At 46.9% G+C, this 72,089-nt stretch overlaps 1 protein-coding gene and 1 pseudogene across 1 annotated transcript; one reads left to right on the top strand and one right to left on the bottom strand.

The window, feature by feature from the left end:
- The first annotated feature begins 31,815 nt into the window (after nt 1–31,815).
- LOC139029992 (heterogeneous nuclear ribonucleoprotein A1-like) lies at nt 31,816–52,478 on the top strand (annotated as a pseudogene).
- A 7,641-nt stretch (nt 52,479–60,119) lies between these two features.
- ZIM3 (zinc finger imprinted 3) lies at nt 60,120–67,252 on the bottom strand. Its single transcript, XM_020888155.2, is given in 6 exon segments — nt 60,120–60,282; nt 60,285–61,412; nt 62,943–63,044; nt 63,590–63,734; nt 65,678–65,734; nt 67,226–67,252. Coding segments are annotated over 6 exon segments (1,566 nt in total). The 3' UTR covers nt 60,120–60,175.
- Nucleotides 67,253–72,089: the final 4,837 nt, after the last annotated feature.

Raw genomic sequence — 72,089 nt, 5'->3', positions numbered from 1 at the left:
ATTTTAAGCTCCAGGCTTCTGTCTGGAGAGACCCAGGAGGACGAAGAAAAAGCCGCAGAGCCTCCTTCGAGGACGCGGCTGCTCCTGGGACTGCGGCTGAGCTGCCGGCGCGGACTCGGGAACCGTGTATTGTTGTGATGGCAGTTCTGGGAAGGCAGACCAAGCAGTGTCCTTCTCAATTTAGTGTTTTACCTTTTTAACAGTAGCACATTTTGTTATTTCTTTGTATACCTACGGCTGATTCACGTTGAGGTTTGGCAGAAAAAAAACAAAATTCTGTAAACCAATTATCCTTCAACCAAAAAATCAATTTAAAAAAATCTTCACTGAAGCATGGCTGGTTCACGATGTTGTGTTAATTTCTGGTGTCCAGCAAGGGATTCAGACATAGATATAAAGATACATATACATATATATTTAGACATAGATATAAAGATACATACATATATATATATATATATATATATATATATATATATTCTTTTTCAGATTCTTTTCCATTCCAGGTTATTACAAGATATTGAATATAGTTTCCTGTGCTATACACTAGATCTGTATTAGTAATCTATTTTATATATAAAAGTGTGTATCTGCTAATTCCAAACTTCTAATTTATTCCCTCCTCCCCCCCACCCCCACTTACCCTTTGGTCACCATAAATTTATTTTCTATGTCTGTGAATCTGTTTCTGTTTTATAAGTAAGTTTGTTTTTATCTTGTTTTTAGATTCCACATATAAAGCGATATCGTGAGCTTTCCTGGTGGCTCAGTGGTAAAGAATCCACCTGCCAATGCAGGAGACATAAGAGACACAGGTTTGATCCCTGGGTCGGGAATATCCCCCGGAGAAAGGAATGGAACCTCACTCCAGTATTCTTGCCTGGAAAATCTGATGGACAGAGGAGCCTGGCGGGCTACAGTCCATCAAGTCACAAAGCAGCAAAACAGCAACATAAGCAGTATCACCTGATATTTGTCTTTCTCTGACTTTCTTCATACAGTATGATAATTTCTAGGTCCACCCATGCGGCTGCAAATGGCATTATCTTATTCTTTTTTATGGCCGAGTAATATTCCACTGTGTATATATACAACATCTTCTTTATCCATTCACCTGTTGATGAAAACTTAGTCTGCATCAGTGATAGTACATTTTAAATGGTGGTTACATCTCAACTCTGTGGACATAATAATCTCATGGGAAATAGTGTCTAGTGAAAATTCAACCTTCCTGCCAGTCCCAGGTCACTCTGTACCCTCTGAGGAATGTGGAACATCATCCTTGATGAGTCATTATAAGCACATCACATTGGCAGCCCCCTCCATTTAAAAACAGAATCGCAATTTTTGCACCCATTTTTCTGCAGCTTGCTATTGCCTAATTAATGTGAAGACAGCATAGTTTGGTGGTTAAAAGCCTGGATTAAACCCATTGTCTAAATTTGACTCCCAGATTGTCCACTTGTTACCCTGGGACTCTGGGCTTCCTCTCTTGGTGCCTCCATTCCCCCAGCTCTAAAATATCACTGACTCAGTGAACATGAGTTTGAGCAAACTCCGGGAGATAGTGCAGGACGGGAGAGCCTGGCATGCTGCAGTCTACGAGATGGCAGAGAGTCGGGCAGGACTGAGCGACTGATCACCAGCAAGACGGGGGCTGGGGTGAGAGCTGGAAGAGGAGCAGCTGGGAGGAGGGTGTCTGTGGGTGGGTCTGAAGCAAATAAATCCTGGCGCTCATTCTACCCTGGGACCTCAGCGGATGACCCATTGCTCGTCCAGAGTCAGAACATCCCCCGTGTGGTTGCCACGCGGCATCTCACCTTGCGCATTGAGGTTGTGCCACTCCCCCGGTAACGAACAAGGCTGCCGCCAACTCCGGGCTGCCCCTGCTGCTACATGTGTGTGTAATACAAGCGCCTCTGTGCATTTGTTCCTGAAAGTAAAGCTGCCGGGTCAAAGGAAGAAAGCCTTCTAAAATTTTGCCTCCTTAATGCAAATTGCCCTCCATAAAAATCATGCCTGGGGATTCCCTGGTGGCCCAGTGGTTAAGACTCTTCACTTCCAGGCCTTTGAACACAAGGGGCACAGGTTCAAACCCTAGTCAGGAAACCAGGATCCCACATGCCGTCAGTGCAGCCAAAGAAAAAAAAATTTTTTTAATTGTTAACTATTTAAGTGTTCAAAGAAAACAGCCCACCAGCACGTAACTGTATCTCCAGAAAAACTATCCTTCAAAAATGAAAGAGAGGGACTTCCTTGGTGTCCCAGTGGTTAAGAATTTACCTTGCAATTTAGGGGACACAGGTTCAATCCCTGGTCGGGGAGCTGAGATCCCCCCATGCTGTGGAGCAACTAAGCCTGCAGGCCACGACTGGAGACCCCTCGAGCCAAGCCCTAATGCAGTCAAATAAATAAAAAAGAAATGTTTTTAAATGAAGAGAAAACAAAAAACTTTCTCAGACAAATAAAAATGGAAGGAATTCATTCCCAGACCTGCCTTGCAATATATATATATAAAAGAAGTTCTTCAACGAGAAGGGAGAAAAACAAAAAAGACGGAGGCCCTTTACAAGCCCACCACCGATGGATAAGCCTTGAAGCAGCAGCGAAATCCTGGGAGATCTCATTTCAACATAAAAATATGGCTGTCCGATTTTTCTTGAAAATTCAGAGCATCTAGCAACACTGGTTCGATGTCACGCATACGAGCCGCTGGCTGGTGTGGAAGCCCCGGCCCGCGGTAAGGAGACGCACCTTCTCTGCTTGGCCGCCCTGCGCACTGCCCCCTGTTCGTTCAGCCGGTCCTCAGCGTCTGGTTCGTGAGCTTGAGGCCGTGGTCGCCTTTCAGAGGGGGTGTCACTCTGCGCCCTTGAGAGCTCTGAGGCCGGACTGAAGAAAAGCGCTCATTTTAAGAAAATGCCAGTTTTTTCCAAAATGGCTCCCCTCCCATCAGCAGTATGTTTCTGGGGCTCCACACCTCTCCCCAACGTTCAGGGTTCAGTCTCTTTATTTTTCACCCTTGTAGTGCGTATGCAATGCTCATCGCTTATTTTATTTTTTTATTTTCGATTGGAGTATAATTGATGCCCCAGTGTCGTATTAGTGTCAGGTCTATAGCAGGGTGTTCAGTTATACACAAATTGATGGGTGCCTCTATTCTTTCGCAAGTTCTTTCCCCATTTAGATCACTGCCTCACATGGAGCAGAGTTCCCCGTGCTGTGTACAGTAGTAGGTCCCTGTTGGTTCTCCTTTTTAAATACAGAGCAGTGTCTGCTTGTCCATCCCAAACTCCCTAACCTTCCCTTCCCTCCCACTCGCCCCTCCCAAACAACCATAAGTTCATTCTCCAAGTCTGCGGGTGTTTCTGCTTTGTAAATAAGTTCACTTGCATCATTTTGTTTAGAGTCCACGTGTAAGTAATATCACAGGATATTCCTTTTGTCTGTCTGACTGTACTTCACTTAGTATGATCATCTCCAGGTCCGTCCAGTTGCTGCACATGGCATCATTTCAGACCCTTATTTTAAAACAAGGAGAGGCTGATTCGTGTCAATGTATGGCAAAAACCACTGCAATATAAAAATAAAATAAAATTCAAAAAATAAACTCATCAATGCAATAAATATTTATAAACTACAAAAAATAAAATAAAGCAAAGGAGAGGGAGAGGATAGATCACGATCCTTATGGAAATGAAGACCGCTCTGAGCTGTACACTGCGCACAAGCCCCAGCCCACCTTCTTCCCTCCCTGCGTCACCCTCCCGCGACTCTGAGCTGGGACCTCGCGTCTCCCAGTGTCTGGGAGCTTGGGCGAGGGCTCCTCTCCGTGGGAAGAGATGCCCCCGAGGCTTCTCTCCCCCTTCAGCTCTCCTGCCCGCAGTCCCAGGGTCAGGCAGCAAGGCCTCCCCTCATCTGAACACCGAGGCCCCCCCACCCACCCCCCAGCCCGCCTCCCTTAACGGTTTATCCCCCCACAAACGCGTCCTCTGGCCCGCTCTCCATTTCCTAAGTCGTCTGCCTTTCAGACGCCTCTCCTCCCACTGAACAACGCGTTGATGCCTCCACACATCTACGTGCAGGATAGTGGGGCACCTGCTGAGTGCAGGCGCTGGGGTGGGCCAGGGGTGCGGGGGGAGACCGAGACAGACGGTCTCCATCCCACGGAGGGGATCTCACTCAGTAGCGCGGGGTGGGGGAGGAATAAACAGGAAAAGGGTTAGGGCAAATTTTAGAAAAAAGGACCTGACGCTGGGAAAGATTGAGGGCGTGGGGGGTGCAGATGATAAAATAGGAAAAGGGCTCAGTTCAGTCACTCAGTCATGTCCCACTCTTTGCGACCCCATGGACTGCAGCACACCAAGAAAAGAGTTAATTAGGGCAAATTAAAAACAGGGTTAGGGAAGGAAAAAAAAAGGTCCTGATGCTGGGAAAGATTGAAGGCGAGAGGAAAAGGGGAAAACAGAGGATGAGATGGTTGGATGGCATCACCGACTCATGGACATGAGTTTGAGCAAGCTCCGAGAGTTGGTGACGGACAGGGAGGCCTGGCGTGCTGCAGTCCATGGGGTCGCAGAGAGTCGGACAAACTGACCAGGGCAATAGGGAGATGGGGGTCACAGGGGCGGAAGTTTCAGTTATGCAGGAATAAGTTCTGCAGATTTAATGTACAACCTGGGGACTGCAGTTCATATGACTGTGTGTGTGTTAGTCACTCAGTCATGTCCAACTCTTCCTGACCCCATGGACTGTGGCCTGCCAGGCTCCTCTGTCCGTGGGGTTCTCCCAGAGGGAATACTGGCATGGATAACTGTCTCCAGACAGTCCCTTCTCCATCTGTGATCTTCCCAACCCAGGAATTGAACCCACATCGCAGGCAGATTCTTTACTGTCTGAGTCATTATGAAAGTGTACAAATTGTGTACCTGACAAGTGCTAAGAGAGTTGATCCTAAATTCGCTCACCACAGACACACACAAAGTTGTAACTGTGAGGTAAGGGGTGTGTCCATAACTTGATTGTGGTCATTTCCCAACATATACATATATCAAAACATCTCATAATTATGCCTCAATAAAACTAGGGGAAAGAAAAGAAATGAAGAAGGTAATCTCAGGTGAAGGTAAGCTCAGATGATATGCATAAAATAAAGCCGGACTCTGAGTAGGGGAGGGGAGGGAGCTGGGGGCTGAGTTCTTATTTCGTTGGTCTAAGGGCAGCCCAGGACTCTGGGTGTTTAATTACTTCTCTCTCCATCGCTTCCCCATTCTGACGCAGGTGAATCCTGGAACATAGTTTTTTGTTTAAATCCTGGCTACATTACGACAGGCACGGCGCCGAGTGATTTACAAACAGCATCTATTATAATCTGCACACACTCCAAGGATCCAGAAAAAAATATATATATCTCCCCACTTTTAGATGAGAAAACTGCCTCAGAAAGGTGACGTCACTTTCCCATAATCCCGTATTTTTGTTCAAACTCTCCCCCCTCCCACCCCGCCAAATATTTATTGGGAATCGGTTCGTATGGCAGGCTGGAACTGTAACCCCCACGCAGTCTGGAAAGTTCCATCCGCTAAGTGGCTCTCAGCCTTGTCCCCATCACCTCGGCTGCAGTTTCTATGGCAACAGAGCCTGCCTGCCTCCCTGAGACCCCGCCAGTGCTCTTAAGGACCAGAGCAAAGTAATGGATACCAGAGCTGTCGAGCAGAAGGGCGAGGTCTGGGGGAAGAACACACGGGCTTCCTGGATCCCTGCCTGGGATCGGGGATTCTGCCTTTTGATAAGGCCACAATTTTAAATGGGCACCTCTTAAATGGCGTCTTTGCAGGAGGGGTGGGGGAACCTGAAGACCCGAGTGAAAGTCATAGGTGTCTGTTGCAGCCTCTGGCACCAATGACATAAACAGCCTTTGTTCTCGCCGATAATCAGTTATTTGACTGATTCATTCGTTCGACAAATGTTTATAGAGTGACTGCTGTTTGCCAGACGCTGTTCTAGGTGGTGGTCGCCTAAAACAGAGTTTTCATTTTCAGACGAGTTGGCTTCCTATTTGAAGATCCAGTAAATACAAATATATATATGTAAATACAAGCACACTTTTATTTATATATAAATAATAAATGTAATATACAAACAATACATAACAGTAATACATGTATGATTAGTGCATATATTATTTATCATAAATAATTTGTTTATTTGCTATACATAATATTTATATATAAATAATATGTGCACATATAAACAATATAGGGACTCCCACATGGCGCAGTGGTAAAGAATCCGCCTGCCAATACAAGAGACACAAGAAATATGGGTTCAATCCCTAAGTCTGGAAATCTGGAATAGGAAATGGCAATCCACTCCAGTATTATCGCCTGGAAAATTCCATGGACAGAAGAGCCTGGTGGGCTACAGCCCATGCGGTCACAAAGAGTTGGACACAACTAAGAATGAGCGTGCATGCATATGCATAATACATGTAAAGCACATATATAAATAATATGTAAGTATATACACATATATGACACACATATGTGCATATATAGTCAACTAAAAAAGTATAGTCACAACCTGAAAGCAGAGAGTTATTTTTTTGGGTGGGAGTGTTTACGATTCCAAGCCCGGGAGACAACTTCAGTAGCTCTGAGAAAACTGCTCCAAGGAGGCAGGAGGGGAGTCAGGATACATGCAAGTTTGCAAGAAAGGGAGCGGGCAGCTGAACATCAAAGAGCAGGTATCAAGTTAAGGAATTTAGCCTTCGATGGGCAGGAAGATGCACGGCTCTGGGCTCCCTGCATTCATTCCTTCCTTACGCACCTCAGCTGTCTGGGGCCAGTCCTGTATCCTTGTCCACCTGGCTTCTTGCATTCCCCATCTCCTCAGCAATCACCGCGGGGGTGGCAGGATCCGCTGGTTCACAATTTGGGGAACGGTCATTCACATGTGGGGGCCAGAAGTCCCTGATGGCTGTGACAGTTCTTGTTTGTTAATATAGCAGGAGGCACTTTCATTTCACAATATGTTAGAATCTATGATAGTATTACATTCTCTGGAGAATAAAATATTGAGGTAAGCCACAGAGTGACAGGTCAGGGGTGACTTTGGTCAGGGGGAGTGATCAGGGAATTTACAAGAGAAGGTAGGCCAGTTATCTCTGTTGATGAATGGATAGACTTTGCGTGAATTTTCCTCTAAACCCCAAGTCCAAACTATTCTCCTGGGACAATTTCAGACACCTGCCCCCCCACAGCCCTCCTAATATTAAAAATTCCTAGTTTCTCCAGCACCCAAAGTTAACACATCAGATGAAGTCCAGGTTTAGCTGTAAAGATTAATGACAGAGAATTTTCCTCTGTGACTTTCTGACATTCAAAGATCTTCCCTCTTCTGAAATATCTCCTTGAGATTTCAAGTCATTAAAAATATATCTCCTAAGGGCCAGATGTGTATATTTAATACAGGATCAACAAGACAGACAAGGTCTTTCACTGAATGTTCACCATCAAGTGAGGATGCAGAAAGCAAATGAGTAAGAAATAAATCAGCACATTATTTCAGACAATAAAACTGCATGGTGGAAACACAATAGAAGCGACAAGTGTCCAATTTTCCAATAGTCACGTTAAAAAAAAGAGATAAAGAGACATAGGCGGAAGTAATCTTAACAGTAGGTTTTTTGAACCCAATATAAAATATTGCCATTCGAACCAATAACACTGATGTAAAAAATAAAAAAGATCGATGAAATGTTTTAATTTTTTTGCTTCTAGGTTTTTTAAAAATCCAATGTGTAGTTCACAATTACAGCCTGTCTCGGGGGGACTAGATATGTTCCAGGCACTGAAATAGCAACAGTGGCTTACAGCTGCCATGTTGGAAAACACAGATGGGAAGAAAATTATCAGGGTAAGAGGAAATGAAGGACAGGTGGGAAGGTGGGTGAATGCTCGGACAAGGTGTTTTGCTTTAGAAAGTCTGGAGAGTACCCCTGAGTTTGCCTTTCACCTGCACAGGTGATCCTCAAGGTACAGCTGACTAGTAAGGCCTGGGAAACCAGACTGCATCCCCCAGTAGCCTGGAATGATGATTATTCCCTTTTGAGCGAAGTAAAGTGAGACTTCAGAGAGGCCAAGCCAAGCACTAAAGACCCTGTGTTTCCCCAAAGAACAGATACCAATATTTTTCTGTATCTCATGCCTTTTCTCTTTCCGGTTCAGTCGTGCCTGACTGTTTGCGACCCCAGGGACTGTAGCCCTCCAGTCCCCTTTGTCCATGGGACTTTTCAGGCAAGAATCCGGGAGCGGGTTGCCATTTCCTCCTCCAGGGGATCTTTCCCACCCAGGGATCGAACCCCTGTCTCCTGCGGCTCCTGCATTGGCAGGCGGATTCTCTACCTCTAGCGCCATCGATATTTATCTGTGTCTCATACAAATTCTCAAATAATAGATACAGATATTAATTGACTCCTTCGCAGATAATCAATACAGATATTTATTGACAGGCCGCCCTCTGTCTAGACTCGGCTCAGCACCCGCACATCACGTGATGCGAGGGACTGGAAAATTCCAGTCTCTAGGCCTCCCGCCGCTCCTCCTCACCCCTGCGCATCTCTCACTCCAGCGGTGGTCCCCATGGCAACCGTCTCCACCGCTCCTGTCAGTCGAGTACCCTTGAGGGGCCGAGGAATAGTCTAGTCGGCCTCGAACAGCCTGGACTTGGGGATGGTGTGATGGGGGCTGTGGGGAGGGCTCGGTCCCGGGATCCCTCCCCCGCCCACGTTACCTTTAGCGCTTGTTAGCAGTGTCTCCTCGAGTGGGGTTTTTGCAGAAGGGCAGAGATGAAATGGGCCGTGCAACCTGCTGCTGACTTAAAGAAATAACAGCCTCCACCATTAAGCAGCTGCTGGAGGTGCCGGCGACAGACGTCTTATCTCTGCCGACCATTCAGCCGTGTCCCATTCTTCCTCGGACACACGGTGATTGAGTGCCCGGGACATTGTGCACACTTGAATGTGATAATTGTGAGACAAGGCCTGACTATGCCGAATGCAGACTGGGCTTCAAAAGCTTCAAGTGTCTCTCTCCCCCTGACAAACCTCAGCATGAGGGTTCCACTCGGCCTTCTTTCAGAAGATGCTCCGCACCTGCTTTCTGGTACCCATTAGCACCCAAGTACCCCCACGAAGCCGACAAGGGTTTGAAAGACGCCAAAGGCTCCACCGCGACTCATGAGCCAAACGACATGGCTTACAGGGTCCGCGGGGGAGGGCGGGGTGGCGGGGCGGTGGGCTTTGTCCGCTCATTCAGAAATGGACTTTTGTGGATTTTGAGAGGCGGCCGTGGTTCATCAGAGTTCAGGATCTGGGGACAGGTGCCTCCCCATGGGACTCTGGAGGGCTGGGGAAACTCAGAAACTCGGTGCTTCAGGAGGGGAAGCAGATGGTGTGAGGGACAAAGGGCTGAACATCTGCTAGAGCAAATGTTTGCTTGTTTTTTTTCCCTGTGACACTGTATAAACTGTCCGTGTTTTCCTCTAATGATTATGGGCCTTTTCACAGAATGGGTTTTAAAAAAGAAGCATGGTCATTATGGCTCTAAAGTTTGAGCCTAAGAAGACGATGGCAGTTCAGAGAGAGGAGTTTGTGTAGAGGTTTTGTTCTTGTTCAGCCACTCAGGCGTGTCCGACTGTCTGCGACCCCATGGACTGCAGCACGCCAGGCCTCCCTGTCCATCGCCAGCTCCCGGAGCTGGCTCAAACTCATCTCCATCGAATTAGTGAAGCCATCCAACCATCTCATCCTCTGTCGTCCCCTTCTCCTCCTGCCTTCAATCTTTCCCAGCATCAGGGTCTTTTCCAGTGAGTCAGTTCTTCGCATCAGGTGGCCAAAGTATTGGAGCTTCAGCTCCAGCCTCAGTCCTTCTGGTGAACATTCAGAGTTGATACCCTTTAGGAGTGACTGGCTTGATCTCCTTGCAGTCAAGGGGACTCTCAGGAGTCCTCTCCACACCACCGCTCAACAGCATCAATTATGCTGCACACAGCCTTCCTCATGGTCCAGTTCTCACACCCATACATGACTACTCAGAAAACCACAGCTTTGACTATATGGACCTTTGTCAGCAAAGTGATGTCTCTGCTTTTCAATATGCTGTCTAGGCTTTTCATGTCTAGGTTTTTTCCAAGGAGCAAGCGTCCTTTAATTTCATGGCTCCAGTCACCGTCTGCAGTGGTTTTGGAGCCAAGTAGAGGTTTAGGTGGGGAATAAACTTGAAATGTTTATTCTCAGCCAGAATTTATGTCAGAATCCCAAACAGAACAGACAACAAAGAATTCAGAGATGATGACAAACACCCACGCATGTAGATAACCTGAAATACCCAGAGTGTGGGCGAGTCTAATCAGCCAGGGAAATCGAACCATATGAATTATTCCTGCTTCATCCCTCAGCTTGGTCATAGAAAACGTACATTTTTACAAACTCCAGCTCTTATTGTAGCATAGCCCGAAGCAAACTCAATATTCTTCAAGAGAGGGGCTGGCTACATAAATTCTGAGGACTGCATTCGATGGAGTTCAGTGATGCTGGGCAAAATCATAAAGGCGTCCTTTAGAAATTGAAAAAGCAAAATATACAGTGAAATGAAAGCAAGGTGGGTAATGGTATGAAGGGCTGCTACAATTTGTGTTAGAACGGCAGAAAGGAGCATATATATAAATATATATAATTTGATACAATATATTGACTTGGCTAAAAAGTTCCTTCAGATTTTTCCATACAATCTTAGGGAAAAACTCAAACTTTTTGGCCAACGCAATATTACATTAGATAGTAATTATAAAATAGACAATATGCAAAGAATATAAATAATATCTATACACATGGGCTACCTCTCTCACATCCCTGGGTGACTGGTGGATGAGCTGATGTCTTAGTTCAATGCTGTAGACTGAACGTTTGTGTCTCCCCAGAATTCATAGATTAGCCCTAATCTCCCTGGAGAAGGAAATGGCAACCCACCCCAGTATTCTTGCCTGGGAAATCCCATGGACAGAGGAGCCTGGTGGGCTATAGTCCATGGGGTTACAAAAGAGTCGGACATGACTTAGTGACTAAACAACAAATGAAAAATGACAGAAAGTAGTGAAACAAAATGGTGAGTTCAGTAAAGTTCTTGGTGAAAATGAAAAAAAGAAAAAGAGAGACCGAATCCTCAGTGGGACCGTATCAGGAGTTGGGCCTCTTGGAAATGCATAGGTCTTGGGAGAAAAAACTTCATGATGGGTTTAGGGTCCTCATAAAAGAGGCCCCAGGAGCTCACCCACCTCTCCCACTGCAGGAGTTTATAGCAGGAAAACGGACATCAGGGAACCAGGAAGTGGGGCTCACCGCCCACCAGCTCTGTGCTTTCCTTTCTTCCATGTTTATTGACTCAGTCTTGATTTATGAATTCTGTCTTTAGTTGTGGGATATCATTTGTTACCATCAGAGTTTATTGTTTTCCTGGAACTGTTCCAGCTTTGATAGTGAAACTCCCTTCAAGTTTGCATCTGTGTCCTTTTGACTTTTTTTTTTTTTTCAGTCCTCCCGTAACTTTTAGGCGCAAGATATCCTGGGCTTATCTTCTGTTTTTCTTGCCCAGCTTCAGAGTCAGCCATTTCTCCAGGCAGTGCTGGGTCCCTTTAGTGGAGAATGGCATTTGGAAACCAGAATCTGAGTGCTTGCTTTGCTCTTTGATAAGTCATGTTTGGGTAAAGAGGGTTTTTTAAATTTTATTTTATTGAAGTATAGTTCACTTACAATGTTGTATTAATTTCTGCTGTACGGCAAAGTGTATACATATGGGAGTCAGATATACACATAGGGGCTTTCCTGGTGGCTCAGAGAGTAAAGAATCTGCCTGCAGTGCAGGAGACCTGGGTTTGATTCCTGGGTCAGGAAAATCCCATGGAGAAGGGAATGGCTACCCACTCCAGTATTCTTGCCTGGGAAATGCCATGGACAGAGGAGCCCACGGACAGACTGAGTGACTAACGTGTGTGTGTGTGTGCGTGTGTGATATTCATTTGTTTTATGCTCAGTCATGTCCAACTCTTTGCAACTCCGTGGACTGCAACCCACCAGGCTCTTTTGTCCATGGAATTCTCCAGGCAAGAATACCGGAGCGGGTAGCCATTCCTATATTTATATTCTTTTTCATGATCTTTTCCATGGTGGTTTATCCCAGGATATTGGCTAGAGTTCCCTATGCTCTACAGTAGGCCCTTCTTGCTTATCCATCCTGTACGTACTAGTTTACATCTGCAAATCTCAGCCCTGCTCCACCCTCTGCCTGTCTCCCCCGTCACCTTGGCAACCACAGTCTGCTGTCTATGTCTGTGACTCTGTTTCTGCCTCATAGATAAATTCATTTGTATCATTTTTTAGGTTTCTCATGTAAGTGATATCAAATGATATTTGTTTTTCTCTATCTGACTTATTTTACTTACTGTGATGATGTCTCAGTTCATCTATGCTGCATATGGCGTTATTTCATTCTTTTTTATGGTTGAGTAATATTCCATCATATGTGTACATATCTTCTTTATCCATTCATCTGTTGGTGTATATCTAGGTTGCTTCCATGTCTTAGCTATTGTAAATAGTGCTTCTGTGAACACCGGGGTGCATGTATATTTTTGAATTAGAGTTTTATCTGGATATATACCCAGGAGTGAGAGCATAGGATTCTATGGCAACTCTATTTTTAGTTTTTTGAGGAACCACCATACTGTTTCCATAGTAGCTGCGGCCAATTTACATTCCCACAAGTGTAGGAAGGTTCCCTGGGGAAAAATTAGGTTTTATCCTGAGAAGTGATGTGGCTAGATTTGCATTCTAGAAAGGCCTCTTCAGATATGAGTGTGGAAAATAGACTGGTGGGCAGAGACCTTTCAAAAATACAGCCCTTTAGGACTTCCCTGGTGGTTAAGAATCCACCTGCTAATGCAGGGGCCAATTCCTGGTCTGGGAAGACTCCACGTGCCGTGAAGCAACTGAGTCCTCGAGCCGCGACTACTGAAGCCCGCCTGTTCTAGGGCCTGCGTGCCACAGCTACTGAGCACACCTCCTGCAGCTCCTGAAGCCTGTGCACCCAGAGACTGCGCTCCACACGGGAAGCCGCTGCAGGGAAGTGCGCACACAGCACCGAAGACCCGGGGCAGCCGAAACCACTTAATGTTAAGACATTTTTGAAAACAAAAATACAGTCCTTTATGTTCCACATTGACGGACTTTGCCACATCGGAATCTTTGTGATAATACTGGACACAATACTTTTTTTTTTCCTTTTAAATTGCTCTCTGTTATACCTGAACTATAAACTCCCTTTAAAGGGAATTTTAAATCATGACCCTGAATGGAAGCACCATTTTCTCTCATCGTGGAAGATGAAAATAAACATACAAGGAAAACACACACAAATGATGTTGCTTGACATTAGTTAGATGCAATTGCCAGCCAAGGTTTTGAGCCGAAGACTTGCTTTTGTTTGTTTGTTTGTGTGTTTTTTTGCTCAAAGGAGATGCTGGTGAATAATATTCGCTGAAGACATTCAGTGTTGATACTTTCAAGTTCTGGTGGTGTGTGAGGGCTCTTGAGAGTCCCTTGGACTGCAAGGAGATCAAACCAGTCCATTCTAAGAGAAATCAACCCTGAGTATTCATTGGAAGGACTGATGCTGAAGCTGAAGCTCCAATACTTTAGCCACCTGATGTGAAGTGTGGACTCACTGAAAAAGACCCTGATGCTGGGCAAGATTGAGGGCAGGAGAAGGGGACGACAGAGGATGAGATGGTTGGATGGCATCACCGACTCGATGGACGACAGTTTAAGTGAACTCCGGGAGTTGGTGATGGACAGGGAGGCCTGGCATGCTGCAGTCCGTGGGGTCGCCAAGAGTCGGACACGACTGAACAGCAAAGACTCCGGAAGCAAACTAAGGTGTTATCCTTTCTGTGCTGTGATGAGCCTACAGATACTGAAGGGGAAGTTTGTTTTTTCTTCTTTTGATTCAAACGTTATTTAATGTCATGTGTCTAGCCTTTTTTTTTTTTTTTTTTTTTTTTGCCACATGGCTTGTGGGATCTTAGTTCCCCGGGCAGGGACTGCACAGAAGCCAAGGCAGTGAAAGCGCAGAGCTGCCTGGCGAGCTACAGTCCAAGAGCGGACAAAGAGTCGGTCCGACTGCAGCGACTTAGCACAGCACCGCACAGTATGGACGTATCTTCCGTAAAGGTCCCGCCTCTGCAGAGAACCCAGACTAACACGCAGGCGGGCCTCACTGATGGCCATCTGGCCCCGAGGAGAGAAACGTGCACACAGTGTTCTCTCCAGGTTAATTTTCTTTTTCCGTGCCCAGTATTTTTGAGACGTCCGTAGACAGTGGGAGAAGCGGAAGCGGACTTGGTGGGACCTGCAGCGGGCCTGGGCGCAGGGCTTCGAGAGCAGGGGGCAAAGAAGGCAAGACTGCTGGGACGTCAGCTCGGGCAACGTGGCGCCTCCGGCAGCGTTCACTGACGCAGGGCCAGCCCGGACACGGAGCGCGCGGGGTGGCTGCGATGATCACCCAGGAAATACATGCAGGCGGCGCGGGCAGCTGGGGGCAGGGGAAAGGGGAGCAGGGATCGGAGGCACATTACTGGGGACGACGTGAGGAGAATAACAGCATAGATATCTTGTGCTCTGGCAGGAAAAGCAGCAGGGCTGCTTACCGTCCGCGCATGGCCAGGAGAGACAGCTTGCAGATTGTCAGCGGAATTTTCCACTGAGCTAAAGGCCGGGCCGGGCTCCATGAATGATATACATCCCCGTGTAATTAAGAGTGGGGAAGGTTTCTCTAAGACGCCAAGCTGTGGACAGTCTCCTGGAGACATCTGTTTACCATCATTCATTTTGTCTCAATACCCACCTGTTTCAGCAAATTTTCCCGGCTTTCAACCCTCCACCCAGTTTCCATCCAAATCTTGGGAACTGACAGTGCTAAATTTTATCATCTGCAGGGCTTTATTTATTTGGACGTGTTAATCACGGTGTCCTGGCACACAAGAAAATGCACAGTGGAACACTTCTGGGATCAATTTCCCTAATGTAGTCAAACGCAGTGAAACATTCCGTGTTACTTAATTTGCACCCTCTCCTTGAAAATATCAACATCCCTTTCGTATTAACCTAAGGTTTCCTTGGCCTCACTGCACCAAGTGTGGAAGTTCCCTGCCCAGGAATCGAACCCTTGTCCCCTGCAGTGGGAGCATGGGCCCTTAACCACCAGACTGCCAGGGAAGGCCCCAAGATTTTCCTCTCTGACATCTCCACTTGGGCATCTCAGCATAAGAAATGCAAGTGGAAGCCGCTGGTGTCTGCTGCCACCCACTCAGCCTGCATCTCCTGCATCATTCCCATGGTAGGATCTCACATCCCAGCTGCCCAGGACCTAGACCCACCGGTCCACCTTCTGTTCTTTCTCTCACATCCCATAGCAAGTCCATCAGAAGAATCAGCTCCTGGGGCTTCCTTGGTGGTACAGTGGATAAGAATCTGCTTGCTGATGCAGGAGACATGGGTTCGATCCCAGGCAGGAGAGGAGCCCACGTGCCTCGGAGCAACCAAGCACCACGATCACTGAGCCTGTGTGACTGGAGCCCACGCTTTGCAACCAGAGAAGCCGCCGCAGTGAGAAGCCTGCCCCCCGCAAGCAGAGAAAATCCCATCAGGGCAACAGAGACCCGGAGAAACGAAAACTAAAATACATAAACGCACACAAGTGTTTTCAAAAAGAAAACCAGCTCCAATATGTGTCCAAAAATTCAACAACTCCTCGCCCTGCCCATCTTCACTGCCCTGGTCCCTGACGCCGACAGCCCTTGGCTGAATGATTTCAGGAACACACCACCCCCGACCTGTTTTCCCAACTTCCAGTCTGGCCCCCTGAGTCTCCTCTCAACACAGCCTGATTGTAATTATCCTAAAATTCTCTGTATTTTTTTTAAATTTTATTTATTTACTTAGGCCACCACACAGCCTGTGGGATCTTAGTTCCTCGACCAGGGATTGAACCCAGGCCCTCAGCAGTGAAAGTGTGGAGTCCCAACCACTGAGGCACCGGGCACGTTGCCTAGATGCCTTTCCTTTTTTGCATACTGGGTCTTCATCGCAGCATGGGCTTTTCTCTAGTTGTGATGAATGGGGGACCCACGAGCTGCAGTGCGCAGGCTTCTCATTGCAGGGGCTTCTTTTTTTTTCTGCGGTGGCTTCAATTGGTGCAGAGCCCGGGCTCTGGGGTGTGTGGGCTTCTGTAGCTGCCGCTCCCGGGCTCGAGAGCACAGACTCTTAGCTGTCCCTGCAGCACGTGGGAATCTTCCCGGCCAGGGATCAAACCCACGTCTCCTGCATTGGCAGGTGAATTCTTTACCACTGAGCCACCGGGGAATTGCCCTCGGCTCCTTTTGGAAATCCTCCCCCGGCTCCGTCTTGCTGGGGTAGAAGCCGCAGGCGGGGCCCTGGTGTGTCTGTTCGTCCAGCCTTCCTGCCTCCCCTCCGAGCCCCACGCCCGCTGCGGCCGCGCTGACCCCCGCAGGCCGCCCTCCGCCGCCCCGGCCTCCACCAGGCAGACAGCACGGCCGGCTCCCCCTGGCCTGCACGGCGGCGCTCGCCCTCTCAAGGACACCGTGCCCGGGACGCCCCCCGGACCTGGCACCCCGGCCCCCTCCCTGCCTCGTGCTCCTTTCTCTCCAGGAGCAGAAGGGCGGCCCCCGGTCTGGGGGCTCGGGTTCCGTTAAACATCAACCCTTAGCAGTGTGCACACATACAAATGGGCTTCTTTCCAAAACAGAGACAGACATAGAAAACAACTTATGTTCACCCTGGGGGAGAGTGGAGGCATAAATGAGGGGTAGAGCATTAACAGGTACAGTCTACCATATGGAAGGTAAACAGCGGTGATTCATGGTAGGCACGAGGTGTCTGCGTGCCCAGCCGGTCAGTCGTGTCGGGCTCTCTGTGACCCCATGGGCTGCAGCCCGCCGGCTCCTCTGTCCCTGGGGTGTTCCAGGCCAGAATACTGGAGAGAGTAGCCGTTTCCTTCTCCAGGGGGTCTTCTCGACCCAGGGATCGAAGCTGTGTCTCCTGTATTGACTCTGTGGCCCTGAGCCCCCTGGAAACCCCCTAGAGCTCAGGGGACGATGTTCAGTATCTTGTGTGCGTGTGTGTGTGTGTGTGTGCGGTTTATATCTATACATAACCGAATCACCTTGCTGAACACCTGAAATTCAGCTCCTCTTAAATTTAAAACAAAACAAAACAGCGTGTTCTCTCAGAACATCAGCCTCAGAAAAGGCCACTCGGCAGCCCTAATGGATTGAAACAAAACACGGCCCTCGGTAATCGTGTCTGAACACAGACAAGACATGAACATCGTCCACGTCACAGAAGTGAACAAACAGTCCTCACTCCTGGGTAATTGTTGCTGCTGTTTTGTTACTAAATTGTTTAGTCACTAAGTCCTGGCCAGCTCTTTGCAACCTGATGGACTGGAGCCCGCCAGGCTCCTCTGTCCATGGGATTCTCCAGGCCAGAACACTGGAGGGGGTTGCCCTGTCCTCCTCCGGGGGATCGTCCCCACCCAGGGATCCAACCTGCATCTCTTGTGTCTCCTGCATTGACTGAACCACCTGGGAAGCTCAGATTCATCTTCAGTTCCTTCTCTCACATCCCACAGCCAGTCCTCAGAAAATCAGGTCCAGTAATCATCCAAAAATATATCTAAAAATTCAACAACAGCTCACCTTGCCTACCGTCACTGCCCTGGTCCATGACACACTCCTGGCTGAATGATTTCAAGAACACACCACCCCCAATCTGTCTTCCCAAACTCCAAACTCTCTCCCAGATCTACTCCCCACCCAACATAATTGTCATTATCCTAAAATCCTCTTTACTTTTTAAATTTTTTGTTTTTTTGGTTTTTTTACTTTGTTTTTGGCTGCTGCATAGCTTGTGGGGGACTTGCAGGAGATCTGAGTTCCATCCTTGGGTTGGGAAGATCCCCTGGAGGAGGAAATGGCAACCCACTTCAGTGTTCTTGCCTGGAAAATTCCATGGATGGAGAAGCCTTGTGGGCTACAGTCCATGGGGTTGCAAGGAGGTGGAAATGACCGAGTATGCGTGTGTGCATAAGATACCTTGTGGGATCACAGCCCACCCACTGGGATGGAACCCAGGCCTCAGCAGTGAAAAGGTGTGTTCTAACCACTGAGCAACCGGGGAATTGCCCTCGGCTCCTTTTGGAAATCCTCCCCCGGCTCCGTCTTGCTGGGGTAGAAGCCGCAGGTGGGGCCCTGGTGTGTCTGTTCATCCAGCCTTCCTGCCTCCCCCCCGAGCCCCACGCCCGCTGCGGCCAAGCTGACCCCCGCAGGCCGCCCTCCGCTGCCCCGGCCTCCACCAGGCAGACAGCACGGCCGGCTCCCCCCGGCCTGCACGGCAGCGCTCGCCCTCTCAAGGACACCGCGCCCGGGACGCCCCCCGGACCTGGCACCCCGGCCCCCTCCCTGCCTCGTGCTCCTTTCTCTCCAGGAGCAGAAGGGCGGCCCCCGGTCTGGGGGCTCGGGTTCCGTTAAACATCAACCCTTAGCAGTGTGCACACATACAAATGGGCTTCTTTCCAAAACAGAGACAGACATAGAAAACAACTTATGTTCACCCTGGGGGAGAGTGGAGGCATAAATGAGGGGTAGAGCATTAACAGGTACAGTCTACCATATGGAAGGTAAACAGCGGTGCTTCACCTAGCCACGAGGTGTCTGCGTGCCCAGCCGGTCAGTCGTGTCGGGCTCTCTGTGACCCCATGGGCTGCAGCCTGCCGGCTCCTCTGTCCCTGGGGTGTTCCAGGCCAGAATACTGGAGAGAGTAGCCGTTTCCTTCTCCAGGGGGTCTTCTCGACCCAGGGATCGAAGCTGTGTCTCCTGTATTGACTCTGTGGCCCTGAGCCCCCTGGAAGCCCCCTAGAGCTCAGGGGACGATGTTCAGTATCTTGTGTGCGTGTGTGTGTGTGTAATATATACACAGAAATGCATATACACCTGAAACTAACACAATATTTTAATTCAACTAAATTTAAATTTAAAACAAAACAAAACTTAAATTTAAAACAAAATAAAGTAACAACAACAGAAAGTGTGTTCTCACAGAACATCAGCCTCAGAAAAGGCCACTCAGCAACTGATGGATTGAAGCAGAACACAGCCACTCGGGAACCGTGTCTGAACACAGACAAGACGGGAACACTGTCCACGTCACGAAAGTCACCAAACCATCCTCACTCCTGGCTAATGCTGCTTCTTAACCAGTTACAACTGTAGCCTTGTTCTCCGGTCGAGACCCTCCTTCCCCATTTACTAAGAAACTCAGTCACAGAATGAAGCTCAGTCCCTGATACATCTCATCTAGAACATAATCCAGCTTCCATAAGCTGTCCTCAAAATCCCCAACTCAAATTCGAACCCTATAATAGGGTTTTCAACATATTGCATCAATCACCTATTCAATATTATAAGTATTTTCAATATCATCTTACAGTTTCCTATTGCACTTTCTCCCTCATTTGAACCATAACCAAGGTATTCACCATAGGTGTCTTCCAGGAGGTCTTTGCCTTGGGGCATCAAAACCCCTTAATAACCAACACTAACAGCCTATGGATTTCATTTTATCATATTCACTGTCTGTCTCTTCATTAGAACATAAGCTCTTTGAAGACAATGACTGGAAGAGTTAGGGCTCCACGAATTTTTTTAAAATACCTTTTATTTAATTTATTTATCTGGCTGAAGGAGGTCTTAGATGCAGCATGGGACCTACTTCCCTGACCAGGGGTTGAACCCGGGTCCCCTGCACTGGGAGCCGGAGTGTTAACCACTCGACCACCAGGGAGGTCCCTCCTCGAGTTGCTCTGTTGCCGCTGTTGCTGTATTTCCTTCTGGGGTTGACGCCTTCGTTCTTACGCAGTGCCCTTCCTGTCTCCTGTTACGCTCTTTGCTTTCGTTTATACACTCATCTATTTCGGGTCGCGCTGGGTCTTGGTGTCTGCGCGGGCCTCTCTCTGGTCTGCTGCGATCGGGGCTACTCTCCAGCTGCTCCAGTCGTGAGCTTCTCCTGGGGTAGCTTCTCTTGGAGCAGGGGACAGGCTCTAGGGTGAGTGGGCTTCAGGAGCTGCAGCCCCCCGGCTCTAGAGCATAGGCTTACTTGCCCCTCAGCACATGGGATCGTCCCAGAGCAAGCATCGAACCCACGTCCCCTGCATTGGCAGGCCAACTCTTAACCAATGGACCGCCAGGGAAGTCCTTCCAGGAATTTTTGTAAAGAAATCGTCCAGGAGGAGTTGAAACTCAGAGGCCTCTGTGCGCCTGGCCCGGGACACACAGCCCTCTGCAGAGGAGCCAGGCTCCGAACCCGGCCTTGGCGCTCTTGGCCTGAGCCCCAGACATGTGGGCAGCGGGTGGAATCCCCTCCCCGGGCCCACCCGCCTCCTCTACCTGCGTGTGTTTTCCTCTGGGGATCGATTTCCCACTTTGGGGACCAAAGAAATGGGCTGAAATAAATCTAGGAGCCCCAATATTCAAGATGAGCAGGTCCGTCTTCTCCCAGCAGAGGGAGTTGTGGGGAGCGTTCTAGCAGCTCCTCTTTTTTGACAACTGACCTCAGTCCGTGGAGAAGGTCTGGAACCAAGCGAGTGGACCCGGGCGGGAGCGGGGGGACCCGGGTCCCGGCCCTGTCTCTCAGGTCAGAAGCAGCAGGGGACACCTTCATGATTCCACCAGGGGGGCCCCCTCCGCCCGCCACCTTCCTGCCTCCTGTTCTTGGTCCAGGTTTGGCTGGAGGCCTTCTCTCACCTGACACCCTGCTGGCCGCTGTGCAGGCCGTCTGCCTCTCCACCTAGGGCAGGGACTCTTCCCTGTGACCTTAGGTTCCTGTCTTTCAGCATGAGTCTCCGGCATTTCCCTCCTTTCGCCAATATTACACTGAAGATTCGTATACCTGTGTTCATAATACCGTTGGTCACAAACGCTGAACCATGGAAGCGGTCCAAGGTTCCCCCGAAGAACAGGTGGGCAAACCAAATGTGATGGGTCCGTGTGACAGGATTCCAGCCCGCCTCAAAAAGGAAGATGTTTGGCATCTGTTCAACATGTCTGAGCCTTGAGGTCATTATGGTCAGTGGAATAAACCCGTCACAAAAGGACAAGTACTGTATGACTTCACTTATATGTGGTTTCCAGGGAAGTCAGACTCACACTCAGGACATCTAACATTGATTTAACATTTAACATTGATCTATTCAACCATATTCAGATTTTCCCACATGCCTCAGGATTCTTCAGTTCTTCAGTATCACCTCCACTGGGAAGGCCTCCCAGGTTACCCCCTGGAAAGCATGTCTGCCTCCCTCAGTCTCTATTTTGCGTGTGTCTTGTTGCTCAGTCGTGTCTGACTCTGAGACCCCATGGCCTGTGACCTGCCAGGCTCCTCTATCCACAGGATTCTCCAGGCCAGAATACTGGAGTGGGTTGCCATTTCCTTCTCCAGGGGATCTTCCTCACCCAGGGATTAAACCCAGGTCTCCTGCACGGCAGGCAGATGCTTTACCGTCCGAGCTACGAATAAGCAAACACTTTCTGTAAAATGCCAGGTTGTTGATCTTCTTTTGTTTTGGGGCCTCACGGCGCAGCTTATGGGATCTTAGTTTCTGCACCAGGGATCCAACCTGAGCCCTTGGCAGTGAAAGCGCCAAGGCCTAACCACTGGACCGCCAGGGAATGCCCCAGCTTGTAAATCTTTCAGCCTTTGTAGCACATAGTTCTGTCTCTGTTGTAATAGGAAAGCAGCCGCAGGCAATATGGAAATTAATTAGTGTGGCCATGTTCCAGTAAAACTTTATTTATGGGCACTGGAAAAAAGATAAGAATACATTCAAGGTTAGTTAAGCGGTAAGACCCACTCTAGGTGGGAGGCTTGGGGAGCGGGGTGCCCTCGAGAACCAGACAGGCTGTATGCTGCGCAGAGTTCACCCCGGAAGACAGACCCTTGGCCGATGAACCAATTTTCAAAACCCGGTTTGGATACGGACATGTGCTGTGAAACAAAGGAAGCAGGGTGCTGGTTTATGTATTTGTCCATTCATTTTCTGCATTGTGCGTATTTATCATGGCCGCGCGGGGTCCTCCTCACTGTGTGCGGGCTTCCTCTGCCTGCAGCGAGGGGCGGGCTGCTCTCGCTGCGAAGCGCGGGCTCAGTAGCTGTGGTATACAGACTTAGCTGCCCAGTGGCATGGGGGATCCTCCCGGACCAGGGATCCAACCCATGTCCCCTGTGTCGGCAGGAGCATTCTTAACCACTGGAGCACCAAGGAAATCCCCCATTTATTTATTTTCCCAGGGGCCACGAAGGGAGCTCAATTTTTAATGCCAGAGAGAATGACAACACTGGAGAAAATCTGACTAGAAGTGGAGAGATGTGGGTCTCAGAGCCCTTTTTGCCAATTCCTAGCCTTGTGACCACAAGACACGGTCTACCTTCCCGGCTCCGATTGGCCCGCCCATCGGGTCAACGGGGATAGTCTCTATAGTGTGAGCATGTCTCGGCAATCTTGCTGCCTTCTCCCACGTTTCCAATCCATTGAACTTCTGCTTATTCCTCAAAGTCCCCCTCATCTATTTGTTTCACTTTTTACCGCACTACACAGCAAAGAAGATCTTAGTTCCCGACCAGGGATCGAACCCGAGCTCCCCCTGCATTGGAAGCACGGAGTCCTAACCACCGGACTGCTGAGGAAGTCCAGCAGGGTGATATTTAAGAGCGAGACTATGAAGAGGAGAGCTTTTGCTTCCTTTTTAGTTTTACGGACCCCAGGATTCTCCATTTTCAACAACGGCACCCCTCTGCCCAAGTGCCCCTAGGCACATGGTCTCTGGCTCCACTTTGAGAAGCTCGGGCTAAAGGTGAAAAGGAAAAGTTAATATTTTCACATAACCTCCTGCTCTTTCCGCCTCTGTAACTCAGCTCGCTCCTTGCAAAGTCTAGGTCACGCATTCTCAGAAAGTGGGGACTCACAATACTAGGAACCAGAGTTTATGTCACTCACCCTTGTCCCGCTCTTTGCAACCGCCCAGCCCCTGCAAACCCTCAAACCCACTTAATCATGCCTGTCCCTTTGTTCGGGGCTCAGAGCTTGGAGGGTTAACCCCTCTGGGCCCGCCGGCGTGAGAACCCTGAGTTCTCCAGCTCTGCGGGTGCGGGGCTTGGTGTCCCAGGTACTGGTTTCTGCAACAAAGGGCATCAGATCTGCAGCTGAGCACTTTGTAAGATGCATTTGCTTTATGCTCACGGCAACCTGGTGATCATGGGACAATTGTAGCTTGTGTTCAGAAAGGGGAACCTGGGGCTCCGAGAAGCAAAGCCGCTTGCTGAGCTTCCTTCTTTCTCTGGGGCTCGGCTGGGTCTCCATTGCTTCTAGTTGCAGGGAGCGGGGCTGCTCTTGTCGGGGAGCGGCGGGCCTAGGGCACGTGGCTCCCGGGCTGAGCTGCTCTGCAGCATGTGGGATCTTCCCAGGCCGGGGATCGAACCCGTGTCCCCTTCACTGGCAGGCGGATCCTCAACCACTGGAGCAGCAAGGAGCCGCACCTTCTGAGTGCCTGCACGTCGCCTCCACACCTTGGGTGCGTGCCCTGTGTGGAGAGGCGGGCACCTGGGTCCCACGTGGTCTGCAAAGCCCGCGCAGTCTGTCTCTGAGGCTCCTGCTGTCCTTTCCCCAGGCTCTCCTTCTGGGCCCCCGGCCCACCTTGGTGTCCATGGCAACAGCCTCTATCTTCACACCAGGCGGGAGGGAATTTCTCTGACCTCAAGAGGATAGAGGGGCTGTCTTCATCCCTCGGGGCTGTTATAACAGAATCCCCACCGATCTGCCGGGTTGTGAACGACAGACGTTTCTCTCTTACAGTTCTGGGCCGGAAGTCCAAGACCCAGGCGCCAGCAGATGCAGCGCCCGGCGAGGACCCCACTTGCGAAAAGTCTAAGTGTCAGTGGCTCAGTCGAGCCGGGCTCTTTGCGACCCCGTGGGCTGTAGCCCGCCAGGCTCCTCCGTCCATGGGATTCCCCAGGCAAGAATACTGGGGTGGGTGGCCATTCCCTCCTCCCGGGGATCCCCCCGACCCAGGGATCGAACCCGGGTCTTCCTCATTGTAGGCAGACGCTTTACAATCTGAGCCGCCAGGGAAGTTATAAGGGAATCCCTTACTGGTTCGCAAATGGCTACCTTTTCTTCTTCTTCTTCTTCTTTTTCCCCCCTGGCCACCACGAGACACGTGGAAACGTATCTCCCTTCCCCGGGATGGAACCTGGAACCCCTGCACTGGAAAGCGGAATCTTACACTGGACCACCGGGGAGGCTCTGTGAAGAGCCACTTCCTGCTATGTCCACCAGAGGGCGCTCTTGGAGCCTCTTTTCTGGGGATGTTGGTCTCCCGCCTCGAGACCTAATCAATCATCGAAGGGCCCGCCTTCCGATACCAACACTCGGGTGGTGAGGGTCCGACATACGAATTTGTGGGAAGCAAACGTTCGTCCGTAGCCGAGGGGACGCCAGGCCTGCGTGGCTGGAAGAGAAAGGGCTGAGAAAGGCTCAGACCTTCTGCTGCCCCCAGGACGTGTGTCACGCCTGCTTTTGTCCCTATTAAAATGAAAACTTACATTCTTTACAAAAGGATGAAAAATAAAATGGAAATTCCCTGGTGGTCCAATGGTTAAGGTTCTGTGCTTTCACTGCCCAGGGCCCGGGTTCAATCCTTGTTCAGGGAATTAGGATTCTGCAAGCCATACAGTTAAAACTTAAATGGTTTTGCAGTCTTTTGCGGACGCTGAAGAAATCCCAGATTCTAGGCAGCATTGCCTGCAGGTGCCAGTAGCTCAAAGCATAGTTATTTAAATAATTAAAAATAAAGCTGTGATTTGTGACAACATGGATTAAATCTCAGGGCATTATGCTAAGTGAAATTAGCCAGGCAGAAAAGACAAATATAGTGTCATCCCGCTTATACATACGTGGAAACTGAAAAAAAAAAAATCAAATTCATAGAGTAGAACAGTGACTGCCAGGGGCTGGGCTGAGGGTTGGGGAATGGGAGATGCTGGTCGAAGTGTACAAGCTCTCAGTTTTAAGACAAATTCTGAGCTTTAGTGCACAGCGTGGCAACTGCAGATAATAATACTGTGTGATATGCTTGACATTTGCTAAGAGAGTCGCTCTTAAGCTTTCCTTCTCAACAGAGACACATAAAATTACTCAGATAAAAGCAACTGGACATCGATTTTTAAAATAAAATAAATATTTATGAAATAAACAGGTAAGTACACTCAAACAAGCAAAGGCACTGCATTCTTGAGGGCTGGCTGGGCTGTGGAAAGGCCCTTTTGTTTTTCCAGTGGAATTGCTGGTGGTGGTCCCACATATGCACAAGTAAAGCGGTACACTGTGATATACACTTGTTCATTTTTTATAGGAGACAGAAATGGGGTGAGATGCCGCAATGCATGTGCAGGGTGCAAGTGTGTGTGAGTGAGAGTGTGTGTGTGTGAGTGTATGTGTGAGTGGGTATATGTATGAGAAAGTGTGTATGTATGTGTGACAGTGTGTATGTGAGAATAGGTATGTGTATGTATGTGTGTGTGAGTGTATGTGCGAGTGTGTGTCTGTGTATGTGTGAGAGTGTGTGTATGTGTGTGTGTGTGTGTCTGTGAGTGTGTGTGTGTTTGAGTGTGTGTGTGTGTGCGTGTGTGAGTGTGTTTGAGTGTGTCTGTGTGAGTGTCTGTGAGTGTGTGTGAGTGTGTGTGTGTGTGTGTGAGTGAGTGTGTGTGTGTGTGTGTGAGTGTGTGTGTGGCGGGGAGGGGGCCCAGAATATTTAACAGCACTTCATTGTCGCCTGCCGTGCTCCGCCCGTTCCTTTTCTTCAAATTATTCTCCTCTTCCCTCTAATTTATGTGCTTCCCTCCACACTCCCCTAGTTTTAAGGGGAAAATAGAACCAAAACCAAAAAAAAGAGAGCAGAGCTTTCTCGTCGCCTTCAGTCGTCTCCCGTCCGTCTCTGTCTCCCTCTCCGCCCGGCTCTTTCTAGCGGGACCGCAGGCCGCAGAGTCAGAGGAAGGCGCGGTCCTTTCCGGGAACCACGGTCGCCCCGGGGACCTCAGACCCCGGGCTCGGGCTGGAGGCACGGTGGCAGCTGCGGCTTCGGGAACCCTCCCCACCACAGGAACACCCGAAGGCTGAAAGAAACCATCTCAGGAGTAAGGATCACTCTCAAAGACGTCTCAGCACACAGTCTCCCTTCCCGTTGGCCAGATCAGGCTTGCGGTAACCCCCCAATCCATTAGCCAGGAGGAGATCGGAGCCTCCCAGACAGGACGAGACCCATCAGCAGTTCACTCCCTTAACGAGGGCTGGGGTCGCTCTTTCATGACCCAGGTTCTTAGCCCAGGTTCTCACAAACCTGACTCTCCATCCCTCACCCCACCCCTTCCCCCCCCCCTTTTTTTAATTGGCCACGCCACCTGACATGTGAGATCTGTTTCCAGACCAGGGATCAAACCCGTGCCCCTGCTGTGGAAGCTCGAGTCTTAACCACTGAACTGCCAGGGAATTCACTGGCTCCCTTTCATCCAAGTTGCAGCTTAAATGTCACCTCCTCCAAGAAGCCCTCCATGAACACCCTATGCAGAGTAACCTTGCTAGGCGTGCACTCTGTCTCACCAAATTATTGTCTGTCCCCGGAGTCTCTAACCTGCGGGCCTCAGAACGATACCTCCTGTCAGATCAGCAGCAGCATTGGATTGGAAATAAAGCGCACAATAGATGCACTGGGCTTGAATCACCCTGAAGCCATCTCCCCACCTCCCCATCCGTGGAAGAATCATCTTCCCCAAAACTGGTCCCTGGTGCCAAAAGCTTGGGGACCACGAGTCTATCCTTCAGGACATTTATCACAATTGCAAATTATCTTGCTCACTTTTGATTTCTAGCAGGTAGATACCACCATTATTGGCATTCGACAGGTAAGGGAAACAGAGGCATCTTCTCCAGTCCCTGCTGGGAGTGGGGGGGGGGGGGGGTACCCTAACTCCCTTTCATCACTCAAGCCACAGCTCAAATGTCACCTCCTCCAAGAAGCCCTCCATGAACACTCAATGCAGAGTCAATTTAAGGGTCGATGCTGAGTGTGCACAGGTGTAGATGTTACCATTGTTACTGGAAACCATCAATAAACTATCTCTCTATCTCTCTATCTCTCTCTCTATCTATCTATCTATCTATCTATATATATATATATTTTTTTTTTTTTTTTTTTTTTTTCCTGCTGGTTCAGTGGTTAAGACTCTAAGCTTCCACTGTAGAGCCACACGGGTTCAATCCCTGATCAGGGAACTAAGATCCCACATGCCTGCATGTTGTGGACCAAAAAAAAAAATCTGTGATAGGAATAGAAAAGAGTTTTATTTCCACTGGATTACAAAATGGAAGAGCCTCATAAAGGCAAAAACCACAGGCAACAGATTGTTTGTCAAGAATTATCATTGAATCTGGCAAGAGCGTGTGCTTGTGGAGCGAGGATGGCTGGGGTCTGAAATGGTTGCTTGGTTACGAGGGGAGACCTTGATCCCGTGAGGTTGCAGCCGGCAGCGGTTCGTGGCTAACGTTTTGAGAACCGGCTGGTGGTAAATGGAATCACGGGTAAGCCAGAACGGCTCCCACCCCTCAACATGTGAACATTTCTCCTGTCTTCGTCTTGGCCTCCTCCCCATCATTGACCTGTGTTCCCTCAACTGCGGTTGCGATGTGACCTCGCTTCTCTTAAATTATAAATCTGAGACGCGCCTACCATTAAGCGAAGGTTGAAAAGGAAAATGCCCGCAGCAGGACTCCCGAGCGGCCACAAAGCCCAGGGCAGCCGGGCTCGAGCAGCTAGCCCGGGCCCACGAGGCGGGCTAACGCTCCACCAGCAGGCAGGGGTTTGCATGGCGTCCTTGGCCATCAGGGTCAGCGCGCGGGCTCTCAGGCGGGTGTGCGATGCTGGCCGAGAGGAGGCTGAGGCGGCGGGTGGGGCGTGGGGGACCCTCTGCACCCGGGTGCTTCTTCTCGCCCTGGCGCTGCCGGCGTTGGGAGTCTAAGGCTAATCTGGGACTAATTCTTCGTCTCGGGAGAACTGTGACCTGGCCTCCAACCACCGATCTTCTGCCCCTTGTGGAAACCGAAATGTCTCCAGACGGCCCCCAAGTGTCGCTAGGAGGCAGAACCGCCCCGGGTTGAGGAACAGTGCTCTCAGCAGAGCCCACTGTAACCACAGGGATGAGCCCCCAAATTACAGATCCTGGCTTAGAAGGTCTAGGAGCGTTACCTTGAGAAGTTCCTGCTCTAAACCATCTAAATTTCTTCTTCTTAAGAAAAATTTTTCTGTCCCTTTCATTGATTGTCTCATGCTTGTGCTAAGTCACTCAGTCCTGTCCGACTCTTTCTTATCCAGGGCTCCTCTCTCAGTGGAATTTTCCAGGCAAGAATACTGGAATGGATGGCCATGCATTCCTCCAAAGGATCTTCCAAACCAGGGATCGAACCAGGTCTCCCACATCACAGGCGGACTTTTTTTTTTACACCATCCGAGCCACAGGGGAATGAGCTGGGGTGGGAGGCCTAGCCCTTCTCCAGGGGAGCTTCCTGACACAGGAATCGAACCCAGGGTCTCTTGCATCGCAGGCGGATTCTTTACCAGCTGAGCCAGCAGGGAAGCTTCAATGTCCACGGCAGTATTTCAGTCATGAAAACATGTAGTCAGTCAAGAGGGGGACGATTTGGGGGGAAAGAAAGAACGGGACATTTGCATATTGCTAAGCCTTTAATAAACTGTGGAAAATTCTGAAAGAGATGGGAATACCAGACCACCTGACCTGCCTCTTGAGAAATCTGTATGCAGGTCAGGCAGCGACAGTTAGAACTGGACATGGAGCAACAGACTGGTTCCAAATAGGAAAAGGAGTACGTCAAGGCTGTATATTGTCACCCTGCTTATTTAACTTATATGCAGAGTACATCATGAGAAATGCTGGGCTGGAAGAAGCACAAGCTGGAATCAAGATTGCCAGGAGAAATATCAATAACCTCAGATATGCAGATGACACCACCCTTATGGCAGAAAGTGAAGAGGAACTAAAAAGCTTCTTGATGAAAGTGAAAGAGGAGAGGGGAAAAGTTGGCTTAAAGCTCAACATTCAGAAAACTAAGATCATGGCATCTGGGCCCATCACCTCATGGGAAATAGATGGGGAAACAGTGGAAACAGTGTCAGACTTTATTTTTCTGGGCTCCGAACTCAGTGCAGATGGTGATTTCAGCCATGAAATTAAAAGATACTTACTCCTTGGAAGGAAAGTTATGACCACCTAGACAGCATATTAGAAAGCAGAGACATTACTTTGCCAACAAAGGTCCATCTGATCAAGGCTATGGTTTTTCCAGTGGTCAGGTATGGGTGTGAGAGTTGGACTGTGAAGAAAGCTGAGCATAGAAGAATTGATGCTTTTGAACTATGTTGTTGGAGAAGACTCTTGAGAGTCCCTTGGACTGCAAGGAGATCCAACCAGTCCATCCTAAAGGAGATCAGTCCTGGGTGTTCATTGGAAGGACTGATGTAGAAGCTGAAACTCCAGTACTTTGGCCAATTCATGCGAAGAGTTGACTCATTGGAAAAGACCCTGATGCTGGGAGGGATCCGGGGCAGGAGGAGGAGGGGATGACAGAGGATGAGATGGCTGGATGGCATCACCGACTCGATGGGCATGAGTTTGAGTAAACTCTGGGAGTTGGTGATGGACAGGGAGGCCTGGCGTGCTGTGATACATGGGGTTGCAAAGAGTCGGACACGACTGAGCGACTGAACTGAACTGAAGCCTTTAATGTTCACTCAGTTTGTGAGAGGACAATAACTATATTTCTGAGCACACATGATGCCTCCTTGGATTAGTTGTTGTATTTTAATTTATTATTTTGTCTCTATGCCTGAGATTTTCTCCTCGAATTTCTGTGGCAGTTGCTCCGTATCACCACTAGATGGTGGTCGATGACAAGAAATAAGGCCTTTAGCCGCGTCACCAGCAAGACCGCTATCCTCTATTTTACCACGAGGTGGTGGTGGAGGATAAGAAATAAAGCCCTTAGGTTGGTCTTCAAGAAGGTTACTCCTTCCAGGTGTCTGTTGCTAGCAAGGTTAAATTAAGAAGCCCCACAAGCAAGACACTTCAGCGTCACCATCACAGTTTTCCATATCATCCGACTCTTAACAGTTTTTCTTGAAATAGGCACACTTTATTCATTTTCTCATTTTATTTTAATTATAGTTGATTTCTTACAATGTTGTGTTAATTTCTGCTATATAGCAAAGTGATTGAGATATACACATATATACATTCTTTTTAAAAATATTCCTTTCCTTTGTGGTTTATCACAGGGTTTTGAACAAAATCTGAGCTTTCCAGCAGGATCTGGTTAATCCATTCTAGATGTAAAAGCTTACACCTGCTAACCCCAAACTCCCTCTCATTTCTCCCCCACTCCTTCCCCCCTGGCAACCGCAAGTCTATTTCCTATGTCTGTGATTCCCTTTCGTAGATAGGTTCGTTTGTGTCATATTTTATTTATTTTTTATTTATTTTTATGAGTTGGAGGCTAATTACTTTACAATATTGTAATGGTTTTTGCCACACACTGACATGAATCAGCCATGGATTGACTGTGCCATATTTTAGATTCCACATGTAAGTGATCTTACATGGTGTTTCTCCTCTTTCTGACTTACCTGGTACAATCATCTCTAGTTGCCTTAAAAACAAATTTTAAAAAGTACATCCATTTCAATAGAAAACTGCAGCAGCTGTGATAAAGACAAGATGATAGTAAGACAGGAAAAACAGAGAGAGGGAAAAGTGGGGGGGAGGAGTCTCTAGTTAGAACACTAACCCTATCAGAGTGCCACCCTTGTCATCTCCCTCACGCTTAATTCCCTCCATCAAAGCCTCAGCTCCAAAGACAACCACCTGGCAACTAGAGTTTCAACATTTAGGAGGAGTGGAAAATGACGCAGTTGAGACCCCAGCATTTACAGACATCTGTGACTCTTGATTTATTTATTTCTAATTGGGGGATGACTGCTTACAGTGTTGCATCAGTGTGCGGGCTCCAACGAGGTGAACCACCTACCCGTGTACAAACAGCCCCTCGCTCTCACCCACCCCGCTAGGGCCGCGGGGAGCACCAGGTTGAGGCGCCCCTGCTGCGTAACAACTTCCCACTGGTATCTGTTCCACGCGTGGTAACGTACACCTTTCATTCTACTCTCTCAACTCTCCCCTGCTGCCTCAGACGGTAGAGAATCTGCCTGCAATGCGGGACACCCAGGTTCAATCCCTGGGTCAGGATAGAACCCCGGGAGAAGGGAAGGACAACCCACTCCAGTGTTCTTGCCTGGAGCATCCCATGGACAGAGGAGCCTGGCTGCTACAGTCTCTGGGGTCACAAAGAATCAAAGACAACAGAGTAACTATCTTTCTCTCAATTCATGTGACTACTGATGTTTGTTATTACTTCGTAAGATTTCGCTCGCTCTCTCTCTCTTTTTCAGAAAAGAACCCTAGATACTCCAATGGAAGGCTTGACAATGAATATAAACAGAGTTCTCAAAAGAACTACAAAAGGGAGAGGCGGGAATTGTCCAGTGGTTCAGAGGTCAAGACTCTGCTCTCCCAGCACAGGGATGAGTGCCATCCCTGGTCAGGGAACTAAGATCCCACAAGCTGCAAAGCGTGACCCAAGAAAGGAAAAGAGAAAACAAAGCTGTGGAGACACAGAGAGTGATGGGACAAAGATGCGGGTGAAGAGAAAATGAAGGAAGAACACATCGACTTTGGAAGTTCTGTTGACATGCATGTAGGCAAACACGACAGGTGAAAATCTTGTTGATAATTAAGTGAGCCTGAACATTAATTTTACATATAAACACTAGGCAGTGTTGCTTGTTGCCTGTTTTAATTTATGCTGAAACTCCTAAGCAGCGTGATGACCAGGATGTAAGGGAATATTGTTTTAGTTGAGATTTTGCCAAGTGGGGAACGTCAGCTCCAAAATCATAGTACCCCCAAGCAATCCATTCAGGCCATCTGAGTTGTCAGTACATGTAGCAAGTGGGTGGCTGTGTTCAGGTGAATCAACGGGCGCGCAGGTAATGTGGGTACTTGTGTTTCATTGTTGTGGTTCAGTCGCTAAGTCGGGTCCGACCCTTTGCGAGCCCATGGACTGCAGCACACGAGGTGTCTCTGTTCTCCACTATCTCCCTCGTTTCTTCAGATTCATGTCCATTGAGTCGGTGATGCCATCCAACCATCTCACCCTCTGTCGCCTCCTTCTCCTTCTGCCCTCAATCTTTCCCAGCATCACAGTCTTTTCCGATGAGTCAGCTCTTCACATCAGGTGGCCAAAGTATTGGAGCTTGTGTTGGACAAGCTCTCCAAATTAGAGATCCTGGTGTATAAGGTCTAGGAGCATTACCTTGGGAAGTTTCTGCTCTAAAGCATCTAAATTTCTTTTTCTTCTTTAAGAAAAAAATTTTTCTGTCCCTTCCATTGATTGTCTCATTCCTGTGCTGAGTCACTCTCCTGTCCGACTCTTTCTGACCCCAGGGATCCTCTGTCAGTGGAATTTTCCAGGCAACAATACTGGAATGGATGGCCATGCATTCCTCCAAAGGATCTTCCCAAACCAGGGATCGAACCAGGTCTCCCACATTACAGGCGGATGTTTTTTTTAACCATCCGAGCCACAGGGGAGCCCAGGAATACTGGGGTGGGAGGCCTAGCCCTTCTCCAGGGGAGCTTCCTGACACAGGAATCGAACCCGGGGTCTCCTGCATCGCAGGCGGATTCTTTACCAGCTGAGCCAGCAGGGAAGCTTCATTGTCCACGGCAGTATTTCAGTCATGAAAACATGTAGTCAGTCAAGAGGGGGACGATTTGGGGGGAAAGAAAGAATGGGACATTTGCATATTGCTAAGCCTTTAATAAACTGTGGAAAATTCTGAAAGAGATGGGAATACCAGACCACCTGATCTGCCTCTTGAGAAACCTTCATGCAGGTCAGGCAGCGACAGTTAGAACTGAACATGGAGCAACAGACTGGTTCCAAATGGGAAAAGGAGTACATCAAGGCTGTATATTGTCACTCTGCTTATTTAACTTATATGCAGAGTACATCATGAGAAATGCTGGCTTGGAAGAAGCACAAGCTGGAATCAAGATTGCCAGGAGAAATATCAATAACCTCAGATATGCAGATGACACCACCCTTGTGACAGAAAGGGAAGAGGAACTAAAAAGCCTCTTGATGAAAGTGAAAGAGGAGAGTGAAAAAGTTGGCTTAAAGCTTAACATTCAGAAAACTAAGATCATGGCATCTGGTCCCATCACCTCATGGGAAATAGATGGGAAACAGTGGAAACAGTGTCAGACTTCATTTTTCTAGGCTCCAAACTCACTGCAGATGGTGACTGCAGCCATGAAATTAAAAGACGCTTACTCCTTGGAAGGAAAGTTATGACCAACCTAGATATCATATTAAAAAGCAGAGACATTACTTTGCCAGCAAAGGTCCATCTGATCAAGGCTATGGTTTTTCCAGTGGTCAGGTATGGATGTGAGAGTTGGACTGTGAAGAAAGCTGAGTGCCGAAACATGGATGCTTCTGAACTGTGGTGTTGGAGAAGACTCTGGAGAGTCCCTTGGACTGCAAGGAGATCCAACCAGTCCACCCTAGAGGTGATCAGTCCTGGGTGTTCATTGGAAGGACTGATGCTGAAGCTGAAACTCCAATACTTTGGCCACCTCATGAGAAGAGCTGACTCATTGGAAAAGACCCTGATGCTGGGAGGGATCGGGGGCAGGAGGAGAAGGGGACGACAGAGGATGAGATGCTGGATGGCATCACCGACTCGACGGACATGAGTTTGAGTAAACTCCAGGAGTTGGTGATGGACAGGGAGGCCTGGCATACTGCGATTCGTGGGATCGCAAAGAGTCGGAAGCGACTGAACTGAAGCCTTTAATGTTCATGCAGCTTGTGAGAGGACAATAACTACATTTCTGAGCACACATGATGCCTCCTTGGATTATTTGTTGTATTTTAATATATTATTTTGTATTTATACGTGTGATTTTGTCCTCGAATTCCTGTGACAGTTGCTATATATTGCCACTTGATGGTGGTTGATGACAAGAAATAATGCCTTTTACGGTGTTTCCAGCAAGACCGCTATCCTCTATTTTACCACGAGGTGGTGGTGGAGGATAAGAAATAAAGCCCTTAGGTTTGTTTTCAAGGTTACTCTCTCCGTCCAGGTGTCTGTTGCTAGCAGGGTTAAATTAAGAAGCCCCACAAGCAACACACTTCAGTGTCACCATCACAGTTTTCCATATCATCCGACTCTTAACAGTTTTTCTTGAAATAGGCACACTTTATTCATTTTCTCATTTTATTTTAATTATAGTTGATTTCTTACAATGTTGTGTTAATTTCTGCTATATAGCAAAGTGATTGAGATATACACATATATACATTCTTTTTAAAAATATTCCTTTCCTTTGTGGTTTATCACAGGGTTTTGAACAAAATCTGAGCTTTCCAGTAGGATCTTGTTAATCCATTCTAGATGTAAAAGCTTACACCTGCTAACCTCAAACTCCTTCTCATTTCTCCCCCAACCCCTTCCCCCCTGGCAACCGCAAGTCTATTTCCTATGTCCGTGATTCCCTTTCGTAGATAGGTTCGTTTGTGTCATATTTTATTTATATATTTGTTTTTATGAGTTGGAGGCTAATTACTTTACAATATTGTAATGGTTTCTGCCACACATTGACATGAATCAGCCCTGGATTGACTGTGCCATATTTTAGATTCCACATGTAAGTGATCTTACATGGTGTTTCTCCTCTTTCTGACTTACCTGGTACAATCATCTCTAGTTGCCTTAAAAACAAATTTTAAAAATACATCCATTTCAATAGAAAACTGCAGCAGCTGTGATAAACACAAGATGATAGTAAGACAGGAAAAACAGAGAGAGGGAAAAGTGGGGGGGAGGAGTCTCTAGTTAGAACACTAACCCTATCAGAGCGCCACCCTTGTCATCTCCCTCACGCTTAATTCCCTCCATCGAAGCCTCAGCTCCAAAGACAATCACCTGGCAACTAGAGTTTCAACATTTAGGAGGAGTGGAAAATGACGCAGTTGAGACCCCAGCATTTACCGACATCTGTGACTCTTGATTTGTTCATTTATTTCTAATTGGGGGATGACTGCTTACAGCGTTGCATCAGTGTGCGGGCTCCAACGAGGTGAACCACCTACCCGTGTACAAACAGCCCCTCGCTCTCACCCGCCCCACTAGGGCCGCGGGGAGCACCAGGTTGAGGCGCCCCTGCTGGGTAACAACTTCCCACTGGTATCTGTTCCACGCGTGGTAACGTACACCTTTCATTCTACTCTCTCAACTCTCCCCTGCTGCCTCAGACGGTAGAGAATCTGCCTGCAATGCAGGACACCCAGGTTCGATCCCTGGGTCAGGATAGGTCCCCGGGAGAAGGGAAGGACAACCCACTCCAGTGTTCTTGCCTGGAGCATCCCATGGACAGAGGAGCCTGGCTGCTACAGTCTCTGGGGTCACAAAGAATCAAAGACAACAGAGTAACTATCTTTCTCTCAATTCATGTGACTACTGATGTTTGTTATTACTTCTTAAAGATTTCGCCCTCTCTCTCTCTTTCAGAAAAGAACCCTAGATACTCCAATGGAAGACTTGACAATGAATATAAACAGACTTCTCAAAAGAACTACAAAAGGGAGAGGCGGGAATTGTCCAGCGGTTCAGAGGTCAAGACTCTGCTCTCCCAGCACAGGGATGAGTGCCATCCCTGGTCAGGGAACTAAGATCCCACAAGCTGCAAAGCGTGACCCAAGAAAGGAAAAGAGAAAACAAAGCTGTGGAGACACAGAGAGTGATGGGACAAAGACGCGGGTGAAGAGAAAATGAAGGAAGAACACATCGACTTTGGAAGTTCTGTTGGACATGCATGTAGGTAAACATGACAGGTGAAAATCTTGTTGATAATTAACTGAGCCTGAACATTAATTTTACATATAAACACTAGGCAGTGTTGCTTGTTGCCTGTTTTAATTTATGCTGAAACTCCTAAGCAGCGTGATGACCAGGATGTAAGGGAATATTTAGTTGAGATTTTGCCAAGTGGGGAACGTCAGCTCCAAAATCATAGTACCCCCAAGCAAGACCATTCAGGCGATCTGAGTTGTCAGTACATGTAGCAAGTGGGTTGTTGTGTTCAGGTGAATCAACAGGTATACAGATAATTTGGGTACTTGTATTTTATTGCTGTTGTTCAGTCGCTAAGTCGGGTCCGACCCTTTGTGAGCCCATGGACTGCAGCACACGAGGTGTCTCTGTTCTCCACTATCTCCCTCGTTTCTTCAGATTCATGTCCATTGAGTTGGTGATGCCATCCAACCATCTCACCCTCTGTCGCCTCCTTCTCCTTCTGCCCTCAATCTTTCCCAGCATCACAGTCTTTTCCGATGAGTCAGCTCTTCACATCAGGTGGCCAAAGTATTGGAGCTTGTGTTGGACAAGCTCTCCAAATTAGAGATCCTGGTGTATAAGGTCTAGGAGCGTTACCTTGAGAAGTTCCTGCTCTAAACCATCTAAATTTCTTTTTCTTCTTTAAGAAAAAATTTTTCTGTCCCTCCCATTGATTGTCTCGTTCCTGTGCTGAGTCACTCTCCTGTCCGACTCTTTCTGACCCCAGGGCTCCTCTCTCAGTGGAATTTTCCAGGCAAGAATACTGGAATGGATGGCCATGCATTCCTCCAAAGGATCTTCCCAAACCAGGGATCGAACCAGGTCTCCCACATCACAGGCGGATGTTTTTTTTAACCATCCGAGCCACAGGGGAGCCCAGGAATACTGGGGTGGGAGGCCTAGCCCTTCTCCAGGGGAGCTTCCTGACACAGGAATCGAACCCGGGGTCTCTGGCATCGCAGGCGGATTCTTTACCAGCTGAGCCAGCAGGGAAGCTTCATTGTCCACAGCAGTATTTCAGTCATGAAAACATGTAGTCAGTCAAGAGGGGGATGATTTGGGAGGAAAGAAAGAATGGGACATTTGCATATTGCTAAGCCTTCAATAAACTGTGGAAAATTCTGAAAGAGATGGGAATACCAGACCACCTGACCTGCCTCTTGAGAAACCTGTATGCAGGTCAGGCAGCGACAGTTACAACTGAACATGGAACAACAGACTGGTTCCAAATAGGAAAAGGAGTACGTCAAGGCTGTATATTGTCACCCTGCTTATTTAACTTATATGCAGAGTACATCATGAGAAATGCTGGGCTGGAAGAAGCAGAGCTGGAATCAAGATTGCCGGGAGAAATATCAATAACCTCAGATATGCAGATGACACCACCCTTGTGACAGAAAGTGAAGAAGAAATAAAAAGCCTCTTGATGAAAGTGAAAGAGGAGAATGAAAAAGTTGGCTTAAATCTTAACATTCAGAAAACTAAGATCATGGCATCTGGGCCCATCACCTCATGGGAAATAGATGGGGAAACAGTGGAAACAGTGTCAGACTTCATTTTTCTGGGCTCCAAACTCACTGCAGATGGTGACTGCAGCCATGAAATTAAAAGACGCTTACTCCTTGGAAGGAAAGTTATGACCAACCTAGATATCATATTAAAAAGCAGAGACATTACTTTGCCAGCAAAGGTCCATCTGATCAAGGCTATGGTTTTTCCAGTGGTCAGGTATGGATGTGAGAGTTGGACTGTGAAGAAAGCTGAGGGCCAAAGAATTGATGCTTTTGAACTGTGGTGTTGGAGAAGATTCTGGAGAGTCCGTTGGACAGTAAGGAGATCCAACCAGTCCATCCTGAAGGAGATAAGTCCTGTGTGTTCATTGGAAGGACTGATGCTGAAGCTGAAACTCCAGTACTTTGGCCACCTCATACGAAGAGTTGACTCATTGGAAAAGACCCTGATGCTGGGAGGGATTGGGGGCAGGAGGAGAAGGGGATGACAGAGGATGAGATGCTGGATGGCATCACCGACTCGATGGACATGACTTTGAGTAAACTCCAGGAGTTGGTGATGGACAGGGAGGCCTGGCGTACTGCGATTCGTGGGATCGCAAAAGAGTCGGAAGCGACTGAACTGAAGCCTTTAATGTTCATGCAGCTTGTGAGAGGACAATAACTACATTTCTGAGCACACATGATGCCTCCTTGGATTATTTGTTGTATTTTAATATATTATTTTGTCTTTATGCGTGTGATTTTGTCCTCAAATTCCTGTGACAGTTGCTATATATTGCCACTTGATGGTGGTTGATGACAAGAAATAATGCCTTTTACGGTGTTTCCAGCAAGACCGCTATCCTCTATTTTACCACGAGGTGATGGTGGAGGATAAGAAATAAAGCCCTTAGGTTTGTTTTCAAGGTTACTCTCTCCGTCCAGGTGTCTGTTGTTAGCAGCGTTAAATTAAGACGCCCCACAAGCGACACACTTCAGCGTCACCATCACAGTTTTCCATAGCATCCAACTCTTAACAGTTTTTCTTGAAATAGGCACACTTTATTCATTTTCTCATTTTATTTTAATTATAGTTGATTTCTTACAATGTTGTGTTAATTTCTGCTATATAGCAAAGTGATTGAGATATACACATATATACATTCTTTTTAAAAATATTCCTTTCCTTTGTGGTTTATCACAGTGTTTTGAACAAAATCTGAGCTTTCCAGTAGGATCTGGTTAATCCATTCTAGATGTAAAAGCTTACACCTGCTAACCTCAAACTCCCTCTCATTTCTCCCCCAACCCCTTCCCCCTTGGCAACCGCAAGTCCATTTTCTATGTCCGTGATTCCCTTTCGTAGATAGGTTCGTTTGTGTCATATTTTATTTATATATGTGTTTTTATTAGTTGGAGGCTAATTACTTTACAATATTGTAATGGTTTCTGCCACACATTGACATGAATCAGCCATGGATTGACTGTGCCCTATTTTAGATTCCACATGTCAGTGATCTTACATGGTGTTTCTCCTCTTTCTGACTTACCTGGTACAATCATCTCTAGTTGCCTTAAAAACAAATTTTAAAAAGTACATCCATTTCAATAGAAAACTGCAGCAGCTGTGATAAAGACAAGATGATAGCAAGACAGGAAAAACAGAGAGAGGGAAAAGTGGGGGGGAGGAGTCTCTAGTTAGAACACTAACCCTATCAGAGCGCCACCCTTGTCATCTCCCTCACGCTTAATTCCCTCCATCAAAGCCTCAGCTCCAAAGACAACCACCTGGCAACTAGAGTTTCAAAATTTAGGAGGAGTGGAAAATGACGCAGTTGAGACCCCAGCATTTACAGACATCTGTGACTCTTGATTTGTTCATTTATTTCTAATTGGGGGATGACTGCTTACAGCGTTGCATCAGTGTGCGGGGTACAACGAGGTGAACCACCTACCCATGTACAAACAGCCCCTCGCTCTCACCCGCCCCACTAGGGCCGCGGGGAGCACCAGGTTGAGGCGCCCCTGCTGGGTAACAACTTCCCACTGGTATCTGTTCCACGCGTGGTAACGTACACCTTTCATTCTACTCTCTCAACTCTCCCCTGCTGCCTCAGACGGTAGAGAATCTGCCTGCAATGCAGGACACCCAGGTTCGATCCCTGGGTCAGGATAGGTCCCCGGGAGAAGGGAAGGACAACCCACTCCAGTGTTCTTGCCTGGAGCATCCCATGGACAGAGGAGCCTGGCTGCTACAGTCTCTGGGGTCACAAAGAATCAAAGACAACAGAGTAACTATCTTTCTCTCAATTCATGTGACTACTGATGTTTGTTATTACTTTGTAAAGATTTCTCTCTCTCTCTCTCTCTCTCTCTCTTTCAGAAAAGAACACTAAATACTCCAATGGAAGACTTGACAATGAATATAAACAGACTTCTCAAAAGAACTACAAAAGGGAGAGGCGGGAATTCTCCAGCGGTTCAGAGGTCAAGACTCTGCTCTCCCAGCACAGGGATGAGTGCCATCCCTGGTCAGGGAACTAAGATTCCCCAAGCTGCAAAGCGTGACCCAAGAAAGGAAAAGAGGAAAAAAAGCTGTGGAGACAGAGAGAGTGATGGGACAAAGATGCGGGTGAAGAGAAAATGAAGGAAGAACACATCGACTTTGGAAGTTCTGTTGGACATGCATGTAGGTAAACATGACAGGTGAAAATCTTGTTGATAATTAAGTGAGCCTGAACATTAATTTTACATATAAACACTAGGCAGTGTTGCTAGTTGCCTGTTTTAATTTATGCTGAAACTCCTAAGCAGCGTGATGACCAGGATGTAAGGGAATATTTAGTTGAGATTTTGCCAAGTGGGGAACGTCAGCTCCAAAATCATAGTACCCCCAAGCAAGGCCATTCAGGCGATCTGAGTTGTCAGTACATGTAGCAAGTGGGTTGTTGTGTTCAGGTGAATCAACAGGTATACAGATAATTTGGGTACTTGTATTTTATTGCTGTTGTTCAGTCGCTAAGTCGGGTCCGACCCTTTGTGAGCCCATGGACTGCAGCACGCGAGGTGTCTCTGTTCTCCACTATCTCCCTCGTTTCTTCAGATTCATGTCCATTGAGTCGGTGATGCCATCCAACCATCTCACCCTCTGTCGCCTCCTTCTCCTTCTGCCCTCAATCTTTCCCAGCATCACAGTCTTTTCCGATGAGTCAGCTCTTCACATCAGGTGGCCAAAGTATTGGAGCTTGTGTTGGACAAGCTCTCCAAATTAGAGATCCTGGTGTCTAAGGTCTAGGAGCGTTACCTTGAGAAGTTCCTGCTCTAAACCATCTAAATTTCTTCTTCTTCTTTAAGAAAAAATTTTTCTGTCCCTTCCATTGATTGTCTCGTTCCTGTGCTGAGTCACTCTCCTGTCCGACTCTTTCTGACCCCAGGGCTCCTCTCTCAGTGGAATTTTCCAGGCAAGAATACTGGAATGGATGGCCATGCATTCCTCCAAAGGATCCTCCGAAACCAGGCATCGAACCAGGTCTCCCACATCACAGGTCGATGTTTTTTTTAACCATCCGAGCCACAGGGGAGCCCAGGAATACTGGGGTGGGAGGCCTAGCCCTTCTCCAGGGGAGCTTCCTGACACAGGAATCGAACCCGGGGTCTCTGGCATCGCAGGCGGATTCCTTACCAGCTGAGCCAGCAGGGAAGCTTCATTGTCCACGGCAGTATTTCAATCATGAAAACATGTAGTCAGTCAAGAGGGGGACGATTTGGGGGGAAAGAAAGAATGGGACATTGCATATTGCTAAGCCTTCAATAAACTGTGGAAAATTCTGAAAGAGATGGGAATACCAGACCACCTGACCTGCCTCTTGAGAAACCTGCATGCAGGTCAGGAAGCAACAGTTAGAACTGGACATGGAACAATAGACTGGTTCCAAATAGGAAAAGGAGTACGTCAAGGCTGTATATTGTCACCCTGCTTATTTAACTTATATGCAGAGTACATCATGAGAAATGCTGGCTTGGAGGAAGCACAAGCTGGAATCAAGATTGCCAGGAGAAATATCAATAACCTCAGATATGCAGATGACACCACCCTTATGGCAGAGAGTGAAGAAGAACTAAAAAGCCTCTTGGTGAAAGTGAAAGAGGAGAGTGAAAAAGTTGGCTTAAAGCCTAACATTCAGAAAACTAAGATCATGGCATCTGGGCCCATCACCTCATGGGAAGTAGATGGGAAAACAGTGGAAACAATGTCAGACTTTATTTTTCTGGGCTCCAAAAATCACTGCAGATGGTGATTGCAGCCATGAAATTAAAAGATGCTTACTCCTTGGAAGGAAAGTTATGACCAACCTAGATAGCATATTAAAAAGCAGCCACATTACTTTGCCAACAAAGGTCCATCTGATCAAGGCTATGATTTTTCCAGTGGTCATGTATGGATGTGAGAGTTGGACTGTGAAGAAAGCTGAGCGCCGATAAATTGATGCTTTTGAACTGTGGTGTTAAAGAAGACTCTTGAGAATCCCTTGGACTGCAAGGAGATCCAACCAGTCCATCCTAAAGGAGATCAGTCCTGGGTTTTCATTGGAAGGACTGGTGCTGAAGCTGAAACTCCAATACATTGGCCACCTCATGCGAAGAGCTGACTTATTGGAAAAGACCCTGATGCTGGGAGGGGTTGGGGGCAGGAGGAGAAGGGGACGACAGAGGATGAGATGGCTGGATGGCATCACTGACTCGATGGGCATGAGTTTGAGTAAACTCCGGGAGTTGGTGATGGACAGGGAGGCCTGGCGTGCTGTGATTCATGGGGTCGCAAAGAGTCGGACACGACTGAGCGACTGAAGTGAACTGAACTGAACTGAAGCCTTTAATGTTCATGCAGTTTGTGAGAGGACAACAACTACATTTCTGAGCACACATGATGCCTCCTTGGATTATTTGTTGTATTTTAATTTATTATTTTGTCTTTATGTGTGTGATTTTGTCTGCGAATTCCTGTGTCAGTTGCTACATATTACCACTAGATGGTGGTTGATGACAAGAAATAACGCCTTTTGCGGCTTCTCCAGCAAGACCGCTATCCTCTATTTTACCACGAGGTGGTGGTGGAGGATAAGAAATAAAGCCCTTAGGTTTGTCTTCAAGAAGGTTACTCTCTCCTTCCAGGTGTCTGTGGCTAGCAGGCTTAAATTAAGAAGCCCCACAAGTGAGACACTTCAGCGTCACCATCACAGTTTTCCATATTATCCGACTCTTAACAGTTTTTCTTAAAATAGGCACACTTTGTTCATTTTCTTATTTTATTTTATTTATAGTTGATGTGTTAACAACATTGTGTTAATTTCTGCATATAGCAAAGTGATTGAGATATACACATATATGCATTTTTTTTTTAAAGTATTCCTTTCCATGATGGTTTGTCACAGGGTTTTGAACAAAATCTGTGCTTTCCAGCAGGATCTGGTTAATCCATTCTAGATGTAAAAGCTTACACCTGCTAACCCCAAACTCCCTCTCATTTCTCCCCCAACCCCTTCCCCCCTGGCAACCGCAAGTCTATTTTCTATGTCCGTGATTCCATTTCGCAGATAGGTTCGTTTCTGTCATATTTTATTATTTATTTGTTTTTATTAGTTGGAGGCTAATTACTTTACAATATTGTAATGGTTTTTGCCACACATTGACATGAATCAGCCATGGATTGACTGTGCCATATTTTAGATTCCACATGTAAGTGATCTTACATGGTGTTTCTCCTCTTTCTGACTTACCTGGTACAATCATCTCTAGTTGCCTTAAAAACAAATTTTAAAAAGTACATCCATTTCAATAAAAGGCTGCAGCAGCGGTGATAAAGACAAGATGATAGTAAGACAGGAAAAACAGAGAGAGGGAAAAGTGGGGGGGAGGAGTCTCTAGTTAGAACACTAACCCTATCAGAGCGCCACCCTTGTCATCTCCCTCACGCTTAATTCCCTCCATCAAAGCCTCAGCTCCAAAGACAACCACCTGGCAACTAGAGTTTCAACATTTAGGAGGAGTGGAAAATGACGCAGTTGAGACCCCAGCATTTACGGACATCTGTGACTCTTGATTTGTTTATTTATTTCTAATTGGAGGATGGTTGCTTTACAGTGTTGTATCAATGTGCGCGGTCCAACGAGGTGAACCAGTTACACGTGTACAAACAGCCCCTCGCTCTCACCCGCCCCGCTGGGGCATCAGGGAACACCAGCTGAGCGCCATGACCCTTGGCTTGTGGGATCTTAGCTTCCTAACTGTGGATTGAGCTTGGGCCCCAGCAGTGAAAGTTCTGAGTCCTAACCACCTGACCAGCAGGGAATTCCCCAGCATTAGCTAGGAGTCTCATCTCAGTATGGTTCACAGAGACGTATAAACTAAAATACCTGTTATAAAAAGTGAGCCCTGGGTTAGATAAAGTCAAGAAGAACTTAGCCAGGAGAAAGAAAACTGTGACTTTCAAATGGACATTTTGGAAGATGCAGGGAGCTATGAGACTGAAGTCAGTGGTTAAAGAGAGAAAAGGAACTAATGAATTTGCAAGATATTATGATGAAGGGAAGGAGAAGAAAAGGAGGTATCTAAGGAGAAGAATTCTTTCTCTTTTTTTAATTAATTTTATTGGTGTATAGCTGCTTTATGACGTTGTGTTAGTTTCTGTTGTTCAGTTGCTAAGTCATGACTCTTTGCAACCCCATGGACTACAATACTCCAGGCCTCCCTGTCCATCACTAACTCCCAGAGTTTGCTCAAACTCATGTGCATTGAGTCAGTGATGCCATCCAAGCATCTCATTCTCTGTCATCCCCTTCTCTTCTTGCCTTCAATCTTTCCCAGCATCAAGGTCTTTTCCAGTGAGTCAGTTCTTCGAATCAGGTGACCAAAGTACTGGAGCTTCAGCTTCAGCATCAGCCCTTCCAATGATTATTCAGAGTTGATTTTCTTTAGGATGCACTGGTTTGATCTCCTTGCAGTCCAAGGGACTCTCAAGAATCTTCTCTAGCACACTTCAAAAGCTTGTACACACCTCTTCTTACTGAATGTGAAATTGTGTGAAATGCTTAGTTTCCTGATTACTAGGCTATGATGTGCCTCTTCCACAAAATGTGACCTCCCCGGTTGGATTCCTGGGTTGGGAAGATCCTCTGCAGAAAGGATAGTCTACCCACTCCCGAATTCTTGGGCTTCCCTTGTGGCTCAGCTGATAAAGAATCCTCCCAAAATGCGGGAGTCCTGGGTTTGATCCCTGGTTGGGAAGATCTCCTGGAGAAGGGAAAGGCTACCCACTCCAGTATTCTGGCCTGGAGAATCAGACACGACTGAGCGACTTTCGCTGAGGGAGAGGAGTTTGCTGTCTCGTCCCCGAGGTATCTCCAGCACCTGAAACAGTGCCTGCTGTGTGGTGAGCAGCCAACAGCTGTTTTCCCAACGGAGGAATGAAAGTTTCTTGCTAAGATGGGTTGGGTGAAAGCCAGAGTTCATAGAAAATTTACAACTATACTTTAAAACAGTAAAGGTGATGGGATTACATGCAATGTATTTATATACATGTCTATTCATCTTAATTGTATTTTTTTATTTTTATTTTTAGTTCTACCAGTTTATTGCTACCAACCCATCTCCCTCCACCCTCGCGCACACATGCTCAGTCATGTAATCCCATGGACTTCAGCCCGCCAGACTCCTCTGTCTGTGGATTTTTCCAGGCAAGAATACTGGAGTGGGTTGCCATTTCCTTCTCCTTTTATTTTTTTTTTAATTTTTATAGCATCAGGGCATTTGGGATCTTTGTCCCTGACCAGGGATTGAATTTGCATCCTCTGCATTAGCAGCACAGAGCCTTCACCACTGGACCACCAGGGAAGACCCTTAAGTTTAATTTTTATAAATAACATTTATCACATACAACTTAAAAATCTCTAGTCAGAATAAGCATTTTTTAAAAAAAACAGAATAAGCATTTAAACCAGGGTTGCTATCCATTATCTTCTCTGACAGAATTCACATCTGTAAGGCCAAAATTATTTGAATAATAACACTAAGATATTTTATGCCCTTTCAACATTCATTCAACTAACCTAATGTGGGTGATTAGGGAGGGGTGCGCTTGGAATGCTTTTGAGAGTGGATTAATTTACAGGACTGTCAAGGGAGCTGAGTTTAAAACCTGTTATCTTTTTCTCCTAACGACCCTAAGTAATCATTGCCCAGGTGTGACCGAGGACAGCTCTCCAGACTGACTCATGATTCTTCAGGATGAAGCATGGATGGGCAAAGGGCAATTTTTATGTTGGTTTCATTGGGGTTCTGATGCTTCTTTTCTAAAATTGAAATATCAGAGGGGAGTCACCATTCCTGACAGCCTGAAAAGAAATGAGCAAATGAGTGGGGGAAAGAAGGAAAATTAAGAGAGTTTTCTTTTTAAGTTTCTGAAATCTCTCTGTTTCTGTTTTGAGATGTATGTCTCTTCCTGTCTCTATTTCTCTCTCTGAATTTTGATAATTATCTGGTACGAGAGTGGACCATCTCACTCCGTTCCCTTCCTCCGTGTAGACATTTTAATTTATTTGCTTGGCCTGCGCTGGGTCTCCACCGCTGCCTGGGCCTTCTCCAGTTACAGCGAGCGGGGCTACTCTCCGTTGCGGGGCAGGCGCTCCTCTCGGTGCGGAGCCCGGCTCTGCACGTGGGCTCAGAAGTTGCAACAGGCAGGCCCTAGAGCTCGAGCTCAGTGGTGGTGACACACGGGGGTCGTCACGCCTCAATACAGTGGAATCTTCCCCGACCGGGGATCGAACCGGGGCCCTTGTATTGCCAGGTGGTTTCTTTAGCACTGAACCACCAGGGAAGCCTTCTCTCTTTCTGTTTTGATATGTATGGCTCTCTGTCTCTCTCTTTCTCTGAATTTTGCTAATTATCTGGTACACCAGCTCATCACTTTCCCCGTTCCCCTCCTCTGTGTATATTTGACACAGCCAGTTGCATACCCAGAATTTATTCTTCTCCCAACCAATTCTTCCTAATGTGGCATTTATCACTCAGTCCTGTCTGACTCTTTGCAACCCCATGGACTATACAGTCCCTGGAATTCTCCAGGCCAGAATCCTGGAGTGGGCAGACTTTCCTGCTTCCAGGGCATCTTCCCAACCCAGGGATCAAACCCAGGTCTCCCACATTGTGGGCGGATTCTTTACCAGCTGAGCCACAAGGGAAGTCCCAAGACTACTGGAAGGGGTAGCCTACCTCCTCCAGCGGATCTTCCCGACCCAGGAATTGAACCGCGGTCTCCCTCATTGCAGAAGGATTCTTCACCAACTGAGCTATCAGGGAAGCCATTCTTCCTGATAAAATTGTCCCAATTTTCCTTGTAACAACCCTTCTGCCCTCCGGTCCTCCTATTACAATGAATGCTGATTTATCCCCAGTTGCAGGGTAATAATAATTGTTTTAGGATTGACCAGCCCTTGACACAGTGAAATATCAGGTAGTAACTGGTTAAATATCATATCACTGTATCTGTAACTGAAAGTGGGTTCTGGCTGCTCAAAACTCGAAAAGCCAGTAAAGAGGCCAGGTTGATGGAAAGGAAAGTTTGCTTTATTTTGGATGCTGGCAACTGGCGGAGGGGTTGAACTCCCTCTGCCCACCCCCACCCCACCCCCACTGACAATCGGGGGCCAAGAGCATTTATAGACAGAGGGAGAAACAGAAGAAACAGCCAGACTATGCAGAAACAACCAGACTATGCAGAAACAGCACAATCAGCTCAGACAGTCACCTTGAAACTGGTCATTGGTGGTCTGACCAGCGTTGTCTTCATTGCTTTAGGTACAGTTCATCTTCAGTTCCATGGTTCGTTCCCATTTCTTTGAGGCCAGTTCTCAGAATTGTGGCAGCTTGTTGCAAAGAGTCGGACACGACTGAGCGACTGCACGGAACTGAACTGATGTTGTGGCTACAGTCTGGTCATCATGTAGTTAGTTTCTTCCATTCGGTGGGGGTTCCAGTCTCTACAAGACAGCTCACAGGATATGGCTCAGAATATTGTCCACAGCCCTTGAGAAGGAACTAAAAGTCCTTGACTATGCTTATGACTAAACTATTACTATTTGATCTCCTTTGACTATTTTCCTTTGCTTCTGCATTTTCTCACTTCTCTGATTAAACTTATTCTTTGGCTAAAATTTTTCCACAGCCTAAAGGCAGAAGGGAGGAAAGAACCATAGGGTCCTCCTCCACTTCATATGAAGAATAGATAAAAACCCAGACGGGAGAACGCTGGTAAACCGATTTGCCCAATAATCAGTAGTGCTTAGAACAAAGACATCATTAAGGTAAGAAAATGTTGGCATGTAAAAGAGAAAAGTCAGGGACAGGACTGTGAAGTCATTGAATGAAGAGGCTAGATTTTTGTTCCAGTAAAGTACAGAACTGCCCCTTACAAACGGTGAGTTGTATAGATCTGCAAATAACCACTCTAAGGACATGTTTAGAGACCCAATCCTAAGCCTCCTCTTCTCCCTGGCTATAAAACTCAGGTTTAACTGGTTAGTTGACTTCATTCTGCATGACCATGATATGATAAATAAAATTAAATGCCACAGAAAAAGAAACTCAGAACCAGAAATAGAAATTCCCCTTGACTTACCTAAATTCAGCAGCATGACTGGGTAACATTAGTTATCCCCCTTTTAAGCCATCCTTCATCACCCACCCCTCCTAACAGTCCCCTGAAAGAGCTTATGTTCTTTTCTTTTTAACGTTCTTTTTGCTTTTTAAATTTCTTATTTGTTTATCTTTGCCTGGGCTGGGTCTTCATTGCAGTGTGCAGGCTTCTCATTGTGGTGGCTTCTAGAGCACGGACTCAGTTGCTCCACAGCACGTGAGATCTTCCAAGACGGGGGATCGAACCCATGTCCCCTGCACTGGCAGGCAGATTCTTATCCACTGCACCACCAGGAAAATCCAAAAGCTTGTATTCTGAATCTAGGTCTTCTGGAGAACTACCACGCTTCCATGCCAACTTGCACAGTCACGTCCAACTCGTTGTGGCTCCTCTGTCCTTGGGATTTCCCAGGCAAGAATACTGGAGTGGGTTGCCGTGTCCTCCAGGGGATCTTCCCGACCCAGGGACTGAACCCACATCTCCTGCATTTCAGGCGGGTTCTTTACCACTGAGTCATCAGGGAACTGCCATAGCTTTAGCATGTAAGTAGCCCCCCAAAAGTGTCTTTTACCTAAGCCTAAGGAGAACACGGAATGAATATTATTACATAGGGTTTTCCACTACTGATAATACATTCTAGATTAAAGCGTATGTCTGTCCTTTTTTTCTTCAGGTTACATAAGTTTTCCTTGCAAAGAAAGGATGAGTCCTCTAAAGATACACCGCTTTGTTTGCATTTGGAGCAAGGCTAGGCTAACTGAAGAGAGGGAAGCTCTTGTGGAAACAGTGGAAAGAGAGAAGGAAATCAGCCTGGCAGTCATCTCCAACTCTGAAGGATTTATCCGGGTTCTTCAGCTCAGTAACAGTATTACAAGTGTGGGCCTTACACATCGTGGAGAGAGACAAAGCTGTCTGCATTTAACTCTGCAAAACAACAGCTGGTTGTTCACTGACCAATTGTCCTACGGGGATGCCGAACAGTAGAAGGCCTTCCTGGACACGGTCTGTCAAAACAAACCCCAGTCACCCATGAAACACAATCGTGATTGGGGTGTTTTTGGTGGGAGGAAGACACAGAAGGAAATGGACAAAACTCCATCTCACCAAGTCCGTGACAAGCCCCGTGATGGACCCTTTAATACAGAAAAAGCAAATGAAACTCTCTCCCCTCTGAAGATGACTTTGTTCAAGTCAGCAACACTTGCCAGAACAGGACTCTTAGAAAATCAAGGAACAAAGAGGGAAAAAATGCTATCACCTGCTCAAGAGATGAATGAAGGGTCCCTGAAAAAAGTAACCCTGAACTAAGCAAGAAATTGAAGACAGATTCCTTTGAGTATACAGAAAGTAACAAGGATGAACCATTGCATTCAGAAGGTCAAGAAAAACTTAGAAATTCAACATGTGGCTCTACATGCAAGACCATCTCTACTGAAAACGCCAATCTAGCTCAGACTGTTGTTTCAATCCAGGCTCTCTCTTGCAAAACAGGTTTGGAGTTTCCATCGGAACAAATATATAGCCATGACGACCTAAGATGGGATGACCTTGACACTCACCCAGAACAATTCTGGCAAGGGTTCCCCAACCTGAGGAACACTTGTTACATGAATGCAATTTTACAGTCACTGTTTGTGATTCCCTCATTTGCTGATGACTTACTCATGAAGGGCATATCGTGGAAGAAAATTCCCTTTGATGCTTTTACTAGGTGCCTGACCCAGCTGCTTGCTTTAAAAGATATTTCTAACCTGGAGGGCAAGAAAGAGCTGCTTGTCAATATTAAAATTGCTATTTCAGCTGTTGCAGAGACCTTCTCCGGCGACGCGCAGAACAATGCTTAAGAGTTTTTAGGGTCCTGCTTAGCAGCTGAAAAAAGACATGGAAAAATTAAACATTGCTTTGAAGACTGACAGGGAAACTGGGGACAGAAATTCATCTTCGCAGATGTATACAGATAACACTGCCTGCCAGACATTTGTTTGTCCCGTTGTGGCTAACTTTGAGTTTGAATTGAAGCACTCCATTACCTGTAAAGCCTGTGGACAGGTCATTCTCAAGATGAAGCCAAGTCATTATCTTTCTATCAACCCTCCCCAAGAAACAAAACTACAACCGTCCTCTATTCAGAATTCTTTTGATCTTTCCTTTAGGGCAGAAGACCTCGAGTACGGCTGTAACGAATGCACCCACGAGACAGCTGTTGCAATGCACAGATTCAGTAAGCTCCCCAGAGTGCTCATCGTCCATCTGAAACGCTATGGCTTTAACGATGCTTGGTTGCTGGTGAAGGATAACCAACCGGTCGCTATTCCTAAATTTTTAAGCTCATGTTCTCATTGCAGTGAGAGCACCAAGTTACCATTTCCTACTGCCAGTAACAGACCCCCAGGGACTCCAAGATGCTAGAAGTCTCTCCAGAGATGGTTTCTGAGATCCTCGCCCCATCGTCACCTTCGGAGAAGTTGCTCTCAGAATCCAGCGATTCCTTGGCAAAGAATGCTGGACCACCAACATTCCAGAAGATCGTTGAAGGGTCAAGCCAAGAACAGCAGCAGAGAGACCTGGAAAACGGTCCTAAACAGAACATAACAGCTTCAGAAATGGCAGAAAAGGAACTGCCAGCAGCTGACTCAGGGATGGATCAAGAACACACATGTCTTATGATCTGCGAAGATGCAAGTGAACTTACCAGCAGCCCACACCAAGTCTTGGAGAGGCTCAGCTCCAAGAGGTGCCTGAAGACACGGACCTTAAGAAATCTGATTGCCCGTGGACGCCGCTGAGAAAGCATCATTGAAGACTTCCCCGCCTCCACTGCCGTCATGTCTAAATCAGAGTCTCCCAAAGAGCCCGAACAGCTGCGGAAGCTCTTCATCGGAGGACTGAGCTTTGAAACAACCGATGAGAGTCTGAGGAGCCATTCTGAGCGATGGGGAACGCTCACAGACTGTGTGGTAATGAGGGGTCCAGACGCCAAGCGCTCCAGAGGCTTCGGGTTTGTCACATACGCCGCGGTGGAGGAGGTGGATGCGGCCATGAGTGCAAGGCCACACAAGGTGGACGGGAGTTGTGGAACCAAAGAGGGCCGTGTCAAGGGAAGATTCTCAAAGGCCTGGTGCCCACTTCACTGTGAAAAAGATTTTTGTTGGTGGCATTAAAGAAGACACTGAAGAACATCACCTGAGAGATTATTTTGAACAGTGTGGGAAAATTGAAGTGATTGAAATCAGGACTGACCGAGGCAGTGGCAAGAAGAGAGGCTTTGCTTTTGTAACCTTTGATGACCGTGACTCTGTAGACAAGATTGTCATTCAGAAATACCACACTGTGAATGGCCACGGCTGTGAAGTGAGAAAAGCCCTGTCTAAGCAAGAGATGGCTAGTGCTCATCCAGCCAGAGAGGTCGGAGTGGTTCTGGAAACTTTGGTGGCGGTCGTGGAGGTGGGTTGGGTGGGAGTGACAGCTTTGGTTGTGGAGGAAACTTCAGTGGTCGAGGTGGCTTTGGTGGCAGCCGTGGTGGTGGCGGACATGGCGGCAGTGGGGATGGATATAATGGATTTGGTAATGACGGAAGCAATTTTGGAGGTGGCGGAAGCTGCAATGATTTTGGCAATTACAACAATCAATCTTCAAATTTTGGACCCATGAAAGGAGGAAACTTTGGAGGCAGAAGTTCTGGCCCCTATGGTGGTGGAGGCCAGTACTTTGCCAAACCACGAAACCAGGGTGGCTGTGGTGGTTCCAGCAGCAGCAGTAGATATGGCAGTGGCAGAAGGTTTTAATTACTGCCAGGAAACAAAGCTTAGCAGGAGAGGAGAGCCAGAGAAGTGACAGGGAAGCTACAGGTTACAACAGATTTGTGAACTCAGCCAAGCACAGTGGTGGCAGGGCCTAGCTGCTACAAAGAAGACATGTTTTAGACAATACTCATGTGTATGTGTACATCGAGGACTGTACTTGTGACTAATTGTATAACAGGTTATTTTAGTTTCTGTTCTGTGGAAAGTGTAAAGCATTCCAACAAAGGGTTTTAATGTAGATTTTTTTTCTTGCACCCATGCTGTTGATTGCTAAATGTAATAGTCTAATCATGATGCTGAATAAATGTCTTAAAAAAAAAAAAAGAAATCTGAGACAAGCAATGCATTCATAGAGCTAAATGTGGGCAGTGTCATGGAGCCTACTGAAGAGTTTTATACGGCTCATGGAAACAGGATTCCAGAAAGATCTCAAGGCATGGCTGAACAACTGCAGCAGCACGATTGGAAAAGAATCACCTCCAAGCATTAGGGAGCTGGGTGCCCAGGAACACATAGCAGAGGACTTCCAGGAGCATCAGAAAGATGATAACAGGGACTCCCTCACTGCTTTGGGTGCTGACATGAACCCTGGAATTTTAGACAGGAAGGACACAGAAACTGAAGTAGAAGGGTGAAAGGAAACACCGAGCGGCTCATCCGTGTCATCAGCCATCTCAGGAGCCCCCCAGATTCAGGCCAGCACATCAGCGATGCTTACGACTTTCAGAAGCAGGCCTGGTTCACATACCATGACCTAGTAGTATCAGAAATCCAAGAGTCTGTGCTGCAGGAGGCTAGGCCTCACACTGGGTATATCTTCTTTTATATGCACAATGAGATCTTTCAGGAGCTGTTGAGAAAGGCAAGGAACTCTCAGAGTGGAGATAGGGGAGATCCCTCTGGAGGAATAAGAAAAAGATGACTCTGGACTTCCCTGGTGGTTCAGTGGATAAGAATCTGCCTGCCAGTGCAGGGGACGAAGTTTGATTCCTGGTCCAGAAGATCCCACATGCTGCAGATCATCCAAGCCCGTGAGTCACAACTATTGAGCCTATGTTCTGGAGCCTGTGAGCCGCACCTGCTGACGCTCAAGCATCTAGTTGTCATGCTCCATAGCTAGAGAATCCACCGCAATGAGAAGCCTGCGCGCTGCAGCTAGAGAGGAGCCCCTGCTCACTGCAACGAGAGAAAGCCTGCTCACAGCACCGAAGACCCAGGGCAACCAAAAAGTAAAACAAAAATTAGAAAAAGAAGGTTAAACTTAAAAAAAAAAAGAAACAAAGAGATGACTCTTGCACAAACCTGCTTGCCTGATTCACCCAGCCCCTCTTCCTCCATGGAAGGAAGAATCTGAGCTCTGCTCAGAGATGAGAAGACAAGGAGCTTGAGAGTGAAGTTCAAACAGAAACTCTTCTTATGGGAAATAACCATGCTAACTCTGCAGCAGACCCCGAAGCTCAAACTGAGGTGGGTTGTCCTAGCCTGTGAGATTAGAAAATCGCTTTTCGTGTTAATGGGGTCATTTCCAAAATGTTGGTCCTTCAGTGGCAGCAGTAGCTGGAGGCTGGTTAGAAATGAACCGTCCTGGATCCCGTTTCAGACCAACTGAATCAGAAACTGGGGGCGCGACTCAGTAATTGATGGAGATCTGGTGTTCCAGAAAATATAAGAGCTGCTGCTTTATTATGAAGAGTATCATCATATGTTTCACTAGTGTATATATGAGTTGTTTGTTTTATGTAAAGGATTTTAATTGTGTGTTTTCAAGTTCCTCACATGAATGCATACCTTTCCATTGTAAATGTGTTAAAACCCCAACCAATACATGGACCATTGGCTGGTCTTCACAAAGTTTTGTGACTGATTACTGGCAAAATTTGCTATTTTACAATACAATCAACTGTATTTTTACATTCTTGTAGGAATTGCAGGGAAATAATTAATGGGAAATTGAGTATATTAAAAAATTATTTTATTTTGAAAATTCAAAAGCATCTTAAAATGTTGCTAAAGTTACTAATATGAATAAGACTATAAATATTCATACATATATAACATAGCCTAGTAGCCAAGGCTTAACCAGTCTTACAGTACTGAGTGTCAGTAGGTCATAGGATTAAGGGTGTGAAAGTTGAGAGGATTTTGTGAGTACAAAGAGATAAAGTTCTGGTGAGGAAAAAAATAACATCCTGGTGGGAAATTCCCTGGGGTTCCAGTGGTTAGGACCTGGGGCTTTAACTACCAGGGGCCCAGGTTCAATCCCTGGTAAGGGAACTAAGACAAAAAAAATGGGAAAAAAAATCCTGGTGATGTATAAAATATGGGACAAGTTTATACAGTTAGCTGCAAGAAAGAGGAGGTGGGGAAAGCAAACAGGCCTATGCACAGGTTTTTTTAAGTATTATTTTTAGCATTTAAGGGGGAAAGACAGAAAGTACTGTATAAAAAAGAAACAAAATTTTTTAATTAAAAAAAAGAATTAGGTGGGCGGGGCAACTGGGCGGGAGAGGCGGGGCCAAGTGGGAGGGGCGGGGCGGTCCGCCGCGGCCCGGCCTTAAAGGCGCCGCGGCCGGCGGGGCGGTGCTGGCACCCGGGATCGCCCCTCGGCTGCAGTGTGTTCGCATCCGAGAGACCATGGTGGGCTCCCCGCGCTCCCCGCTGCTCCTGCTGGCCGCCCTGATCGTCGCCCTGGCCCTGGCCGTGAGCTCGGCGGCCGCGCAGGGCCCTGGAAAGAGTCGCCCAAAGAATATACAACATCAAGAGTGAAATAGAATGTAAACTATGAATTCGAGTAATGACGATGTGTCAGTGTGGAGTCACACATGCTGATTTACATAAACCAACCTTGACAGCAGTGAGTTTACAGAAAACTCCTGGGCTTCGTGGATACCAGAGATCTGCAACATCCGATGATCCCCTGGACGCTTGATTTCCATTTAGCCCCTTTATATATAATGTCATTTCCTCTCTCATGTCGTCACCCATGACCTCACAAGGCCTCCTAGCATCCCTCCCAGATCTTCCCTCCACACCCACATCCTCTGCTCCTTTGCCTCCAGTTATCTTTGCCTTCTTGTGCATTTCTTGTCTTCTCCCCCAGGGCACTGTCAAATGTAAAGAAAGTTCAATATCCAAACAAGAAAGTCGTGGTAAGCTATCATCTTTTGTTTATTTTACTTGTTGATTTACAGTGTTGGGTTCATTTCTGCTCTAGAGCGAAGTGATTCTGTTATACATATATGCAGTCTTTTTCATATTCTTCTCCATTATGGTTTATCCCAGGATATTAAATATAGTTTCCTGTGCTCTGCACAAGTCACATTCAACAACGCGATAAACATTGTTGGATAAACATTGTTGCTTATCCGTCCTATATACAGCCGTTTGCACCTGCTAATCTGAGACTCCCAGTCTACCCCTCTCCCACCCCTCAGCCCCTGTGGCAACCACAAGTCTGCTGTCTCTGCCTGTGACCGGTTTTGTTTCATAGGTATGTCCATTTGTGTCATAGTTTAGTAAAGTAAGTGATACATGATATTTTCTTTCTCTGTCTGACTCACTTCACTTTGTGTGATAATCCCTAGGTCAATCCGAATCTCTGCAAATGGCATTATTTCACTCTTTTTTATGGCTGAGTAAACTCCAGGAGTTGGCAATGGACAGGGAAGCCTGGCGTGCTGCAGGCCACTCTTTGCTGGGGTCACAAAGAGTCGGACACGACTGAGCAACCGAACTGCACTGAACTGGATATTCCATAGTATGTATGTACCACATCTTTATCCATTGATCTGGTGATGGACACTTGGGTTGCTTCCATGTCTTGGCTATTGTAAATAGTGTTGTTGTGAACACAGGGGTGCATGTATCTCTTCAAATTATCGTTTTGTCTGACTACATGCCCAGGAGTGGGATTGCTGGATCATGTGGCAGCTCTATGTTTAATTTTTTGAGGAATCTCCATACTGTTTTCTATACTGGCTGTGCCAATTTACATCCCCACGAACAGTGTAGGAGGGTTTCCTTTTCTCCACACTCTTTTCAGTGTTTGTTATTTGTAGATTTTTTTTTTTTTTTGGAGGGGGCAGGTGGGATATTAGTTCCCCAACCAGGGGTCGAACTTGTGCCCCCTGCTGTGGAAGGTGAACCACGAGGGAAGTCCCCAAGGCAAGAGCTGTAAATGCAGGCACAAAGTTTATTGTTAGAGGCATAGCACGGCAACACACGGGAAGGCACAGAGAGACGTTCTGTGCAGTCGAGGCAGAGGCACACCCAGAGAGACAGGACGTGGTGGTCTAGAGAGGAGGAGCGCAGTCAGAGGCAGTTACGCCGTTTACACAGGACAGGTCTTCTGGGTCTCTGTTTACCTTTAGCCAATGATCTGGCTCTTTTTCCACACTTGACCTACCCTGGGACCCTCCCCTGGGGTGCCGTGCACCCCTCAGCTGAGACGAATCTCAAAGTGCAGGCTTCTGGGAGAAACAAGACCCATTATTCAATATTGTGTGTGTTCAGTCACTAAGTCCTGAGTCTTTGCGACCTCACGGGCTGCAGCACGCCAGGCTTCCCTGTCCTTCACTATCTCCCAGAGTTTGCTCAAACCCATGTCCATCGAGTTGGTGATGCCATCCCACCATCTCACCCTCTGTCGTCCCCTTCTCCTCCTGCCCTCAATCTTTCCCAGCATCAGGGTCTTTTCCAGAGTTGGTTCTTCGCACCAGGTGGCCAAAGACTCATTATGGCCTGGCATTATCCTCTGATTTTTTGACCTCATGAAGGCTTTTGTGCGTGTGTGGTGCTGGAGAAGACTCGTGAGAGTCCCTTAGACAACAAGGAGATCAAACCATTCAGTCCTAAAGAAAATCATTGGAAGGGCTGATGCTGAAGCTCCAATATTTTGACCACCTGATAGGAAGAGCCAACTTGTCAGAAAAGACCCTCATGCTGGGAATGATTGAAGGCACAAGGAGAAGGGGGTGGCAGAGGATGAGATGGTTGGATGGCATCACCGATTCAATGGACATGAATTTGGGTAAACTCCGGGAGATAGTGAAGGACAGGGGAGCCTGGTATGCTGCAGCCCTTGGGGTTAGAGAGTCAGATACAACTTAGCAACTGAACAGCATTGTCTCCCTTGCCCCAAGGATGAGAGGTGAGTGATCTCTTAATCTTTTTACAGGGTTTAGTCCAAGTCTTGTTGCCAAAAAAATTGCCTGATGTCTGATGATTTACCCTATTCCCACTGCTGGATTTTATACTGAGGTGGAGATCTCGAAAGGGTTACAGGAGACTGGTCATGAATATGCAGTCCTGGAGGCCCTTGGCCTCTTGCTTCAGGAAATGTAAACAAGGGGCTGCTAATGAATGCAAGGCCCCAGGAGGTGTGAGTAGTTGTAAATTACTAGCCTGGGGCCATCCCCTGCCTCAGGAGCACTCCAGTCAAGTCCATACCTGTTTCCCTTGACAATATTTTCTTACTCAATTTATTGTCTAATCCAAACTTCACCTTATTCTTATCTTTTCCCCCTACTGTGACATCTGTCATGTTCTGTTGGTGTTTAAATGTTTGTTTCCAGGTTATAAGTTATAAAGACAAGGTAGTAGCTGAACCTGAAATAATTTAGGGAGGAAAGGAATGACTCAGAAGACTTACTTCCCCAAGGGAGAGAGGGTGAGTGCGTTCCCATTTAGATGAGGGATGGTTGTGTTATGTGAAGCAGGAAGATGTTTCTGCTGTCGTGTGGAATTCAACTTCCTGAAGACCTCCATCTCCATGGGTGGACTGTCCATGACAGAGAGTGAATCTAACACCCATTTTAATCCTCTTCTAGCTTACCTTCGGAGAAGGGAATGGCAACCCACTCCAGTATTCTTGCCTGGAGAATCCCATGGACAGGGGAGCCTGGCGGGCTATAGTCCATGGGGTCGCCAAGAGTTGGACACGACTAGGCGACTAAACCACCACCGCCAGCTTGCCTTCCTGCGTTGCAAAGCCTGGTTAGCTAAAATGTTATTTTCCAGGTTCCCTTGCTTTTGCTAAGCAGAAACATGTGAGACTTGGAGTAAGATACTGCATGGCCGTGAGTAGCAAAAATGCAGGGGGCCCGGGTTTGACCCCTGGACAGGGAACTAGATCCCACATGCCGCAACCAAACCACAAACAAAGAAATAATAAAAAAAATACATGCAACCCATGGACAGACTGGTTCCAGGTATCGACTAAAAAAGATGTACACGGTAAGAGCTATGAGTTAAGTTTTTTTGGAGGCAAAATGAGGACTATGGCTCAGATAGCTCTGAGAGACTGCTCCAAAGAGGCAGCGGGGGAAGGTCAATATGTGAGATTTTGGTGAAGGGGGAGTTCAGCGCAATCAAGCGCTTACTTTACAAAACATTTTCTGCTACTCAGGAGAAGCTGATGTCACCATGAAGGGATTTAGTGATTTTCTAGATACAAGGAGATGCAAGGACTGGGATCATGAAATCAGTTTCTGAAAATATCTAACTATTTAAAGACCGGTGTCATCAATTTCTCAGACATACAGTGTCTCCCTCTCCACCCTGACCTCCATTCTCAAGCACATAAGTCAGTCTCTGCAGAGGCAGATGCCAAATGCCCTCAGGGAGAACCAGTTTGTAGTTGAGACAGGCAACTAGGTGCTCACAATGGGTGGAGTCAACCTGGGGTTTTTCCTCCTGCTCACCAAGAGAGATGAATTATCTCCCCTTTCTCTTGGAAAACAAAGTAAAGTGGGGAGGAGGGCAGAGATTTTCATGGTGTGAAACATCTGTTTGTCCCTCTTTCTTTTCCAGCTTTGAAGACTTACCAGGTACTTTCAGTATATTTCTCCTGGGTTGCTAAATGTATTGACTTAACAGATCATGTTCCCAAATAAATAAATACTAGCATATACTAATACAAATAAATAAATACTAATACTAATATAATCCATCCAGGGCATTTAGTGATGCAACTGTGTTGTTCCATTTTATGTTTATTGTCCCCAATTAGTGATAGCATTTACATTTTTAAAAAATACATGGGACTTCCTGAAAGTCCAGTGGTTAAGACTTCACACTCCCAATATAGGGGGCATGAGTTCGATCCCTGGTGGGGGAACTAAGATCCCACATGCCCCATAGGGCAGCCATAAAAACAAAATTAAAAATTAAATTTAAAAAAGACTTCACCTTCCAATGCAGCGTGCGTGGGTTCAATCCCCAGTCAGGGAGCTAAGATTCCCCCATGCCTATTGGCCAAAAAAACAAAACATAAAATAGAGACAATACTGTAACAAATTCAATAAAGATTTTAAAAAATGGTCCACGCTGAAAAATCTTTAGGGCTTCCCTGGTGGTCCAGTGGTTAAGAATCCACCTTGCAATGCAAGGGACACCAGTTCGATCCCAGGTCTGGGAAGATCCTACATGCCTCAGGGCAACTAAGCCTGTGCGCCACAATGCTGCGCCTGCACACCTAGAGCCTGAGCTCCAAAACCAGGGAAGTTGCTGCAATCAGGAGCCCCTGCTTACCGCAACTGGAGAAAGCCCAGGTGCAGCAGCGAAGACCCACCACAGCAAAAATAAATAAATACATCTTTTAAAAAATATTTTTTGAAAAAGAATAAAGAGATGTATTAAAAATAATAATAAATAAAATTTTTAAATGGATACCACAGATTGTATTCACTAGAACAAAACTCCATGAGCATTTTTTGTCAATTTGGTTTATTGCCACATCATCAATGTTTAAAAGAATCCCTGGTATACAAAGGGTACTTAATATTTGCTGAACAAATAAACAGAATCAATCTTCAAAGGATACACGGCACCCCAGGCTGCCCTCTGACAGAGTTCTTGCTGATCATTCAGTGGGAACTGCTGGAGGGCTATTCTAGGCGAGCCTCTAAGGGGGGCATTGCCCTATTCTAATGTGCAGGAGGTGTGTATCTGTTGTGAATTCTTCTCTGGTGTTGGATAAGATATGACGTGTCAAGGAAGACTTTTCCACATTCAGAACGCTCATGAGGTTTCTGCCAGTATGGTTTTTTGTATGCAGGCGGAGGCCTAACTTCCGGCTAAAGAATTTTCCGCATTCCTGACATTGGTAGGGCTTCTCTTTGCTATGAATTATCTGATGGCTGTGAAGATTTGCCTTCTGGAAGAAAGCTTTCCCACATCTGTCACATTCGTAGCATTTTTCTCCAGTATGGATTTTTCTGTGTTGAATAAGATTTTTCTGCTGGATGAAGGTATTGCCACATAGCTCACAGGCATAGGCTCTCTCCTTAGAATGGATTTTCTCATGGTCAATGGCATTGGATTTCTGGGCAAAAGCCTTTCCACACACGTTGCATGTATAAGGCTTCTCTCCTGTGTGTGTTCTCCTGTGTTTGACAAGATCTGACTTGTAGATGAATGCTTTTGCACAGTTGTTGCAGCTGTAGGGCTTTTGTCCGGTGTGAATTTTTTTATGTTGAAGGAGGGTTGAGCCCTGTTTAAAGGACTTCCCACATTTATCACATTCATAGGCTTTCTCTTCATGGTGAATTTTCTTATGATTAATGCAGGCGGATTTCCAGGAAAAGCCTTTCCCACATGTTTGACACTCAAAGGGTTTCTCTTCAGTATGAGTTTTCCGGTGTTGGACAAGGTTGGGCTTTTGCTTGTAGACTTTCCCACATTCGTCACATTCATAGGATTTTTCTCCTGTATCAGTGTTCTGATGCTCATCTGTCCTGCTCTTCTTGCTGAATGCCCGTCTACGTGTATTATGTCCAAAGGATTCCTCAGTGGCTTGTGTCCTTAGGGGACTCTGAAGGTATGATTTTGAACTGAGTGACTTTCGACAGGCATTCCACAAAAATCGGTTTTCTTTCAGTTTAGATGGATCATTGCCAATTCTTCTTTTGTATATATTGTATGTATTATTTTTTACGTAGCTTTTCGTATCTAAACTATGTTTCAAATGTTTTCCGCATGAGTCACGTTCAAGGAGTCTGGCCCTTGAAGGAACACTGTCTGCAGTCAGCAGGAAGATTTCTTTAGGTTTGTCACGTTCGTGCTCAGTCAATGTCTCCTGGTTGGCGGATGCAACTTTAGTCTTGAGGCTCTGCTCCATGTCCTGGAATCTCCCACTCGGCTCTTCAATAGCCCAGTCTTTTTCTAAAACAGAATACAAAGAAATGGACTTCCCTGGTGGTACAGTGGGTAAGAAGACTCCTGCCTATGCAGGGAGCTCGTGTTTGGTTCCTGGTCCGGGAGGATTCCACATGCCACAGGGCACCTAGGCCCGTGGGTGTGCACAGCTACCGAAACCCGCCTGCTCTAGATCCCAAGCTCCGCCACAAGAGAAGCCACGGAATCGAGAGGCCCGAGCACCGCGACTAGGGAGCAGCCCCTGCTGGTTGCAACCAGAGAAATGCCCGTGCAGCTACGAAGACCCAGCACAGCCAGAAATAAATAAATCATATAATTAAAAAAAAAGAATACAAAGAAATGCTCTGTGTGAATCTCCCCACTCACATGATTGAATGAGATATTATAAATTCTCTATTGAAGAGATCATGCTGGTTTCAGGTATAAAGTCTGTGGGAAGCTAACTTAATTGAAACTTTATGGAGGAACACTTGAAGGAGTAGGTGTAACCTCAGGTGATACTGATCAAGAATGATCAAAAACAGGACTTACTATGACAAATGACCACAACTGAATACCTGCCGACTGCTTACTGAAGGTAACGTGCTGTGTAACAACCGTGTCTTTAGTTTCAGATAAATAGAGCTTAAGCTCCATGACAGATTTATACTCAAAGTTACCTGCAATGTATCATTCTGGTTAGTTTTTTCCTAAGTAAACTCCTGTGTACTTAGCCGCCCAGTCACGTCTGACTCTGTGCAACCTCGTGAACTGTAGGCTGCCAGGCTTCTCTGTCCCTGGGGAATCTCCAGGCAAGAATGCTGAAGTGGGTTCCCATACCCTTCTCCCGGGGATCTTCCCCACCAGGGATGGAACCCAGGTCTCCTGCATTGCAGGCAGATTCTTACTGCCTGAGCCACCAGGAAGGTCCGTCTGTATATATACAGACTCCTTATCTAGATTCTCTTCCTATGTAAGTCAAGCAGCCGAATTTTGGATCCAACTTTTTCAGTTCTTTTGCTGTGAAGCACATTATTGGGAAAATTCATGAAATTTGAATGACGTTTATAGACGAATACTAGCATTACATTCAGTGCTGAGTACCCAGTGTCAACCCCCGTGATCACGCCTTTGTAAGAGAAGGCCCTTGTGTCAGAGAAAACACTTGAGTGCGGGGAGCTTCACAGTTGAACCCACAGGGAGCAGAGGAGAGCCCAAAGAGAGGAGAAACAGAGTTTACTTGTAAAGGAAAATTCAGGTTAAAATTAAGGAACGTGGCTGTGTGGAGAGAAATACCTGGAGATTCTCTCATTACAAAAAAAAAGTCAGTATCTTCCCCATGATTTTGGTCCACTCAGGCTAAAGGACTTAGTTATTTTTCTAAAAGGTGGGGTGGGGGGAATTCCCTGGCCGTGCTGTGGTTAGGAATCGGTGCAGGGAGAACGGGTTCAAACCCTGATCAGGGAGCTAAGATCCCACAAGGGGCGCGGTGTGGCCAAAATAAAAAGGATGACTTCCATCCCCGTGACCTCAGCCCTGCCTCTCCTGGTTGGGTACCTGCTGGACCGCAGCTCCTCAGCACCTGCGTCTCCACCGTCCACGGCTCCTCACCGTTTTCCAGCCGCAAGATCACTCCTGGTTTGGCGGCTTCCCCTCCTCCTGTTCAGGGAAAATGGAGTTTGATGCTGGTGAGTGTGTGTTTGTGGGAACGTGGTGTGTGTTTGCGTGTGTTTCCATGAGTGCCGTGTGTCAGAGGGTGTTCCTACGTGTTGGAATGTGTATGTGTGAGTGTGTTGGTGTGAGTGTGGGTGTTGTGTGTCAAGCTTGGGTTGAGGCAATGATGGGGAAGATACAGCTAGGAGTGCCCAGGGGCTGTCAATCCAAATACAATTTTTTAATGCTTTTTTTTTTTGGAGGATGAAGTTTTCCCAAAAATCAGGGCCAGAACTGGGGTGGAGGGAGAGGCCCCCCCCCACGAAACTGAAAGAGGCCCTCATGTATCCTCATGCTACTTACACAACCTGAGATGGGGGGTTCCTTAAATTCAGCCCACACGCACCTCACATGCCCTAGTCTCTGTCCTGCCGTGAGCATATCCAAAGCAAATAGTATCTAACAGCCAAAACTGGTAAGCTACTCGGGTCGAGTGCCACGAGGTTCAGGCTTCAGGCATTGAGTGACGCTCCCCAAGGAGCCATGCTCACCCACGGAGACCAGGTTCCTGAAGTTCTCCAAGGTCACATCTCTGTACAGGTCCCTCTGCTCAGGACTCAGTCGCTGCCACTCCTCCTGTGTGAAGGCCACGGCGACATCCTCAAAGGTCACGCCTCCCTGTAACACGCTCCTGACCTGCAGAAAGATACCCCCAGATCCACAGGAATTTATTCCCACTGAGCCAAGATGGAACTGTGCATGTTATTCGCTGAGTGTTACACGTGCTCAGTTACTAAGCTGTGTCCGACTCTTCGCGACGCCGTGGACTGTAGCCTGCCGGGCTCCTCTGTCCATAGCAAGAATGCTGGAGTGTTGTAAAGCAATTATCCCCTCAATTAAAAAAACAGACTGAAAAAGAAAATGCTGGAGTGGGTTGCCATTTCCTTCTCCACAGCATCTTCTGAACCCAGGGATTGAACCCGTGGCCCCTATATTAACAGATGGATTCTTTACCACAGAGCCACGTGGGACGCCTCTCTGACTGCTGTGTCTGGGAGAAAATTAACTGTACCTGAAATATCTCGCCAATGAGCCATAACCTCAGGGTTACATTTCTACAAACCCTAATCCAGTTCCACCAATTTTACTTTCTAAACCTCTCTCAGATCTATTTGGTGGTCTCCATTTTCCCCACTGTTCACTGATCCACAATATCTCTTTCTTAAAGATAATTATGATTTATTACATGTTAAGCTCTTTGCAGTTTTTTCGGCTGTGCCACAAGGCATATAGGATTTTAGTTCACCAATAAGAGATCGAACCTGTGCCCTCTGCAGTGGAAGCTCAGAGTCTTAACCACTAGGCCACCAGAGAAGTACCTATGATCTTTTCCCCCATTCCACCCCTCTAGGTTGTCACAGAGCACAGAGCAAATTCCCACCAGCCATCTATTTTCCATATGGTAAAATGGGTATGTATTTCAATGCTGCTCTCTCAGTTCATCCCACCCTCTCCTCTCCCGGCTGTATCCACAAGTCTCTTCTCTATTTTTATGTCTCTATTCCTGCTCTGCAAATAGATTCATCAGTACCGTCTTTCTAGATTCCGTGTATGTGCATTTATATACAGAATTTGTTCTTCTATTCCTGACTCACTTCACTCTGTGTAACAGGCTCTAGGCTCATCCACCTCACTAGAACCGACTCAAATCCCTTCTTTTATTTAGAACAAGGCACTAGCATCCTAACTCTAGGAGGAAAAGGGGATGACGGAGGATGAGACAGTTGAATGACATCACCGAGTCAATGGACACGAGTGTGGGCAAATTCTGGGAGACAGTGAAGAACAGGGAAGGCTGGCGTGCTGTAGTCCACGGGGCCTAATGATTGGACATGATTTGATGACTAAACAACAATACCCTTCCTCTTTCACTGCTTCTAAACTGATGCCTTCCAATCTGTTTTTCACAGGGCGTGGAAATTGGATTGTGACATGCCCCAGCTTTCCCTGTTTTGGGAAAAGGGCAAAAAGTGAAAGTGAAAGTCGCTCAGTCCTGTCTGACTCTTTGTGACCCCATGGACTGTATAGTCCATGGAATTCTCCAGGCCAGGATACTGGAGTGGGTAGCCTTTCCCTTCTGGAGGGCATCTTCCAAACCCAGGGATCGAACCCAGGTCTGCTGTATTGCAGGTGGATTCTTTACCAGCTGAGCCACCAGGGAAACTCATCAATACTGGAGTGGGCAGCCTGTCCCTTCTCCAGCGGATCTCCCCGACCCAGGAATCAAACCGGGGTCTCCTGCACTGCAGGCAGATTCTTTACCAAGGGGGGGGAAAGGGCACCCCTCCTTTAGACATGCGAGAAATAAGATACTGTCTCCCAGATCAGTAAGCGAAGGATGTCACAGTCCAGCAATTAAGGGAAGTTGGTGAGACCCGAGGGAATTCAGGATGTGAAAACAGGACACTGGCCCCAGATAACTGTGGAGCCGATCAAAGGAAGGGAAGGGAGGGGATGGAGGAGGGAAGGAAAAACTGAGAAAGAGGTTAGCAGAGGTTAATTCTGAGGAATGGGAATACAGATGACATGTGTGCTTGTTTGAGATGATGATTTGGATTTGAAAAAAAAAACAGACTCACCTGGATGTTGCTCATTTCCTGTTCTTTTTGAGCCATGATGGTCTCGGGAAGGAAGAGCTGAGGGAAAACAGAAGAGAGCCATGAAAAAGCGGAGTGTCCGGAGCTGCCCAGTACAGCCTGGACCCTGCAGAAAAGCCCTCGCTTGTCCCCAGACAGTCCCTGTTGGGCAGGGGCCGACCCCACTGGGTGGCATAAACCCATAGAATTCCCTTGACCTCTCACAATTTACACATCTCCTGGACCCTTTGATTCTACTAGTAATCCTTTGCCTTCAAGTAAATAACTATGGGGGCTTTCCCGGTCACTCAACGGTAAAGAATCTGCCTGCAATGCAGGTCTGGCAGGAGATGCATTTTTGATCCCTGGGTCAGGAAGATCCCCTGGAGGAGGGCATGGCAACCCACTCCAGTATTCTTGCCTGAATAACCCCCTGAACAGAGGAGGCTGGCATGCATGGGGTCGCAGAGTCGGATAGGACAGAAGAGACTCAATCTGGCACAAACTAGGAGAGCGCACAAAAAGGATCAAGGAGAAGACATCTCACTATCGGCTTATTTTTCTCATCAAACGAGTGGAAGTAATTACAGGTACAGTAATCAAAGCTTTCTTTCTTTTTTTAATAATTAAAAGTAGTAATTGTATTGATTTATGTATTTTGGGCTGTGCCAGGTCTTCCTTGCTTTTTTCTCTAGTTGCAGCGGGCAGGGGCTGCTCTCTAGTTGTGAGCGAGCTTCTCACTGTGGAGGCTTCTCTTCTTGCGGAGCCGGGGCTCTAGGGCTGAGGACTTCAGTGGTTGCGGCTCCCCGGCCCTCGGGCACAGGCTTTGCAGTTGCGGTGCTTAGTTGGAGGGAGGGAGGCGTGGAGCTTCGTTGCTCCTCGGCGTGGGGAATCTTCCCGCATCAGGGATCGAACCTTTGTCTCCCGCATTGGCGGACGGATTCTTGACCACGAAGCCGTCAGGCAAGCCCAGGTGCTACAATCAAAGGTTTAAGGATCCGAGGGTGCAGGCTCTAGTGTGTACAGGGGGAGTCATCCGGCCAGCCACCGGCAGACCCTCCAGGAGTCCGCCTTCATGCCTCCTTCCCGTCAGAGTTTTCAAAGGCACGGTTGTCTCTGAGTCCGTTCAGCCTGATTTGCAACGGCCCGTAAATTTGCCGGATGGGTCAGGGGTAAAGAACCCACCTGCCAAAGTAGGAGGCTTGGGTTTGATCCCTGGGTGGGGAAGATCCCCTGGAGGAGGAAATGGGAACCCACGTCAGTCTTCTTGCCAGAGAAATCCCGCGGACAGAGGAGCCTGGCGGGCTACAGTCCACGGGGTCGCAAGACCAGGACACGACGAAGCGGCGGAGCACACGCGTAAACTTGCCAAGCGGATGCAGGAAGCACAGTCAGCTTTCTCAGAACCCAGCCTCGGGTGCAGAACAGAGCAAGCGAAGGTCCTGAGAGGGCGTCTTCCTGGAGTTTCCGCCTCATCAGAGAAGCCAGGCTCCCCCTATTTCCTCCGGCCGCTCTGGAGTCTTCCAGACCTGAAACAGGGTTCCCTCTCACCGGCAAGCAAGGCGGGAAACAGGCCATGTCACCCGCAAGAGGGTCCCTTCCCCAGGGGGGCAGAACCCAGGCAGGAGACGCCTGCGGAGAGCAGCGGACGCCCTTTATCCTTAGTCGTTTCAGTTTCTGAAGACATCGGCTCTTTTCTCTTTCCAGTAATAGCTACTTTTTCTTCCTCTCTTTTATTTGATGTTCTTTCTCAAGCTTTTATCAAGCGTAGTAGAAAGGCTTTCATGTACAGATATATAAATAGTATGTAAAATATGATATATATACTTTAGAAAACGTAGGCATGTTTCCCTAGCTAAAATATTTAGGACATTTTGACTCCACTTGTTTGACTCAGTATGAATGGAATGCTAGATTTCTGATTTTAAAAGCATACATACACAACAAGCAACAAAGGTTTACTGTATACCACAGGGAATGATAGTCAATATCTTATAATAAACTATAATGGAAAATAATCTGAAAAATATGTGTGTATATATAACTGAATCACCTTGATATGCACCTGAAACATTGTAAGTCAACCATGCCTCAATAAAATAAACATATTAATTTTAAAAATAATAAATAACTGCTTTTTCTTCTTTTTTTTGCTGCCCCAGGTGGCTTGTGGGATCTTTGTTCCCCAACCCAGGATCCAACCTGTGCTCCCTGCAGTGGAAACATGGAGTCTTAAACACTGAACCACCAGAGAAGCCCCTTATTTTCATTTAATTGAAGTATGAAAGAAAGTGAAGTCGCTCAGTCGTGTCCAACTCTTTGCAACCCTGTGGACTGTAGCCTACCAGGCTCCGCTCTCCATGGGATTCTCCAGGCAAGAATACAGGAGTAGGTTGCCTTTTCCTTCTCCAGGGGATCTTCCCGACCCAGGGATCGAACCGGGTCTACCCACATTACAGGCAGACGCTTTAACCTCTGAGCCACCAGGGAATAAGTTACAGGTGTATAATATGTATGTGCTAAGTTGCTTCAGTCGTGTCCGACTCTTTGCGACCCTGTGGACTGTAGCCCGCCAGGCTCCTCTGTCCATGGGATTCTCCAGGCAAGAGTACTGGGGTGGGTTGCCATGCCCTCCTCCAGGGGATCTTCCCCATCCAAGGATCGAACCCACGTCTCTTATGTCTCCTGCACTGGCATCAGCGCCGCCTGGGAAGTCATACTGGTGTCAATATAACGAGTCATGATTTTTAAAGGTTATACTCTATGTGTAGTTATTACAAAATATTGGCTGTGTTCTGCATGTTGTACAGCATATCCTTGCAGCTTATTTCACACCTAGCAGTTCATCCCTCTTCATCTTGCCCCTCCTTGCTTCCCTCTCCCCACTGTTAATCACTAGTGTATTCTCCGTATCTGTGAGTCTGCTGCTTTTTCATTACATTCACTAGTGTGTTGTATTTCTTAGATTCCACATATAAGTGATATTGTACAGTATTTGTCTTTCTTTGTGAAGACGTCTAAGTTTCATCTTTCATTTTTCTCTGCATTTTAAAAAGAATGTATTACATTACAGGGAATTTCCCAACTAGGGATTAAACCTGGGTCCATGGCAGTGAAAGTGCAGCATCCTAACCATTGGACCACCAGGGAATTACCTCCCGGCTTATTTATTTTTAAAAAATTTTAATATCTCTAAAGTATGGTTCAAAGGCTTTTTTGTAACTTCACTTTTTCTTACGAGGTACTGATTTACCCATCTCTTCTGAGTTGCTACCAGTGAACATTTTCCTACTTTCTCAGATTATGGAGTCATTTGTTCAACTTCTGCTCAATGGATATTTTTTATCACAAGTAATAATTGCCTTCTGACCTCTTTTTCAGTTTTTCTAATGCTTGCGTTTCCTTATTGCTCCCTTTTGAGGTAACTTCGCTCTCTTGAAGGACAATTAGTAGAAATAGTATATTGGTTATAAGGATTAGAGAAACAAGAGGAAAAAGATATTTGTTAAGAATATGGTTTCTATACAATTTGTAGTTTCAAAATTAAACATTGATGTGTTCCTCTTTTTGAAACTAAAAAATGTATAAAATCCCTAGTGTATGTGGGGTTTTTTTTTAGTGTATGTATTTTTAAAAATTCTTTCATAGTGGGCAAAAGTCATACAAGATATAAAAAAAATTGCTAAAAGACTGTTCTAAAGTAGCTGTGAATATGTTATTTCAAAATGTATAAAGAAATAAAACCCTTCATTCTCATTCATTCATTCTTTAAACAGAAACAAAAAAGGAGACAAATTCATAATTTGAGGGTACAGAGAGTAGATGTTACCTATTCGTGTAAACAAGGATTTCTCAACCTCAGCACCATTGTCATTTGGACCAGATGTTTACAGAAGTTTTATTCATAATTGAAAAACGTGGAAGCAACCAAGATGTCCTTCAGTAAATAAACTGATATATCCAGACAATGGCATATCATTCAGAGCAAAAAAGAAATAAGCCATCATCATAGAAAGACATGTGAAGGAAAATTAAATGCATATTCCTAAGTAAAGAAGCCAATCTGAAAAAGCCACATACTGCGTGATTCCAACTATATGACATTCGGGAACAAGGGAAATGATGAGGCCAATAATAAGATTAGTTTCGGAACTTCCGTGGTGGTCCAGTGATTCGCACTCCCAATGCTGGGGACCTGGGTTTGATCCCTGGTCAGAGAACTAAGGTCCCACATTCTGCAACTAAGAGTTCTCCCGTGCCTTAATTAAAGATTCGCGGAACCTGAGACCTGACTGAGCCAAATAAATAAAGATTAGTTGCCAGGGGGCTGGGGAAAGGGAGAGAGAAACAGGCAGAGCAGGAGAGCATGAGGGTCTTTAGGGCAGTGAAAAATCCTCTGAATGATACTGTGTTAAGGGTTTATGTTATTACATGTGTGTTCAAACCGAAGACTGTTCAATACCAAGAGAGAACCCTTAAAAATAGGTGACAAGGGAGAAAAAACCCAAACAAACAAAAAAGAGAGTGAACCCTTAGGAAAACCAGGGACTTTGTTGGTAATGATTGGTTAATATATGTTGAGGGGGGAGGGCCTACACACAGGTAAGGCAGGAAGCATATGGAAAATATCTGTACTTTCCTCTCAATTGTATCGTAAAACTAAAACTGCTCTAAAAAATTAGATCGTGGCGAATTCCCTGGCAGCCTCCGCTTCCTCTGCAGGAGTGCAGGTTTGCTCTCTGGTTGGAGGACCGTTTCCCCGGTGGCTCAGACGGTAAAGTGTCTGCCTGCAGTGTGGGAGACCTGGGTTCGATCCCTGGGTTGGGAAGATTCCCCTGGAGAAGGACATGGCAACCCACTCCAGTACTCTTGCCTAGAGAATTCCTTGGATGGAGGAGCCCAGTGGGTTATAGTCCATGGGGTCTCAAAGAGTCAGACGCGACTTCACTTTCTTTGACTTCGGAGGACTAAGATCCCACATGTCCCCTTGCCAAAAAACAAACAAACAAATTTATCTAAAAAAAAAAGAAAACCAAGGACTTCCTGGCAGTTCAAAGGTTAAGACTCCAATACTCCCAATGCAGGGGTTGAGGATTCAGTCCGGTCAGGGAACTAAGATCCCACATGACATGCATGGAGCAGCCAGACCAAAAAAAAGAAACAAAAGAAACAAAAGACCCTCTACCCCCCAGAAATTTAAAAACAAAATTATCAAAAACAATCTTGGGGGCTTCGCTGGTGGCTGAGTGGTAAAGAATCTGCCTGCCAATGCAGGAGACACAGGTTCGATCCCTGGGTTGGGAGGATCCCCTGGAGAAGGAAATGAAAACCCACTCCAGTGTTCTTGCTTAGAGAATCCCAGGGACAGAGGAGCCTGGCAGGCTACAGTCCAGAGGGTCAAAAAGAGTCAGACACGACTGAGCGACTAAACAAGATGAAGGTAATGGGTACAGATATGACACTGGCATATAAAACGGAGCTGAACTGGGGGGGAAAAGGAACAGAAGTTCAGCTGCACTTTTGCAATGAGCCCGTGCACAGACCGTGGGGCCAAGTTGGGTTCCTGTGCTAGAGGTGGCTTCTCCGCTAGAGAGCAAGAAAAGCAAGCTGAGCACAGAAAACAGTGAAGTCAGAACCGAACCATGGGCCGTGGAGCTGAGCATTCAAGGCCATTGAACGTAGCGGGGACGTCCTGGGAGCACCATTTTCCAACACGAATACTCAGAACTCCAACGTACAAACGTAAAACGCTTGACTTTCAAGGAAGGGGAAAGAACAGCCTACCTCCAGCGAAGTCTGGTATGAACTCTCCAGGTTGATTCCCAGCGCCTGTGGTCCTTTCTTCTCCTTGGGTGGACTGGAAATGAGAAGATGTGTGTATTTAAAAGCTAAATGAGCCATCAAACAAAAGTAATCAGCCCCACCCTTCTCATCTCAAGATCCTAATCTGGTCAGGAAACAAAGACCTTCTGGTCAGAAACAGCAAGCCCCACCTATTCTAATCCTATCAGACGTCCTCAGCTACAATTTCCATAAAACCTCACGAATAAATGTTGTGAAAGGCAGAAGGGGCTGACAGAGGAGGAGGTGGTTGGATGGCATCCCCGACTCAATGGACTTGAGTTTGAGCAAGCTCCGGGAAATGGTAAAGGACAGGGAGGCTGGTGTGCTGCGCCCATGGGGTCGCAAAGAGTCGGACATGGCTTAGTGACTGAACAACAAAACTTTTTTTTGAAAAACAAGCCAGTGTATTTCCAATGGAAATTTAAAAAATCCCATGCAAGTGAAATCTTTCATCCTAAATTGAAAAGATTTATTTATCCAAATATTTATCCAAATGACTGAAAGTCCCATGAAATAAACAAGAACATTTTACCTATTAGTTTATTCTTTGAGCTCCCCAACATTGGTTTTC

The sequence above is a fragment of the Odocoileus virginianus genome, chromosome 20 (assembly GCF_023699985.2).
Source record: "Odocoileus virginianus isolate 20LAN1187 ecotype Illinois chromosome 20, Ovbor_1.2, whole genome shotgun sequence".
Classification (NCBI taxonomy): Eukaryota; Metazoa; Chordata; class Mammalia; order Artiodactyla; family Cervidae; genus Odocoileus; species Odocoileus virginianus.
The sequence above is the reverse complement of the archived record's forward strand: the minus strand, read 5'-3'. Positions and strand labels throughout refer to the sequence as shown.